We start from the raw sequence: 72089 nt of genomic DNA on the forward strand, positions 1-72089 counted from the left end.
CATGTCGCCTCAACCAAACGCACTGCCAAATCTGCCGCGTTGGCAATCATTGTCGTATAATTAATCCAATTTTAGTTGCTTTCATTTTCATGCAGTATCCATAATTTAATCATTTTCTTTCAAGTGTAAGTCCCCATCAGGAAGTGAACGCCAATTTTGGTTGAGGCGACATGCACCTCATTCCCTTTACTTATGTGGACTAGGATGTTATTTGGGCAAGACACCCTCACCAAGCTGCACGCACTTAAAAGAAAAACTTTTGGTCTAAATATGTTGAAACGCGAGTGCATCCCATACGATTTCAAATACTATGTTTATGAAACTCATTTATTCAGTTATAACCAAGGGTGACTGCAACTGCCCACACACAGTGGTAACATGCCACTCTGGTAGCAGGAGTGCTTTATGCAAGTGCCAACACCATAACATAAAACAACTGCTCGTTTCAGTACTACTTCTATTATGTGTATACCAGGAAAGCTTGCTCTGTTCTTTTCTATTCTATTAGAATCCCACTACAGGTTAGGAAAGTGTTGTACCCGTCTGTACTGCTACTACAACTGCTTGTGCATGAGGGAACCTTGCTGTGTTCCCTATGCTGTCCCTGCCTTGTAAAAAAACGGTATTGCTACTGTCCAGCCATATCTGAGTGTTAGTGAGAGAGTAGTAATAGTTTTTTCCTGTGTTGTATCTGGTGTGTGTGTGTGTGTGTGTGCGCGGGCAGGTAACTTACAGTGTGTATTAGCTGTCCTGACTCTACGCCTCACTGTCTCTACGATATCAGTTTTAATTATGGTGGAAGCTTGCTCTGCATGAGGTGGTGTAGGGGAAGCTCGCTCTGCTGGTTACCTTGCGCCAGTTCTTTTTAGGAGGGGGTGTAAAGTGACAGTGCTGTTTCTCTACTGGTCTTAAGAAAGCCCTGCGATTCTCTGTCTCCTCGCTATCAGTTATATTTATGGTGGAAGCTTGCTCTGCAACATGGGGTACACATAATTCAACAAAACGCCGCACAATACCACAACACATAATTCAGCGCCACACAATTCCACACAGAGCAACATAATTACAATCCACATGATACAACTCAACACCACATAATTCAAGTCCACCTAATTACATGCTACTAAATACCACATAACTACACTTCACATAAATCCACTCTATGCCACATAACAGCATTCCACATAAATACAATCCACACTATGCCATATAATTCCACTCAACATAATATCACTCAACACCACACAGTTCCATGCCACACTATTCAACTCCACACAAATCCATTCCACACCACTTAATTCAACATCAAACCACATTATTCCAGCCCACAACACAATTCTACTACACAACACATATATCCAATTTACGATTCATATTTCAAAAAACTACAAAATTCAACAGCACACCACATAGTTAAACTCCACTATAACACTCCACACCACAAAATACCACTCCACTTAATTCCACACTATTACACAGAATACCACTCCACATAATTCCAATACACTAAAAAAACACATAATTATTATTCACATCATACAAGTGCACACCATTCCACATAATTCCACAACACAAATTCACTCCACACCACACAATGCCACAACAATTCCAACTCAACCCACATAATTTCACGATACACCATATGCATCCACTTCAATCCATAACACATAGGCAAAATACATTTACAATGCCAATAGCTCTAACTCTCTTTATTTTTTTTAACACCGAAACACATGTCTGGAACTTAGCTCCTGCCTATTTGTTCTTTTTAATCCCCAAAAATGCAAAGCTATCAACACAGTTCCACGCCACACAATTCAACTCCACATATTTACAATCCACACTACATAATTCCACACCAAACCACATAATACAACTCAACAACACAATTACACGACACACCACACAATTACCCATCAAGCCACAAAATTCAACAGCACACCACATAATTTAGCTCCACTACATACCACTAAACAACACAAAATACCATTCCACATAATTCTAGTACACTCAATACCACAATTACTATACACATAATTCCAAAGCACACCATGCTACATAATTCCACTACTCAAATCCACTATACACCACACAATTCCACACCACCCAATTGCACAACTAACTAATCCAACCCACATACTTCCACTACACACCACATACATACACTCCATAACCCATTGGTAAAACACATTGCCATTTACAATCCCAATAGCTCTAACTCAAACAAATTTGAAACCGATTGCATTTGCAATACTTGTTCCTGCCAGTTGTTACAATGCAAGTCATGGTGGACACATGAATGGAAATATAGAAAGCCCCCCACCCATGGTGAGAAAACTCCCTGATTGTTAGGCTATTTGTTTTTTTGTTTAAAGAAAACAAACTCCCTCTCCTCTTTGGGTGTTTGTTTTTTCTATGAGAATTGTTTTCTCGAAACCAAAAAATTATTACAAGAAGGCAACACATGGTATCCACTCCTAATGAGGCGCAGCAGTGATGGTCTTCTTCCCAGCATGACCCCAACTCCAGCAAGCTGGAATCTGTACATAGAGTGGTGACAGAGGTCATGACTTTGCCACCCCTGGCGGACAAATGAATTGTTCATCAAGTTCAGGATTACCCGATTGTGTGACCTTTCCTCCACCAGGGGATTCCCCACAACTGCAAGAATGTGTGGTCCAGTAGTGCTTAATTTGAGCAGGTTATTACCTGTGGAGTCTACCGCCACTCATCTTATGGGACTCGCACTTATTTTGTCTCATCAGTTATTGACCACTAGCAGGAGAGGGAAAAAGGGGGAAAAAGTAGGAAAAGAAAGATGGGAAAACCATTGCAAAGGGAGAAGGCAGAAGCTTAGGTCTCTTGGGGCTAGAATCTCACAAGGATACCTTTGGAATCCTCCATTTATCCTTATTTCACCTGGTTGTCCTCTATTTTAAAAGCAAATAAACATGGTTAACAGTCATGTTTCGCATTACATATTGTATACCACTACACTATTACTAATTACCATGGTACACCATATAGAGCACCAAGTCTAACACCCAAGTATGCAGCTTAACACACAACCAATAGTAGCAAATTAATTAATGATCATCTAATACTGCCGCTTCTTTAAGTCTTGTAGTACATATAGAAGATGGTATTCAGATGTGATAAATTCTGACACAACATTGTACCTTACAAGGAATGTATGAGTCAGATGGTAATTTTTCACTTCTCGTCCCAGGACTGCATTCAATACCTTGTTTATCAGGATTAAATTTCCAGGCCCAGTAGGATGAATAAGAGTTTTAATTAAAGCTACTATCCAATGAGGGTGGAGGATGGGAATAGAAAAGAAATTGCTTTTACTTCCACTTGCTGGCTGTAAGATATTGGGGTATTAGTTGAGGAGAGTGAGTTCCCACCACAAGTACTAACCACACTCTTGTCATTGTGAACCCTCATTGTCTCTAAAGTAACTGTATCATGATCTAAGTAGGAATAAGCAGGCATTTTCTATGAAATAGCAGTGATTGTGCAAGATGGCCACTGGGAAGGAGCTCAGCTCCCGGGCGCTAGGATCACCAACAAGGTGTAAATCCCTGCTTGCCCCCCTGCACGCCCCTTGTTGCCGTCCCCTCACCGGACCTGGCAAAAAGAGGTCTGAAGCTGGATTCAAAAGCTGCCTCCATCCGGAAGAATCAACATAACTAACCGGACGAAAGACCAAAGTCCAGAAACCGAAACTGAAAGTCCCTGGGGCCCAGACACTAGGATTACTGATACTCGGGGGAAATCCCTGCTTGCCACGTCTCCACACCACGTCTACCACCCCCCCAGCCCCAGATCATGCAAGAAGGGGTAGGAAGCATCACCCACTGCTGCTACCATCTGCTAAATCTATTGGGAAACTGGACTAAGAAGCGAAGCCCCGGAAGGAAATTGAAAGTTCGAGGGGCTCGCAGGCTCCCACTGCCCTGCCAATTGGCCGTGGACACCCTGGCGGCTCAAAGAACACTGGATGAAAAAAAGAAATAAAAGGCAGAGGGACCAAGAAAGGGCTCTGACCCCCACTGCCCGCCGAAGAAGGATCGCAGACCAACATTAGAAGAAATGCGCTCCTGACCGCTACTGACGCTCTTTTGAGGGTAAAAAAAAAAAAGCACCAAGGCTCTCCCCTCTGGGCGAATGCCTCGTGGGCCCCGCTTTCAAGACAGGAGCAGCAAAGGATAGAATTGACGCAGAGGCACCGACCCTCGCAGCCCTCGGATACCTGAAATCAAAATGGCCGCCCAAGCCAGGCTCCACAAGCCGGATTCACGATAACGCTGTGCCAATAAGTGAGTACAAACAGAGAGGCACTCAGTACCACTGTGGGACAGTCTTCCACCCGTCCCCAGTGAGGCGCGACCCCCCCCTGCATACTAAGACCTGAGCCCACATCACTCGCCTGTGCCTGTCCCCAAAATGGCCACCATGCTTGCTAATAGTCAGGAAAATTAAAACGAATGCCCTACCTACAACTGGGTCCACAACTATAGATTTGAGGATAATCGACCTGGCCGTAGTGCATCGCGACCCCCCTGCCCCCCACTGCCGCAACCTGTAACCAACTCCTCCCCTCCCGAGGTGCAGAGCTCTCTGGTGCCAAACACAAGATGGCCGCCTAAAACACCTACCAGACCTGACAACCACTTAACCACCACCACTGAACGAGACTTTTCCACATCAGACAGGAGCTACACGCCGCTCACTGTTTGTATCTGGTCTAATACCTCCCTTATCTGAGTGGAAAACAACACAGACTAAACTCTATGATGCTCCGAACCCACCTACAACAGGAAGAAGGTAGAAAGACCGAACGCACTTGCGACCTCCATCAACTCACCCTTAACTTCTAGAGGGACACCCAGGAAAATAACTCTCAACTGAGGCGACCCCGCAATCCACACCACCAGCACCCCATTCCACTGCACCCCTGAGTTTGCCCTCCTCTAATAGTCCACGTAATAATCACCCGAAGCTCTCTAAACTTGAATTCCTCCTTTTCTCACCTACTTCTTTCCAAAGACTCGCCGGATACAGTTTCCCGTCCTCCAGTTCAGAGCCAGCCCCCCGTACCATACACACACTATGCCTCCGGACACGACAGCCCACACCGCTCCCTCTTCTACGAACCACGTAACTCCGCACGGCCCGAACTCCTTCGCGATCAGCTTCCCACCTGACCTCTCACCCAAAGCGAAGAAGAACTTTAAACAGAAACTGATCCGACAGCATCCCGAGTCACTTTTCGCAGACACCTACCACTGCCCCTCCAATGGAAAGGTAAAAACAGACCTTATCTTCCACACTGAGAGACATCAAGCATGGAAATTCATCATCAGATGGCACCTCAACATTTCAAAAACCACCAACACCTCACATAGCTGCAAACTAACATTATCAATCCTCTACCGCTCAAGGCGTACTGGAAATACCACAGTGACCATCTACTCTAACGGCACAGTCCTGATAAAAGCCAACAGCGACAATGTAGAGTCATTTGACACCCTCTTCCCCTCTCTCCGGAATACACCCTTTCACGCTCCTCCTCTCCCACCCCTACTCCCTCCCCAGAGGAACCGATCCAGCCATTTGAACTCACCTACCGCTTCGGTACTCACTAACAATAGCACTCGCCCCTCAGTACGCTGACCCCCCACCACCCCCAGGGAGAGCATGTCCCCTCCACTCCCCCAGTCCAGTTCTCACCTCCACCTGTCAGCCACATCTACGATACCCCCTAGCCACCCCGCACGCCCATCTCCTCGCAACACCCCACGCTCCTCCCACAAGGAGAACAGGAACCATCCACTCCCCCATCAGCTCTCACTGCCACGGGCCACCTACTGCTTCGATACTACCTAGCAACCCCACACGCCCCCCCCACACGACATCCCCCTCACCATCCCCATAAAGAACAGGAACCTCCACCCTCGGCTCTCACTCCCACCCGCCACTTGCCAGCTCTCACCCCCTCCCACCACTTGCCGGCTCTCACCCCCTCCCACCACCTGCCCCCCACCCACCCCAACCCACTGCGAACAACCTGAGCACCTACCTCCCCATACCCACAGGCAAGAAAGCTGCTAAACCCCAACTAGGCCACTCACCACACGACATCCTCCTCACCATCCCCAGAGAGAACAGGACCACCCTACTGCCCACCGCTGGCACTCATCCCCATCCATCACCTGCCAGCACAATAAACAACATCCCCCTCACCACCCCATAGAGAACAGGACCCCCCTTATGCCCACCATTGGCTCTCACCCCCATCCATCACCTGCCAGCTCTCACCCTCACCTGCAACCTGCCCTCCGCTCTCGCCTCCTCACGCTGATCAACCTGAACACCCATCCCCCCGAATCCACAGGCAGTATAGCACCCACACCCCAACAAGACCCCCACCACCCTGTACTCACGACCCCGCCCAGACCCCACATTAACAACAGAGCCTCCACTAAGCTACTGAAAACCATGAAACTCTCCCCCCCTGGCCCAACACACCCACACAGGTCCAGTCCCGCTCGGCGCTACCTCAACGCATTAAAGACTGAGCAGCGACTTTCCTCGCTGGAAACCCAGATAACTACTATTATCCGGGTCCTTAGTGAAATCGTAGCCAACCTCGCAGTGCGCCAGCAACTGCACCACACTCACTCCTCCATCTCTCAGACACAACAAAGACTGTCCCCTATCCCCCCAGAGATGGGTAGCTAACTCCCTCCCCAATCTGACACAGAGACCGAAAAGAACTAGAGACGCTATGTCTGAGAGCGATGCAGCAGGTCTCGCCTCTTCGTACGACAATCCTACTGCTGTCATCTCCCAATCCAAAATCCAGGTGATCACCAGACTAGGAAGATACCAAGCCCCCCCTAACTCACCTAGGTCACCGACCACCCGCATGAACATCCCCACGGCCCCCCTTATGAAGAAACCCAAAACAGAGACGCCCGCCAAACTGCAAGCTCATAAACTGCAGATCAGCCACCAAACATGCCACAGAACTAGCAGAATCCATCCTCACTCATGACATTGACATAGCATTCATCACCGAAACCTGGCTTAATGATTCCTCCCTTCCACTCCTGGACACCCTCGTCCCTCCAAGCTTCACAATCACCAAGAAAGACAGAAAAGACCAAAGAGGAGGAGGCTTTGCAATCATCCACAGAGACAATATTTCTGTGACGGAAACAGAATCATCCAACTACAACACCTTTGAGTGCCTAACTGTCAACATCAACACTTGCAAAAAAAAAACACTAACCTGCCACCTTATCTACCACCCTCCACCACTTTCACTGAACACCTGTCTGACCTAATTGCCCACTGCTCACTTCGAGATGCGAACAACCTTATTCTGGGGGACCTCAAAGTACACTGGAATGCAGATAATAATCTGCAAATCCAAAACCTGAGCGAGTTACTATGCAATAACAACCTCGCGCAACACTGCATTGAAATAATTCACAACAAAGGAGCAACCCTAGATGCCATCATAGCCAATCAAGACACTGTGATGATAAACCACACCTTGCCCGTAGATTGGTCCAACCACTACCTAATCCTCTTCCACCTCACTCAGCCAGCCACTTTACAACCCCCCACCCAAGAATAGACCAAATGGACTAGAAATCTCACTCAGATCAACGTGACTGACCTGGAGGAAAAAGTCAACTCTCTCCTCACTACCTCCTCGGATGATCTATCCTCGACAGAACTCATTGATCACTACAACACATCTCTGACATCCATTCTAGATCAGTTAGCCCCTCTGAAACTAAAAAAAACAGGAACATCCCATCCAGATCCTGGTTCAATATGGACATCAACAACGAAAGAAGACTACTTAGAGCCATAGAAAGACTTTGGAGAAACAACCCATCCGCTAGCCTTCTCGAACAACTCAAAGAAGCTCAGAGAAAATACAAAAAACACATCCATAATGAAAAAAACAACTTCTTCTACTCCACCCTGGACAATGCAAAAAACAGGCCCAACTAACTATTTAAAATCATCAAGCAGAGGGGGCATGGCCAAGATGGCGACGGACTGAGACGCACCTTCAGGTCCCTCCGGTGCCACGCGATCTACATCCTTGTTTTAGCTGCCCCTCGAGGGGCCCTGCAGTGACCAAGGCCTGGAGTCTGCCTGAGGTACCCGGTGGTCCCTTGTTGCCCGCTGTGAAGCTGGTTACGGGGCTCGCGGGAGCGGCCTGCCGAGCGACCTTTGCGAAGCCGGCCTGAGTCCTGCCGAGCCTGCTGGCGGAGTTCCCCGGCGAGGTGATTGACCGCATTTCGTCATCGGGGGAGCCCTCGGACCTGCCCTGACGGCGCTCGCCCTGTCGCCGAGTGCAGCGGAGTAAAGACCCGAGAAGTGAGGAGGCGGCGGGCCGGGGAGGAGTTGGACTGCGGGAGAGCGCCCGGACCTGGTTGCCGCGACACGGTCGCCCTAACGGTCGATGCTTCTGGGCCTAGGTAGGCCCCGACCTGGATTAGTGCCCGCCTCTCTGGCCTGCTTCTGCAGAGGTCCGCGCCAGGGGCTCCCGGCGTGAGGGTAGACATCGGAACCCCACAGCGCTCCCAGGCTCAAGCTACACCTGCTGCCTGATCACATGTGGTGGGGCCTATTAAAGACCAGGGAGTGCAGCAAGGAGATCCCCGGCCCGGGAGAACTGACCCCGGGACTACGTGGATTAGGCCTGGCGGAGGAGTGACCGATCAATAGGGGGCAGCACCACTCACCTAACCCCGGCCCTGGAGGGACAAATAAAAGACTTCTGCAGGGCAAGCCAAGACGGGTGAGACCCGGGAACCCCAACAACATCCTGGCCGGTGTCTTGCCAGGTGGTTTGGCTGAATGCTGCTTGACTGAGGGCCTACGCCCTGGATGCAGAGCTGAGGTGGGCATGAGGCTTGGTGGAGCCTAGCTGGATCCCTGATCGACGAGCGGAGGGTAGGGCAGGGTTCTCACTGGCCCCCTTCCGCTCCCTGCGACTGCGACCTCCCTGAGGCTCGAACTTCCCGGCGCTGGGATCTGTGAGACTCCTTGCCTTGAGCGCCCCCCCCCCCGAGAGGGGCACGTTGTGAAGTTCGGGGTGCACCTAGTCTGGGGTGACCTACCGGAGACTGCGTAATGGCGGGCAGGCTCCACAAGGAGAAGGACAAGCGGGGCAAAGAAGGCCAGCCAGGGGGGACCTCGTCGTCAACGCCACCGGGTCCCAGTAGCTCACCGAAGCAGAAGGACGGCGATGCCCCGGCCACCAAGGCCTTTATGATGGAACTTTTAGCGGCGATATAAGAGGATATCTCGGAACTATGCACCCAGCTGGCCTCGGACCTTCGCGAGGTACGGAGGGACGTGGACGGCATAGGTGAGAGGGTAGCGACACTCGAAAAGCATGACCTGGGCCTAGCTGGTGATGTGCATCAGCTGCAGCAAGATGTACTCAGGCTCACAGAACAGAACCTAGATCTCCAAACTCACGCTGAAGACTTCTTGAATGCTAAATCTAAACCCAAAGAGATCTTCCAGATCATTAAAAAGTTAACGAACCCATCCCCTGCGGTGCATGTCGAGAAATCTGTCACCCAATGTAATGACATTGCCGAATTCTTTTATCAGAAAATTAACAAAATCTATTCAACATTTTCGTCCCCAACATTGGCTCATCTAATCAACCTAATAACCTCCCTAGCCCACCACACCCCCCCACTCCATACAGCTTAACCCACTTTCCCCCACTAAACCTCTCCACTCTAGAATCACTAGCCCACTGTGTCAAATCAGGTTCTCCGGCCGACCCTGCCCCTCCTGACATCATAATGGCAGCATCCCATACCACCTTGCCCGTCATCAGAGAGGTACTAAACTCTTCCATCTCCTCTGGCACTGTTCCAACCATCTGGAAGCAAGCCATGGTTAGGTCATTGATCAAGAAACCCAATCTGGACCCGTCTGACTTGGCTAACTATCGCCCTATTTCTCTGCTCCCTTGGTTGAGCAAGGTTCTGGAGAAATATGTGAACCAACAGTTAGTGAACTTTCTAGAAGACCATCACATACTGGATCCTACTCAGACGGGCTTCAGACCTAAGCACGGGACAGAGACCGCCCTCCTCATGGTCATAGAGGAAACGAGAAAAATCTTGGATCAGGGAGGATCAGTGGCAGTGATCCTCCTTGATCTAAGAGCGGCATTTGACACGGTCAGTCATGACACCTTACTGAGCCGCCTGTCCTGTGTGGGGATTAAGGATAAAGCCTGGGCATGCTTTGAATCCTTTCTGGGGAACAGATCTTTCAAGGTTTTTGATGGCGATTCCGTTTCCTCCAGCAGACCTCTAAATTGTGGAGTTCCTCAGGGCTCCTCTTTGAGCCCTGCTCTATTCAACCTATATATGAGACCGCTGGCTAGTGTCGTCCGCCCATTTGGAGTCAAGATCATCTCATATGCGGACGACTCGCAGCTGGTGGTCTCACTGGCGCAGGAGGCATCCCGAACTGCGCCAGGCAGGCTTAGAGAATGCCTGGAGGAAGTGAGGAACTGGATGTCGTCATCATCCCTGAAACTGAACGGAGACAAAACTGAGCTGATGCTCTTAGGACCTTCAGAGCCGGCACTTCCCCCCTCCCTATGGCCCCCATGCCTAGGACCCCCCTCAACCCCAAAAAACACCATCAAAAGCCTCGGAGTGTGGCTGGACAGTTCCCTATCTTTCAATGTCCAAGCCACAAAACTTTCAGCCACCTGTTTTGGCATTATGAGAGTGCTAAATAAAATTTTCCTCTCCTTCCTATGGAAGCCAAACAGGCAGCCATTCAAGGTCTCATTCACTCACGCCTTGATTTTAACAACGTACTTTATCTGGGCGCACCAGAATACACCCTTCGCAGGCTACAGACTGTACAGAACTGCGCAGCTCGCCTTCTACTCAAAATCCCTCGTAGACACTCAGTGAGGACCGGACTGACTAGCCTTCACTGGCTACCGGTTCGGCAGAGAGTTTTGTTCACAGCGCTATGCATAGCCCATCAAGCCTTCTGGGACATGGGACCCATCATCGCCCGTGATCTGGTCACCCACTACATCCCAAATCGAAGTCTTCATTCCAGCCAGACTCTCTTAGCAGTGGTCCCAAGAATAAAAAGATCTAGAGCCGGCGGAAGGACGTTCACTTACAACGCATCCAAGGCTTGGAACACTCTGCCACTCCATCTCAGAGCCACTCAGAACCTCACTATGTTCCGCAAGCAACTGAAGACTTACTTATTCACATCCGCTTGCTAACTGCTGTTCCTCCCTCCTTGTTCTCTGTAGGTCACGGTTATCCCAGCACTTGGACGCCCTCGGGCAACAATTGCGCTCTATAAATCCCCAAGTTTACAAGTTTACAAGTTTACTTGTAGAACCGTTCCCGCCGGAATACCATCCGCATCCGGGCAGTGCCATGCGAGGGAGAGGCCGGAGACCTACGGGGCTACGTGGAGGCCCTTTTTCTACAGATACTGGATGAGGAAGATCTGCGAGAAATCCGCATGGACAGGGTCCACAGAGTGGGCCCACCGAGAGGAGCTGGGGCTCCGCCCCCGGACATCCTGGTGTGCATCCACGACTTCCAGCTCAAGGAGAGAATATTGCGGAAGGCTAGAGGGATAGCCACTCCACAATTCCAGGGCCATCGGCCCCAGCTGTGCCAGGACCTAGCGGCCTCTACGCTCCAGAAGCGGCGTGACTTCCGGCCAGTGACAGCCTTCCTCCGTGAGCAGAATGTGTCCTACTCCTGGAGCCACCCATTCAGACTCATATTCAGGTGGCAAAACAGGCTGGTCCAGATCAGGTCCTTACAGGCTGCAAAAGACCTCCTTAGCCTGGACGACGCTGCTCCCTCCTCGAGAGATGGGAGCCCCCGGCTGCGAAGGCGGCGGCGCTCTCCATCCTGGCAAAGAGTGGGGGAACCACTGCGACGGCGAGATTAGATCCCACAGCAGGCCTACAGGAGCGTGGAGCAGCGTTTGCTGCGGTGGCGTCAGCGGCATTGACTCCCTCATTGCACAGCTCTTCGGCGGCCTGATCCCGAGAGGGGCATCGACTTGGAGCCGGGGGTGCCCCCTTCAGGTACTGTGGGTCATTATGTTCTCTATGGGAGAACACCACAGTAAGGGGTCATGGAGGAATGTTGACTATGGACTTGACCCATGTGGTTCGGAAGTAACTACTATGGCATGCTACCTGGGTCCTTTGATACTTTTTCTATTTCTAGTTGGGGTTGTTTGGTTCTTGGGGTGGGGGGACGAAGGGGGATGGGGGAGGGAGTGGTGGTAACTGGGGTTGGTGTGACTGCGTGCAATTCAAATTGGAGTCTGAGGTGTGGTTGTGGCTACCCGAGCAGTGGCCTCTTGGTTGTATTATGGACCCCAACAGAGTGACCCTCACACTGATAGCGGAGGCTATTCCAGGGTATGATGGGGATGAGAGTGGGGATGGGGGTGGTGAGAAGCTCACCTGGCTGCATGGGGCAGGCGAGGGAGGACTGAGCGTGGGGCGGGGAGGGAGAGTCGAGATCTGGAGTGTTGGCTAACCCCTGCGGTCGCCTATAGGGTACTTGACAATGATTGTTATGGTTTGAATTGGGGGGACATGCGGCTTGCTCGTCCTGAGTTGATTGGTCATGTGTGGTTTGCTGCGAGTTATCTGAAAGGGTGAGGGGGGATAACTGATCTGTAATGCCCCTGATCATGGGCACGTGGAACGTGAAGGGCCTGTATTCCCCACAGAAGCGTCAGAAGGTCTGGAAGTACATAGTAGACCATCACTTAGATCTGGTGGGCCTCCAGGAGACACACCTTGCCCGCAAAGAAGAAACTAGGCTGAAGCACAAGCAATTCAACCTGTGGGGGGTCCGAAATGGCAAGGAGGGACGATGGCTGATGGTCAAGGGAGTGCTCCTCGGCAGGGCGTGCACGTTCCTTGTCCTCTACGCCCCAAATGTGGGTCAAAACGGGTTCCTGCCAGATCTTCTACGAGAGGTGGGGGACTTTGTTGAGGGTGAACTCGTGGTTCTGGGGGACTTTAATTTGGTCTGGGACAGAGAATTGGACTGTTCCCATCGCCTACGTTCCGATGCCGGCCTCTTTGATGCTGATACCCAGGACTTGTTTGGGGACCTGGGCCTTTTGGACCGGTGGCGTGCCCTTCACCCTCAGACTAAATTGAAATTGATACTTGTATAGCGCACTACTCACCGCAAGGGTCTCAAGGCGCTTGTACGAATACCGCGGTGGAACCCATCCTGTCTTTCCCTGTGAGGCGTCCACTCCTGGGCACCCCCAAATTGGAGGCCAGGCATCCTTAGCGTTGTTGGGGCCATTGTGGAGATTAAGCAAGCTATTGCCCAGAGTTGCAGAGTGGGACTCCATGATTGGAATAGGCACCGAGGCGAGAATTATCAGGTCCGTGGAATTTTTTAGCCCAAGACCCGCAGAGGCGGGGAATTGAACCCTGGTCCCGGGCTAGACCTCTGCATCAGGGTCTGCCGCTCTAACCATTGAGCCACACTTCTAGGGACTACACCTTTTTTTCCAAAGTCCACCACTCTTACTCTCGATCATATCATATCTTTGTGAGTCAATCCCTACGGGGCGATCTCCGAGAGGGCAGCATATTTCCTCTATCGGTATCGGACCACAGTCTTCTGGCGCTATGTCTGACATGGTCCCCCGGGACGGCGACCCACCGCAAGTGGTACTTCCCATCGTCCTTAACTCGGGACGATACATATTGTAAGCAATTGCGAAAGAGTGTTCGCGACTTCTTTGACCTCAATCTGGTAGGAGACTCTTCCATCTTCACTATGTGGTACGCCTTCAAGACCACCATACGGGGTAAGTGCATAGCACTTAACTCCGTGCTTAACAAACAACGACAAACCGAAAGATAGGACCTAGAACGGGAATTAACGTCACTTGAACAGATGCACAAACAGAATCCCTCTAGGGCAACACTCTCCCCCTGACGGCCGTTAGGAGTAAACTTAGAGCCGCTCGCTGTGGAAACCTGGACTTTGTGCCTGCCTGCCAGCTTTGGACCCTGCTGGGTAATCGTCGCTGCTGAGGAGAAGCCGCGTTAGGGGAGGAAGTTGCTCCACGGAGGACGGGACTGCGAGGCCCACCAGGCTGTGCGTGAATCACCTGGCACACCTGCCGCCTCTTCCCGTGTCTCCACCCCTTTGTTCCGTGCCTGTGAAAACTCCTCGCGGCCCCCGCTTCGCGGGAGCCGCTCGCTGTGGAAACCTGGACTTTGTGCCTGCCTGCCAGCTTTGGACCCTGCTGGGTAATCGTCGCTGCTGAGGAGAAGCCGCGTTAGGGGAGGAAGTTGCTCCACGGAGGACGGGACTGCGAGGCCCACCAGGCTGTGCGTGAATCACCTGGCACACCTGCCGCCTCTTCCCGTGTCTCCGCCCCCTTGTTCCGTGCCTGTGAAAACTCCTCGCGGCCCCCGCTTCGCGGGAGCCGCTCGCTGTGGAAACCTGGACTTTGTGCCTGCCTGCCAGCTTTGGACCCTGCTGGGTAATCGTCGCTGCTGAGGAGAAGCCGCGTTAGGGGAGGAAGTTGCTCCACGGAGGACGGGACTACGAGGCCCACCAGGCTGTGCGTGAATCACCTGGCACACCTGCCGCCTCTTCCCGTGACTCCGCCCCCTAATCAACGTCCCGTTTAAGACCTGCAGAAACAATGCGTGAGCGGGACGCGTGTGCGGAACAAATCCCAGGACAAAGCCCGGACTAAGGGCGGACCCTCTGAGACCCTCAGAGAACTGAGGAGACTGGACTGGGCACGTCCCCTTGATTGTCAGGTACTGCTCATTTTTGAGGTTGTTTATAACCAGGCCTGTCTGTCAGATCTGTTGGACCTTGTTACATAAATGTCTTCTATAAATCCTGATCAGTCGGTGACAGACAAACAGGGTGTACTGTTAAATAGAACCCTTGACAACTACTTCACCAAATCCTCCCCTGATATCTCCAGGGAAATTGCTATGGCGGAGCGGCGTGCAGATCGCCGCCGTTCCGTAGAAAGCATCAAGAATAGGTCAATTTCACTGACAACGGTTCCCGCCACTTGCTCTACTGATACTGACATTGATGTAATAGCTAATGAGTTGATTAACATCTTGGATAGCCAGCCTTTGGATGGGAGTGTGATTGCGCTTACTCCAATTAATCCGCCAAAGACGGTCACGAATGGTCCATCCTCATCTCTTCATACTAGTAGCCTAAGTATGACGAAGGGAAATGCTTTGCCTCCTGTGAAATTACTCCGCAACAGGGCAAAAAAACCCACACCCCTGCCAAAAAACAATGGACCTCCGCCGAATAAAAAACGGCGGAAAAGGGGGGACTCGTTACAACCCAAGCTGAGTTGCTCTGATTTTGGGAAAAAAGCTACTAACATTGTGAAGGAACCCAGTATTCTTCAAGCAGATATGGAGGGGTCACATGCCACATCTCCTCCCATTCCAAACCTGTTGGCGGACAAAGAGGACAGTATGGATGTTAGTGTGGCTGTTAATGTGCCTATTGAGGATAAGGGCCTTGTCACATTATTCAACATAGAGAGTTTGATCAAATCCTATTCCGCATCTATTCTGGAGAGGTTGATGGAAGTAGAATGTAGACTGTGTAAAATCGAGTATGCACTGGGTAGTAAGGATGTTGCACTTAACAACGGTTCAAACAATGCTAATAGTTCATTAACAAACAATGTACCACCTAACAGACCAGTACCGGTCCAACCATCCTCAACTATCCCTATCGCCATTCCTTCCTCATCAGCATCTACCTCTAAAACCATGGGGAATACAATTACAGTATCTGCACAGCCTAATGTACCCCCTAAAATGACCAAACAAAAAACCCATGATCAACAGTCGGCTAACGTTCTTAACAAACCTATTGATAACACCTTTAAGAAACTCCCAGGGAATTCATCAAGGGAGGTGGGGGAAACCAGACATACCTGGGGGAAACCCAGAAAGACACCATTGCCTGAACTCCCGCCAGAGGCAGTACCCTATGTGGTCGTCTTAACAGGGGTGCCCGTGCTGGGACAAAACAAGAGAGAGGGCTTTGCACAATTAAAGAATAAGATCATGCATTGGCTGAGTCTATACAGGCCAATTGCAACTCACATTAATGGTGAGATTGTCCATGTTCGACGTCTGGAATGGCTGGGGGGCAGACCTAAAGATATCAATGGTGATGTGGTGGTTGTGAATTTCAGGGACCCTAATGCTGTCCAATTTATATTAAACTGGCAGCAAGGCAGCTCAAATAACACCTAATCCCTAAACCACTAACATACTTTTATCCAAGGTCAGTGGTGTTTCCATCTCAGCACCATCCACCCAAGCACCAACCATTACAGTATATAACCCAATCTCAACCAATAAATCACCCAGTTGCACAGAATGCTGGGAGCAATCAATATGCCCTGTACCCCCCCATACTACAGAATACAAGCAATTTGCACTATGTTCCCTGCCCTGTGGTAGTCCAGATTCCATGGGATGGAATTATGTACCGGCTAAAATACATAACTCCCAGAAAGGAAGGATGGATCACTTAAAACCTTTCACACCTTTAGAAACCTCTAATAGGTTTGATATTTTTAGTGGTCTAGACGATTGCGACTGATGGTTTTTGTTTCAGGGGGGCGAGGGGCCAGAAACAATGAGTCTTGGTGATGTGGGTGTTGTCAATTTGAAAAAACAATAAAGGAGTAAACCCTCGTGAGTAGAGAGAAAGGTAACTCTCTTACAATGAGCACTAGTGCTCTGGTTAGCACATTTTGCCCCAACCTGTTACTGGATAAAGCATATCCTTATAGAAGACCCCTCACTCACCAACCTAGTTGGTGACATGCTTCATCATCGGGGTCCCACCCCATAGGCCGAGTGCCTACAGGGTGTGCTGCGACACCTGATTACAGTGGAGCTGGTTTCGTTTTTATGTGTACAAGACTATCAAAATTGTGTATTAAAAAGGGCCAACACTACTCACTTCAAGTATTTATTCTTGAGCGCTTGAACCCTTAGTAAAAATAAAGTGTGGCACCTTTGCCCAATTAGGAAGGCTTTGGTGTCAAAAAGTCGTGTTAAAATATATAAAAATAGCGAAAGTGTGCTATGTGAATGTGAATGTACAAAACTATTGTTTAAAAAGGTCTACATGTTTCAACCCAAACATGGATTCAAGGGTTTTCGTCAGGACCGTAGGTGATTTGAACTGGGTGGTCCGCCCACGCTAACTCTCGCTTCATAGGCACCAGCGTTACCAAGTGGACAGGATTCCGTTCTCTTGTCGCTTCTGTTCATCAGACCGATTAACCTACTTGGTTCTTGCTCAGGGTGCGGGGCACGCCGAGCAAGAACCAAGTAGGTTAATCGGTCTGATGAACAGAAGCGACAAGAGAACGGAATCCTGTCCACTTGGTAACGCTGGTGCCTATGAAGCGAGAGTTTCGCTTTCAAGCGTTTTTTCAAAAGTGAAAAACGCACCTTTTTGCACGAGATCCCTATTTAAGATCTCTAAATTGAACTAGGGCAGGACGCTCCTTAGCGTGGGCGGACCACCCAGTTCAAATCACCTACGGTCCTGACGAAAACCCTTGAATCCATGTTTGGGTTGAAACATGTAGACCTTTTTAAACAATAGTTTTGTACATTCACATTCACATAGAACACTTTCGCTATTTTTATATATTTTAACACGACTTTTTGACACCAAAGCCTTCCTAATTGGGCAAAGGTGCCACACTTTATTTTTACTAAGGGTTCAAGCGCTCAAGAATAAATACTTGAAGTGAGTAGTGTTGGCCCTTTTTAATACACAATTTTGATAGTCTTGTACACATAAAAACGAAACCAGCTCCACTGTAATCAGGTGTCGCAGCACACCCTGTAGGCACTCGGCCTATGGGGTGGGACCCCGATGATGAAGCATGTCACCAACTAGGTTGGTGAGTGAGGGGTCTTCTATAAGGATATGCTTTATCCAGTAACAGGTTGGGGCAAAATGTGCTAACCAGAGCACTAGTGCTCATTGTAAGAGAGTTACCTTTCTCTCTACTCACGAGGGTTTACTCCTTTATTGTTTTTTCAGATTAACTGGGGGACCAGGAGTTCCCACCTCACATAGTGCCTAGCATTATTATTTTCCCTCTCTCTCTCCATTGTTGTGAAAAAAAAGGTGTTGTCAATTTACCTGATGTACTGGTGAATCCTTTGTCTCCTTGTTTGGATAAAACTGCACTCCATGATGTAAATGTACCTGAAGTTGTAAATATCCTAGAAGAACAGGTATTACACACAACTATTGTGAGCAACACGACATCCTTAGAGGTAACTCCCTTGGTTATACAAACTGTGGCTCCCATTAGTTGCGAAGAGTCGCCAAGGGTTCTTACTGAGAGGCCAGTGGCTCGTGAGACGCCGGTTAAATTGGTCTGTTGGAATATAGCTGGAATTGGTAAAAACTTGAGGGACCCGGATTGGGCGAATTATATAGAGTCTTTCGACCTTTGTTTATTACAGGAAACCTGGGCAGTGGAGACGCCCCATAGGGTGGGTTACAAGACCTACGGAATCGGTGCAATACCCTCTAGAAGTGGAAGGCCGTCAGGGGGACTTTTGATGTGGGTGAAAATAAACCAAAGAGCAAAAATTGAGGAGATAGCTACAAATTCTGTAGACATACAAGCTCTAAAAGTTACAGTAGGTAACGGGAAGAACTTATTTCTAGTAAATGTTTACAATAGGCCCTTACCCTCTTCAAGAGAATCACCAACTATCACAAAATTAGATTGCCTTTTGAGGGGATTAGACCCCAGGGAGAATTTTATTGTCCTGGCTGGTGATTTAAACTGCAACTTCGAGCCAGTTTTGGGCCTTAGCGAAATCTTCAATGAGGAAGACCAGGCGAAAAAAATCCCCACTCTGGAAAATGTTAAATCGGTTAGATGTTCAACACTGGGTCTTCAACTGATTAACTTATGCACGGAACACTCTCTTAGGGCTTGCAACGGACGGTTACCATCCGATAGCTCTAAGAAACCAACATTTACCAGGAACAATTATAAAAATAATCTAGATTTTGTGATCGCTTCCATACCCCTCTGGCCACATCTCTTGGACTTTGAAGTAATGGAACAATTCGAAAGCGATCATTTCCCTCTGAGCCTGACTTTAGATGTCTTACTGTTTACTGATATGGTCCAGCAATTTACATCTGAGGGAAGCGGTGTTGATAATCTTGAGATCCATATTAGTAACAACAGAAGATCTCTGAAATGGCCTTTCATATTGGACCACAGTGACATCCTTAGTGAAATATACTCACTCTTTGCTGGGATATTTGGACCCCACTTAGCTGTAATGGCAGAGGATGAAACCAATATGTCCTTTTTGCCAATACACCTGAAATTTTTTGCTGACCTGAGATTATTAGTCACAAAAATGCCCAAAAAACCCCAGCAAAAGACACAGAATCTGTCCCATAGTAAGCCATGGTATGATAGATCCTGCAGAGAGGCAAAGAGGGAACTATTAATTGCAATAAAGTCCAAGTCTCCATTAGATGTAAAAAGAGCAAGGAATAATTACAAGTCTATCCAAAGGGCCTCAAAGATAGCATGGGAGGAAGACAAATGGGCTGATTTGCCGCTAGCCGCCAGATCGCGTGATAATGTGGCTTTCTGGAGGCTGGTCGCAAATGGGAACAATGTAGGTAGGGTGGTAAAAGATGTCTTTTTGGATGAGCAAATTTGGGTCACCCATTTTACGAATTTATACAAAAAGTACGATGACCCACATATGGACATGAATGCGGCAAACCACGAATCCCCAGTAGACCACCTGGTTTTTACCCTAGGGGAAACAGAGCTGGCAATAACTCAAATTAAATCTGGGAAAGCCCCAGGTTTGGACAAGATCCCGGGGGACCTATATAAGCATGATTTAAAAGTATGGGCACCTTACATTAATTACTTGTGCAATACATTATCTCGCACTTTAGAATTCCCTGATAGTTGGAAGGGAGCGGAAATTGTTTTAATTTTTAAAAAAGGAGATAGGATGGACCCCTGTAATTATCGGCCAATAAGTCTAATGGACATCCTACAGAAAATTTACTCACGACACATTTTACTACGTGTGAGTGATTGGCTGGATGAAAATACAATTTTAACCAAATTCCAAGCTGGATTCAGATCAAAAGTCAGCACAATAGATCAGATCTTTAGATTCTGCTGCCTTTATTGGAAGTATGTAATGATTAAGAGGTGCCACTTATATGTTGCCTTTGTTGATTTAAGGGCAGCATTTGATCTGGTGCCTCGCAATCTTCTATGGAAAACCTTGAGTGCAGCAGGTATGCCAAATAACCTTGTCGTTCAGATTAAAGAGTTACACGAAGGGAATGTTGCAAGAATTAGATGGGGCCCAAATGGCGAATTAACCCAAAAAATACCCATCGAACCTGGAGTCCGTCAGGGCTGCGTTCTGGCTCCTACGCTCTTTTCGCTTTTTGTAAATGATATCCCTTCTTTTTTAGAGGGATGCAAAAATGACTCCCCTAAACTGAACGGCGAAAAGGTAACATCCCTACTATTTGCTGACGATACCATTCTGATTTCCCAAACAAAAAATGGTTTACAGACATTGTTGGACACTTTTAGCGAATATTGTAGTCAAAAGGGGTTGGAGATTAATGGGAAGAAGACCAAATGCATGGCCCTAAATCCGATTAAACCGGACAAGGGCTGCTTAATATTAAAAGGAGTAAAGTTGGAATCAGTGCCCCATTTCTCATATTTAGGGGTGACACTAGATTCAAACTTTACTTGGAAAGCCCAAACGGAAAAAAGTAAACTTATCTTTGCTCAGAATGTCAAACCAATTCTTAGGGAGCAAAGCCTGAGCACCAGTAAAGCAGTGTCCCCAGTGATGGAACTATTCAAATTCAAGGTCCAATCATCAGTCCTGTATGGTGCAGAAATATGGGGTTCCGGGTACAAGGAGACTTTCAGTGTCTTAGACAACAACTTCATGCGAAGTTAGGTAAGGGTCCCGAGAGGCACCCCACTAGTACCCTTGGAACTTGACCTAAACTTTAAAAGAACTGATCACCAAGTCCTGATTCGCCCACTAATGCTGTGGGTTAGATTATGGCATGTCCCTGAACTCAAAGATTATAGAGACGGGCTAAAAGAAATCATGGCTCTTGACAGCCAGACTGCTACCCCATGGCTGAGGCACGTTAAGGCTTGGTTCAGTAATATAGGATTGAAGCACTTCTGGGAGAACCCTGAGCAACTACCCGCCAACCCCAAATTAATTTTAAAACGGGCTTTTTGGTCCTACATAGTAAATAGGACTGTAAGCAATATAACTAGTGGGACCCTAGTCTCTAAGTTCTTAAATTTTAAGGACGAACCTGTTTACGAGATCTTTATGGATGAAATAGAGCCCGCACTTGCCAAAACTTTATTTTTAAAATTCAGATACGGAAACCTTTTCATTAAAACAACCTTGGCTCGTTGGGCTAGGAATCGTGATCCATCGTCCCTAGTAATGGACGAAAATTGTCCTATGTGTGAACATAACCAGATTGAAAATGAGCAGCATATCCTCTTTTTCTGCCCTTTTTACGTTCAGGCCAGAAAGAGATGGATTAAACCAATATGCCTACTGCTAGGCCTGAGGTCATGCTCACAGGCTCTGAGAATCCTAACTACAAATTCATCGCAGCAGAAAACATTCAGTGTCAGTAGATTTTTACTTTCAATTTTCTATCAAAGGAAAAAAATGGGGCATCAATTGTAACTGAACTGATTCGCTTGGAATTAAGGTGATGGTCCATCCTATGTTTTATGAATGTATTGTTTCCGCCCCAATTATCTTCCAACATGAATTGTACTCTTTTAATTAATGTTTTTATATGTAGTGAAATGTTTTTATTCAATGAATTGCAATGTAATGTATGCACTGTTCTTTTATGGCATTTAAGCCGAAATAAAGAATTTGAAATGAAATAGAGCCCATTACAATAATCCGGCGGAGTTTACCATGCTGTAGCTAAGGCGTCTCTCCTACTCCCAGGGTAATAAAGTTGGGAAACATCTGGCCCGACAACTCAGGGACAAGAGGGAGAAGGAATACATAGGAGGTGTCCGGGACCCAACGGGCGCCCTGATACACCGAGACGGGAATAAGGCAAACCTTTTACTTTGCCGCCCTCTACTCGGGGGAGGCTCTACCACGGACGCTCAGGAGGAATACCTGCGGGCGCACCCGCTCCCCCAGGTTTCCGCGGAGTGGAACGATCTTCTGGCGGCCCCCATTACGGAGGAAGAGGTTAGGGAGGCTATAAAAGAGCTGAAACCACATAAGGCACCGGGCCCGAACGGATTCACCGCGCAGTTCTACCAGACCTTCACCTCTGACATTAGTGGATTCTTGGCACGGTTATTTAATACCATGGGTGAGACGGGATTGACTTCATGTTCCATGGCGGAGGCGGCCATATCAGTCATCCCGAAACCAAGGAAGGACCCTGCAGAGTGCTCCTCTTATAGGCCTACTAGTAGCCCGTCCCGACGTTGTCTGGTAAGAATTGCTGCCGGCCAGTAGTATATTGTTTTGTAGGATTTCGTTTAGATAGCATTTCTTATCTGTGACAGGCCTGTGCAGCGCTCCCATTCACGGTGCACTGCTGATGAACTTAAGAGTGCGCGTTCAGTAGTGTGTGAACTCGAGTTTCCCTACTTTATTTTTCCTTGCAGTATTATAGAGCGCAAACTCGACAACATGCATGAGCACAATTTACATTACAGAAGAACACATTCATTTGTGGTAGGCATGGGGAAACAAAGCGATTTGCCTGGAATCACAGGATGTTGAGCTGATGCCGAGACTCGAACGTAGCTCCCCAGCTCTAAAGTTCGCAATTCTAGAACTAGTGGCGGGAGGTGTGTCTAAAAGTGTATGTCGGTGCTGGCCATCAATGAGAGAGACCTGTGCATTTTTCAAAAGGGTGGTGAAAAAATATGAGTATGTTGCTGGAGATGTGGGCCGCCGTGCCACCAATGTACTTACCGGGGGAGGGTAAACACCGCAACTTTCTTTCCGCATACCATCACTCCGCATACTTTCATTACGAAAGTACCATGACTCCACAATGCCATTATAACACATGGCATTACATTTTATATGCTTTAACCACGTGTACATTTACAACGAAATTCCTTGTAAATGCATGAATGGTAAAAGCATGTTTTTTTTAATGTTTGGATAAGGTAAGTATGGGTATAGGGGTATATGTTTTGGGGTACTGAGGTATATGTTTTGGTGTGTTTGGGTATTTTAAGGGTTCAGATATAGTTTTGAGTTATGGGGTACAGAGGTAGTTTTAGGGTTTAGGGATAGGGATGGGTTTTGGGGTACAGCGGTATTTTTAGGGTTCAGGCTAGGTTTGGGTTTTGGGGTATAGGGGTATTTTTAGGGTTCAGGGCTAGGTTTGCGTTTTTGGGCACAGGGATATTTTAACCCCTTGCATGCTGATGACGGCCCCCATCCGTCATGCACTACGGTGCTCGTGTGCTGATGACGGCTGGGGCCCGTCATGAACCCGCCCACTCGTGATTTTGCCGCACAGGCGCAGAATCGCGGCAGCATGCAAGGGGTTAAGGGTTCAGGGCTAGGTTTGGGTTTTGGGGTACAGGGGTATTTTTAGGGTTCAGGGCTAGATGTGGGTGTTGGGGTACAGGAGTATTTTAGGGTTCAGGGGTAGGTTTGGGTTTTGGGGTACAGGGTTATTTTTAGGGTTCAGGGCTAGGTTTGGGTTTTGGGGTACAGGGGTATTTTTAGGGTTCAGGGGTAGGTTTGGGTTTTGGGGTACAGGGGTATTTTAAGGGTTCAGGGCTAGGTTTGGGTTTTGGGTTACAGGGGTATTTTAGGGTTCAGGGGTAGGTTTGGGTTTTGGGTTACAGGGCTAGTTTTTGGTTTTGGGGTACAGGGGTATTTTTAGGGTTCAGGGGTAGGTTTTGGTTTTGAGGTACAGGGGTATTTATAGGGTTCAGGGCTAGGTTTGGGTTTTGGGGTACAGGGGTATTTTTAGGGTTTAGGGATAGGTTTGGGTTTTGGGGTACAGGGTATATTTATAGGGTTAAGATGGGTTAGTGTTTAAGGGTGTTGGGGTATTTTAAGGAGCAAGGGTGTGGTTATGATTATGGGGTGCAGGGGTATATAAAGGGAGCAGGGTGGGATTAGCACACGATATGAGACATGGCATGAAGGGTGGAACGTACCACATGCCCCCAGCATTTCTCACGCCCCAGCACACGCCCACAGCAGAACGCAGACACGCCCACAAGGGACTACTTTGCTGGCACGGTTCTTTTACCTTTTAAATGTATATGGTGGGTGTCTACATAGCCTATGTCCTTCTGCTGCAACTGCCCTTTCCAACGCTGTATTGGGTGTTATGATTGGTGCTGTTGTTGCTGAGATTACCCGCCTCAAAGGTTTAGGCTCTCTCTTTATTATATTAGTATGGATTGCACTACTCAATGTGGATGCCAAGCTGTACTCATCCATTCTGGCACGTAGATTGCAGGATTTAATGCTGGCCCTAATTCACCCGGACCAGTCCGGCTTCATCAAGGGCCGTCAGACGCATGACAATACCAGGAGAGTGGGCCACCTCATTGAGAAGTCCACCTGCTTTAGGATCCCGGCGGTCCTAGTGGGCATCGATGCAGAGAAGGCCTTCGACTGTGTAGATTAGAACTTCATGTTCCGGACCTTGGAGGCCTTTGGTTTTTCAGCTAAGTTTCTCACGATGCTCAGGGCAAACTACAGCAGCCCTCGCTCGAGAGTCACGGTCAATGGTCATTGTTCTGCCTTCTTTCCACACTCCCGTGGCACGCGGCAGGGCTGTCCCCGTTCGCCCCTGCTCTTTGCCTTAAGTATTGAACCTTTGGCAGTGGCGGTAAGGGAGAACCCAGATATCCGGGGATTATCCTTCACGGGGGAACAACATAAAATCTCTCTTTTCGCGGACGATGTTCTGCTATCCCTGGCGGATCCCGCCCACTCCCTTCCCTATGTCCAGGAGGCCCTAGGGCATTTCGAGAAGGTGGCGGGATTTAAGGTCAACTTAAAAAAATCCTATATTCTCAACCTTACGCTCCCCTCGGCTGAGGTCGAACGCCTGCGGCCGTTGTCGCCACTCCCGTGGTCCCTCACCTCCATATTGTACTTAGGGGTCCATCTGACCCCCACCATTGGGAAACTGTTTGCCGCCAACTTCCCCCCACTCCTGACGAAGATTCAAGGTGACCTAGCCCGCTGGAAACCTATGTTTATCTCGTGGCTGGGACGGGTCCACGCGATCAAAATGTCCCTCTTACCTAAACTGCTGTACCTTTTCCAGGCCTTACCCATACTCCCCGAGAACGATTTCTTTGGCCGCCTCAGATCCATGATGCTTCACTTCATCTGGCAGGGTGGTCGAGCTCGTTTCTCTTTCATCACCCTTCGACACCCGCAGAGGAGGGGGGGTGGGCCTCCCGGATATGCACTTGTATTACAAAGCGGCACAGCTTCAGGTCCTTGTGGAGTGGTTGCAGCCCATGTCCGAGAAGCACTGGCTGCATTTGGACCATTTGGTGGCGGGGAGGACAATTTGGGACTTGGCGTAGAAGCCAAAAGGGGATAGACCCAAAAATACGTACATTAGTACCCCCACGAGTACCACCTTGAAGGTGTGGGACTCGATCTCCCATGATGACCGATGGACGTCCTTTCCGTCCCCATATACACCGATTCAGTTTAATCCCGCTTTTCCTCCTGCGGAGCGAGAGGGTCCTTTTGACACCTGGAGGGCCGGGGGCTGTTACGCCCTTACTCACCTTTTCAATGGAGAGGCACCAATCACGTTTGCCAATTGTATGCGGGACTACTCGGTCTCGCCACTGGAGCAATTCCACCACACCCAGCTGCTTCACTGGGCGCTATCGCCCTCGGTTAGAGATGCTGATGCCAGGCCGCCCACTGCCTTTGAGGCATTTCTTGCAAAAACTTCCAACATGCAAGGAACCATCTCCTTCTTGTATGACCTCCTGCTCTCTACCACAATTTCTCCTAGGCCACGATATATGGGCCTCTGGGAGGACCTCCTTGGCCGCTCCATATCAGACGAAGAGTGGTCTCATCTATGGCATGACATTGCGAAACACAACCACTCGCTAGATCTTAGGGAGGCCCATCTTAAAACCACAATGGACTGGTACGTGTACCCATCTAAATTAAAGAGGATTTTTCCGAACTCTTCGGATAGGTGCTGGAGGGGCTGTGGGGTGCTGGGCGATTTTCGCCACATATGGTGGGATTGCCCGATCATCCGTCCTTACTGGGCGGAAATCCTGTCCCACATCAAAGAAATCTTGGGCTACCCTATCAAGGACACACTGGACCATGTTCTTCTAGGCCTTTGAGACCCTGACCTTGAACACCAGACATGAGCTGATAAAAAGATTCTCTGGCTATGTTCGGCGGCTGCCAAGCTGACATGAGCGGCAGCCTGGAAGAAAAAGGAGGCCCCGGCGCTCGCTCTATGGCATGCGAGGCTATGGAGGCTGCTAAGTATGGAACGGATGGCAGACATTTTTAGGGGTGATTTCAAAAACTTTTCCTTTCGATGGGGTCCCCTGGTCCGCTTCCTATCCAGCGGCTTGCCTTCTGCAGTTTGTCCGCCCTCTCTGCGAGGCCTTCATCTATTCCAGACCTGAGTTGCTCTGATTGACTGATTATATGCGTGAATGTATGTTACCACCACTGGGGGGTGGTGTGGGAACGGGTGGGGGGTTGACAAGGATGTTGGGAAGGGTTATGGCGACAACCGCAAGGTAGAATAACAGGAAGGTGGGGGATGCAGACTATGACTGCCATACCATCTATTCGGCGCGCTGGCGGTACGCCGCCCAGAACTGACGTCCTCTGAAGGCCTTAGGCCCCTGCGTCTGACCTGGACTATGCTTCTATGCTTGATATGTAGCTTGTGGGCCTTGGGCCGGGTTTACTAGTTAGACTAATTCATTCATGTCTGTATACCTGATACCATACCCCCTGCGAGGGAAGTTGAGCGGGATTGTCGCTTTCTGTGGTTTTATCTTTACGAAATATCAATAAAAACAACTTTTACAAAAATCATCAAGCAACAAACCACTAAGCCCCCCGTACCCTCCACCTAGGCCTCCAAGGAACTGTGCGAATAATTTGCCATCTTCTTCGAAGACAAAATCTTCAAGATTGAACACTTGCTAGACACCAGCACCAATCCCACCTGCGAAAGCTTGCGCCCAGCTCCAATAGCAAGCAAATGCCTACACCGCACAACTACTTGGAAGTCCTGAAATCCCATCACGGACGCCGAGATTATCAAGCTAATTTCCACCTCCAAACCCGCTTCTCACCTCCTGGACCCTATACCCACTCAATTGACCAAAAAACTCAAACTTTCCATAGCCCCATTTTGGTGCAGAATCATCAATAGCTCCCTGAGATCCGGTATCATACCTCAATGCCTTAAAGTCGGGCAAGTAACGCCACTACTAAAAAACCAGTCCTTGACCGCATGGACCTGAACAACTTCAGACCCGTCTCCAATCTCCCCCTCCTATCCAAAATCCTTGAGAAATGCATCCTCTCACAACTGACTCAACACATGGACAACATCAACCTTCTTGAACTCCACCAATCGGGATTCAGAAAGGTTTGAGACGGCGATCCTCAATGTCACAGACGACATCCACAAGTCACTAGACTCTGGTCAATGCTGCCTTCTCATTCTCCTTGACCTATCGTGAGCCTTTGACACGGTAGTTCACCGACCTCTCATCAAGGCCATAAGAAAGGGTTGGTGCTGATGAGAAGGTCCTCCACTGGTTCACGTCTTCCCTCCAGAACCGCTTGCAAAAGAGAAAAATCAAAAAATATAACTCCGACCTCCACCCTGTCAGCAGAGGTGTGCCCCAAGGCTCAGTGCTCTCACCACAACTGTTCAACATATACATGGACCCCCTCACCACCATACTTAAAAAGGCGAATAACCCCTTCTACCTATACACCGATGACACCCAGATCTATCTAGAAACCTCCTCCCCAAACAACATCCTTTGACTTAACAACACTCTAAAAGAAATTCAACACTGGCTATCCTAAAATCACCTTAAATTCAATCAGGAAAAAACTGAGATCCGCCTCATCTCCAACAAAGAAGAGAACCCACAAATTGCAGAATGGCTTAAAGTTTTGGATGCTCTAAACTGTAATCTCACCCTGGCTAACTCCATAAAATCCTTAGGAATCACCCTAGACCCCAAACTGGACATGACCAACCACATCAACAACTCTGCAAAGACTACCTTCCTCAACCTAAAGCTTCTCTACAAAATAAAACCATTCATCCCTACTAAAGACCTCAAACACGCCACAAAATCTCTGGTGCTATCCCTGAACTCCCTTTCTGTTCAGATACGTAGAATGGAGTGTCTGCTGGACTTTAGAAAAGCCATCAAAACCTTTCTCTTTCCTTCAATTTAGTCTTCTTGGCCCCTTTCTCTTTTCTTTGGCTTAGTTCTGTTATGGTGTTTAGGCCCGTTTTCTGATGCTGGAAGCGCCAGGACGCCCCTTTGCTGGGGCAGCTGCACGCTATATAAGTCCTAATAACATAACATATCCACACACTTTATTTATTTTAAAAGTTTTATGTAGCACGAACATGACCCCTGCGGGTTTCAGAATGCTTCAGATATGTGTGGAGGGCAGAGGCAAAGGAACCATATATTGCTCCCAGATACAAATGGTATTTTTACCAGAGTTACGTTTTACAGCTTTAAGAAATGTACTGCCCTGTTTATAGAATTGTTATGGTAAATGTAAAATTGTATACTCATTATTACCCCATTTGCATTATGATTATACAATTTTAAGTTTAAAAAGTCTGGGGCATATTTACTGGAGACTGGTGGAGCGTTTTTACACCAAAATTGGTAATGCTCACTCCATCAGTTTAAAAATTGGTAATGCTGCGCTCCATTAGTTTAAAAACGCAGGGATACGTCGCATTTACAAGAATGTAGCATAACGCTGCGTTTCCGCTAGCGCTGGCGCTAAAGAAGATGCCTAGTGCCAGAGTAGGCATTCTTGCGCCATGTTGCAAGGGTGCCTGCGCTGCAGGGGTGATTGTTTATTTGCAGGAAGGGAAATTTTCCTGCACATAAACAATCTTTACAGGAGATTTGTTGTTTCTATGTGTGCTAAGAAATGAAACATTTCTTTTCGTATTGCCTGCTTATTACCAGGCACTCCCTGGCAATATTTTTGGTGCTGCCCCATACCTTGTAAATATGGGGCAACATAAAAAAGCAATGGGTGTTGCGGCGAAACGCCCACTGCATGTATAGGGGCATTTTTTACAAGACGGCATTAAATCATGTTAAGTAGCTTAATGCAGCCTTGTAAATAAGGCGAAGGACATTACCCCACCAAAACATCTGAACAAGTAATATTCTGGTGGCGTTACCTCCTTGTAAATATGCCCCTTAGTGTCATGAAGATTTCTAAACAATAAACGATACATTGTCATTTTGTAAACAAACAGGACACAACATATGTCCGCTCTCCGATGCCTTACGAATCACTTTACAGCTCGTTTGCTAAAACTATGTGGGCTACAACCCAGGGGCATGTGAACCTTGCATTTCATTCAGCTTTATTTAATACATACCTAAACCTGTTAGCAAAGTAGCAAAAGGCAAATGATGTGGCTCCCTGAAGATAACAGGAGCAAGCTTCAAAAGGTGGGAGTGGGACTCATTATCCATTATCCTCTTCGAGAGCCCGTGGATCTCTTTATGGGGTCAGGTGAGAGGCAGCCATGTTCCATTATTAACATTTATTTCACCAAGCTGGTCCCCAAGCCTGAGAAGGATCTCATTGTTTACTGGGTGAACAGCATGAAAGCAAAAGAAGGTAAAGATTGCAGAGCTCACACACAAAGGATGCTTACTATGAATGCAGACTATGAATTAGCAAGCTCCATTCCTGAACATGTAACTTACGGCCACATGCATCATTGTTGCCGTTTGCAATTTCTTAATTGCGAAAATTAAGGAATCGCAATTAAGAAATCGCAAAAGGCTATGCATTAAGAAATTGCTTTTTTTTGCGATTTCTTAAATTTCCTTAATTGCGATTCACAATTTGCGAATCGCAATTAAGGAATCCCTTCCCATTCATTCCTATGGACCTAGAGGCCCATTGGAATCAATGGGAAGTCATTCTCAATTTGCGATTCGCAATTTGCGAATCGCAAATTGAGAATGCAATTTCAAGAGTGCAGGGGGGGTCCAAAGGACCTCCCCCTTCACCCCTGAAATATAACTTTCAGTGCATTTTTCACACACACATGTCCCAAGGGCATTTGTGAATGAAACTTTCAAAAATGCACTTTTGTGCATTTTTGTAACTTTTCGCAAATTACCATAAAGGTCAACTTCATGGTAATTTACCTCTCCCTCTTTGCGAATTCGCAAATTGAAAATGTTCATGCATTGCATTTAAGAAATCTAAAATTGCGATTTCTTAAATGCAATCGCAATTTTAGAAATCGCAACATGATTGCAATTCCTAAAATTGCAAAAAACATGATGCATCCCAATTTTGTCAATTGCATTCGCAAACGGCCGAAAATTGCGATTCGCACTGTTTGCGAATGCAATTGACAATGATGCATGTGGGCCTTAGTCACAAGTGTAAGTTACCTTTATGACTAGCCCTATAGGTTTCCATGCACTGACAGTAACAATTTAACAAGAAGCACCCATAGTGCATAAAGTAATTGCACACAACAGGAAAATCGAGATAGAGTCCCTAAAAAGAACACACTTTGAAGTAGGCACAAGACAGTGCAGTAAAGGCCCACTTTATGGTGAGGATGCATTGGAATGGACATAGCTAAACAGGAAGGAACCTGTGCTGCTGTACCAACATGAGCGTGGTCTCTGTCTCAAACTCCCAGTCCACTACCGGATATGTGTGTTGGGGGTAGGACAATGGCATGAAAGAGGCGATAAAGGCATGTGAGGTAAAGAAATGAGAAAGAAGTGGCATTTAGGGGTAACTGACATTAGAGCAGGAAAGAGAAAACATTCCGTTATCAGTAGATTCGCTCCCCCAGATTTTAAATGCCATTTGCAAATGATAACCTAACCATTCCAATAACTACTGTCAGCTCTGGGCCATCTACACTACCGCTTTTCAGCTGTAAATTGTTATTACATTTTAATTCTGCAAGGATGGCCATCATGCTGCACATACCTCATTGGGGTCTAAGATATAATACCAGAACACATGTTTTTGCTGATGTTGATGTATGAAGCAAAACCAATGTATTATTTATCCCCTAACGCGATATTTGCACCATGTGCAAATTTCCCCTTGCACAGTATTTGCATTATTAGGTTACTGCAAAAAAGTCTTGTCACTCTTTGTTTTGGCTTTTAGGTTTTAAAATTGCCAAGCATACCCCACTTCAATCAGCGTGTTTCAAATGTTACTGCCAGTGTAGATAACACTACTGTCATTGATAAATCTTGAATTCATTGAAGTGGTCTCACTCACAACAATATGCTAGCCTACCAGTCAGAGGTTTGGTGAATTCACAAGCCCATTTAACATGGTCTTCACAAGGGGAGGTCAGTGGGGGCATTCTGCCCCAGACAACACTTTTGCAGGAGCAATATTCCTACTTCAAAGTCTTTTTGTAGCAAGACTGTCATTTTTAGATCGAGCCCACCACACAGCGCAAGCTGCCTGGTTGTGAAAGACAAACTCTGGGCTTAACAAGAACATGTAAGGGTTAGCCGCCGCCATTTGCTTACCTGTCACTGTGATTTGGCGGTCTCTTACTTGAGGGATGTTTTGCTAGTCTTGGGTTTGTCTCTGCCTTGGCGCACAGCCTCTTTTTCATTGTAAGCATGCACATGCAAGGCTTTTCAGGCTGTTTGTTTAAAATATATGCCTTTATGTTACAGCAATTCAAACATAATAGTAACTTTTCTGTACATCGATACCAGTCATTTTTTATGACGCACATTAAAATTAAAACTATACTTATCCTAGATACACCTGTCTGCAAGGAAGCCCCCATTCTGTTGTATTAACTTGATATGATAAGACACCTTTGATAAAAAGTTCTGGTCTTCCAGCTCTGGAGCTGAAGAAAACTTATTTTTTAAATGGATGTTCACATGTGACAGGACAAAATGCTGTCACTCAGATTCCCAGAGATCAAATGGCTGAAGTCGGCTGCCCCATTGCCCCATTGCCCCATGCTATATGCTGTGTTTGCTGGAAGCAAAATGTGACTGGCAGTTGAATAAAAAAAAGGATAAAGAGAGCTGACTATGTATGTATGTAATTTGCTTTATATTTGTTTGATTACATCAGTTTGTCAAGAGAGTGAAAGCTGTTTCTAGGCTAAAGCTGAATGTGTGCTCCAGGAAAAGAAAACAGGCATTACGAATTCTTCATACAAAGATGTGGTTTCGTATGAGCTAGATGTCCTGGCCAGGTTCTTTGTGGTCAACTCCTTGGCCCGGGGAACTCTGCCATTTGTATCACCCTCTACATGGACAATGTGTGACAATGATAAGGCGTATCAGTCACCGTGGCAACACCAAGTCTACGATTTTGTCAGAATTAGGTCAATTGAAACAGTTGCCTAGAGAGGCGGATTCCAATTCACACATAATCCATTTCACAGGTGAGTAGCTTAATGCATGATGGGTCCGATCCTGGAAGTCCTTTGGCTAGGCTAGTGACCAGGGCACTTTCTGAGCATAAAAAGGGCACCGCTGGCACCCTGATTCTCAGATCACAACAGAACTGGAAAAAGGACCAAAAAAGGACTGACTTGCTGTTCCTTGAACCTGGGAAGAGAGACTGCACCGACTGCTAGACTGCGCCTGATGCACTTTGGGCTGTCCCTGTTGCTCCTGGCTTGTGGAAAAGTCACTCCCTAGCCCCTGATCAAATAAATTGACTCCAAGGGTCAGTTGACTGACCCCCTGGAACCACCACCAGGGCCATCACAGTTGAAATAGCCCATTCCACCAAGTCAGGAGACATATTCTTCAAATCACCACTGACCACCAACGAGTAACACAAGAGACAGATCCTCAATAGCCAAAAGTTGCACCTGAATCTGATAGACCTGGAGTGTCATCTGAGTCCAGATTGATTGCCAGAGATGGACACCAGACTTCATCAAAGGAAACCGCTGGACCTTCGATGTACTGACATCAGTAGCCCAGCTGCACATGGCCTTCTACTGGCACAAGAGGATTTCAAGGGACACTAAACCCTGTGGCCAAAGTCACCCCCCCAGAGGAGTAATGGCAAGAACACCCCTTTCACCGCACAGCACCCAGACCCTCCTTCAGCATCCTCAGCATCCTGCATTCCCAGCTTAAGGACCACTCCTTTGAAGTCTATGGTAGTCTTGATGTAAAGTGTGTAACTGGACTTGAGGCTGCTTTGGTTACCAGATACCTGTCCAAATGCTCCTTATTGCCCCCCTGCCCTTCTCCCAGTCAGAATTGGTTGCCTAACTCAGGTTGGGGTAGCCAAACAAAACTCTTTCAAACAGTTTCCAAACTTTATGATTTCCAATGCTTATTTACGCTTTGGACTAAAAAGCTGAGATTTCGTTTTACTTAACAATCCATATATCTGAAACCCTCTGGTGGATTTTGATCATGTTGGTGTCTAAAAATGTTTACAAATATAATCTATTTTTATAAATTGGTGTCAGATTTCTTTCATGTTGTGTGACTTTCTTATTTCGTTGGTTTGTGCTTCTAAACACTTTGCATTAGGTACTTTGTTTAAGCCTTGCTGCTTAAAGCCACATATACCCACGGTTGAGCTAAAGGTTTTACACATGAGCCTGACTAGATCCAAGACCGTTTTGCATGAGTATTACATGGTAAGGTCACACAACCATACCATGTAATATACAACAATCCTCACAGTCAGTTAAAAAAATTCTGAATTGTACTAAATCACAATCTCAACTACATTGTCAGTATTCATGAGGTAGGTTGCATATTGCAACTCACTAATATGGTGACCATCACATGGATGGTGGTCTGCTGGGGTCAGCAGACAACCATGCCCGTGATTTCTTTATAAATATTTTCTTTACGTGCAGCTCTTTTTTCTTAAGAATAATAATAATAATAATAAACACTTTATTGCAGGATTAATTAAAACTTTTGCAAACAGATAAGACATAAATTAGAAGAATCAAAACAACTTCATTAATAATGCTAAAATTGCTAATATACAATAGTTCCATAAAATAGCAGGGGAGTAAAAACTGGTGTACAAGACAGCCAATAAGGCGGGGGGGGGGATGGTGCGAAGTACAACATTTGTCAGAGAGCTAATTTAATGTGGGCGCCTGTGTAGTCCACATTCCTTTAAAGTTAATAATGAGAACTTAGATCTTAAAGGTGTTTTGGGATGTAGCGGTCGACAGAGAGCTTATAGTTGATGGGGCGATGTATAGTTCTTCGTGTCGCTTGCTATCCTGGGTCGTTGTTAAGCATGGGCGAATTTTGTGAATCTGGCGTTCGCGAATTTTGCGAATTTGCGAACTCGCAATCCGCAAAATCCGCGAATTGTCGCGAATTTGCGGATTTTTTTTGTGTTTGCAAGGATTTCTGCCAGTTGGCAAGGATTTCTGCCAGTTCGCGAGGGTTTTGTACCAGTTCGCAATTGCGAACTTACATGTCGGCTCGCAACGGTCACGATTATGTTGTTTCTACGTCTGGTTCATCATCACAGGTTTCCAGCACCCTCTGTTTCACCCCTGCCACCCTCTGTTTCACCCATGCCACCCTCTGGTACATCAATGCCACCCTCTGGTTCATCATCACTGTAGATTATGGGGGGGGGAAAGCAAGCACACCTGCCTGCTTCAACTGACATGAATTAAGATGGGGTTGATTTATTAATGTGTCACTGTTTTAAAATTCCAGTCTGGCACCTGCTTCCTTATCTGTAATTTGCTTTCTGTTGCAGTGCAATTTTTTTTTACATATCCTATGTGGCCTACTTGTAGCTATTCTATGAGTCTGCTGTGAGGGTCAGAGCAGGGTCATACAATTGTTGCAACTAGCAACTGAACTCTGGAGGGGCCCTTGTCAGGAAGCACTACAGGGAATGGTTACTAATGATGAGTTTGAACTTTTGAACCTGCTGAATGCTTTCAATTTTGCAAAACTCGTTTTTCTGCAGAACAGCATTACAGCAACTGTAATGCCCCAAACAAGCTTATATGAGAAAGTTGATTTCTAATCCAAAAGTTATCCAAAGAAAATCAAAAGGCCTCAAATCCAAAAAAGTGCAGGCAAATGTCATCATTTTCAGAAGGTCTATGCTGCTTGCTAGTAGATTTCTTGTGCAGAATTGCAATTTTTGTAATTTCGCGAGTGCGAGATTGTTGCTGCCCGCCGCACCTACATGTTCGCAATTGCGAACTTACACCGCATGCCGCAAAATTGTATCACCAAGAAAAAAAAAACCGCTGCGTGCGAATTTGCGGATTTTCGGTAAATTCGCGAGCGTTCGCGGATTGCGAATTTACCGAAAATCCGCAAAATCCGCGAGCGGAACGGATTTTCCGCCCATGCTTAGTCGTTGTGCCACGTAGTAAAAATGTGTGTAAAAGTTTATGTCGCTATACTGGCTGCCAGCCCGAAGTGGCAGCAAGAGAGCATAAGAACCATGGTACTAGATAGAATTGCCGGAGGAGAACATGATGGTCAATGTTGTTATGCTTCCCTCAGAGAGCAATGGGCCTGGGCTGAAGACCAAATTGTTGGAGTGCTTCCTGGTTTAAATTTACATTAGCTGCACTCATAAACCGGACAAGGTTGAAAGCCAGCCAGATATTGATGCCCTCAAAACAGGCCTTTACCACCTCCCTGCATGATCGTACCTGGCTTGTGATCAGGTGCGGCTTTAATAGCTGTCTTCGTTCCAGTCCCAAGCCGTTGCAGATGCATAGTAGATGTAATGCATCCTCGTTGAGGTCTCCGCATAGTCTACAATGGTGTGAAGTATCTATGCGTTTCCATGGTGGAAGGTGACGCTTTGCTGTCAAGATTCCCAGCCTCAGAAGCAAGAACCTTTCTTTTGTGAGTCTTGAAAAGCCAGTACCTAGGTATGGTTGGGGCTTTGCCTATGAATACCTCTGAATTACGAACCAGCCATGGGCCCTCCTGCTGCGGGCAGCTTTGCCTTCTGCGAGGCACGCAACCTTTACTGATTTGTTTACCAGGGCCTTGAAACATTTTTGGGATGTGCTAGATTCCATTGGTCCTGTAGAACTAGCAGCCTGATTGCTGATTGAAGGTAACTCATTGAACCAGCACTTGGTGTAGGCACCCTTCTGTGAAATTTGCTGCTTTTGAGCCCAAACTCTAACCTTATTTGAGCTGGCGAAGAGAACTGTGGGAGATTGAATATTATTCTTAACCAATCAATCAATCAATCAAGTCATTTGTAAAGTGCGCTACCTACCCGCTAGGGTCTCAAGGTGCTGGAGGGGGGAGAGCTGCAGTCAGTGGTCGAAGAACCAGGTCTTGAGAAGTCTTCTGAATGCCGGGAGGTCAGTAGTCTGTCGTAGGTGGAGGGGGAGGGGGAGGGCGTCCAGGTCTTTGTTGGTGCGGTGGGAGAAGGATCTGCCCCGGAGGTGGTTCTGTGGATGCGCGGGACAGCGGGCAGGTAAAGGTCGGCGGAGCCGAGTTTCCTGTTGGGTGCGTAGAAGGAGAGTCTGCTGTTGAGGTAGGTTGGGCCGGTCTTGTGGAGTGCTTTGTGTGCCTGGATCATGAGTTTGAAGGTGATTCTTTTGTTGACCGGGAGCCAATGCAGTCTCTCAGGTGAGGTGTGATGTGGTCTCTGTGAGGGACGTCTAGGACCAGACGTGCGGAGGCGTTCTGGATTCTTTGGAGTCTGCTGATGAGTTTGGCCAGGGTCTCCGGCATAGAGGGCGTTTCCGTAGTCGAGTGGGCTGCTGATCAGGGCATGGGTGACTGTTTTCCGAGTGTTCGTTGGGATCCATCTGTAGATTTTGCGGAGCATACGGAGGGTGCGGAAGCATGAGGAGGAGACTGCGTCGACTTGGTTGGTCATGCTGAGCGTGGAATCGAGGATGATCTCTAGGTTGCATGCGGGTTGGTCGGTGTCGGGGGGGTTCCCAGGGAAGTAGGCCACCAGGTATCGTCCCACGCCGATGGGTTGGGCCCAAGGATGAGGATCTCCGTCTTGTCTGAGTTCAGCTTGAGCCGGCTTGCCTCCATCCAGTCGGCGACGGCCTTCATCCCCTGGTGCAGGTTGGATTTGGCGATGAGGGGGTCCTTGGTGAGGGAAAGGATCAGCTGGGTGTCGTCGGCGTAGGAGATTATGTTGAGGTCGTGTAGTCTGGCGATGCGGGCGAGGGGGGCCATGTAGACGTTGAACAGCGTCGGGCTGAGGGAAGATCCCTGAGGGATGCTGCAGATGGTTTTGGTAGTTCCGGATTGTAACGGGGGGAGGAGGACTCTCTGGGTTCTGTCGGTCAGGAAGGAGGTGGTCCAGTCCAGGACCTTGTCACGCATCCCTGCGTGTGTGGAGAGTGTGGTTGTAGACGGTGTCGAAAGCGGCGGAGACGTCCAGGAGAATGAGGGCTGCTGTCTCGCCATTGTTGAGGAGGATTCTGATGTCGTCTGGGGTGGTTTCGAAGGAGAGGTTGATAATGTTGCGCAGGTGGGGTGCGATGAGGCTGTTGGCTTTGTTGGCGATGTGGTGGGGGAGAGGGTCCAAAGGGCGCCTGAGTGGATGGTGCTCATGGTCTTGATTATGTCTACGGTGCTCACGTTGGTCCATGTGGTCAGAAGGTCATGGTTGGTGGGGCTGGGTGTGCTTGACCTGGTGGGGTGCGTTGGGATGATCTGAGTGTTGAAGCTGTTGTGGATGTCAGTGATCTTGTGGTGGAAGAAGGCGGCGAGGGTGTCGCACAGAGCTTGCAATGGCAGGATGTTGTTGGTGCAGGAGCTGGGATTGGAGAATTCTTTCACAATTTTGAAGAGCTCTTTGCTCTTGTGGGCGTTGTTGTCGAGGCGGTCTGTGAATGAAGCTCTTTTGGTTGTTCTGATGAGGTGGTGATCATTGCGGATGGTGTCTTTGTGAGCTGCGTGGTTGGTGGGTGTTCTGTAGCTGAGCCGGATGTTTTCGAGTTTCCGGCAGGCGCGCTTGGAGGCCAGGAGCTCCGGGGTGAACCAGCTGGCTCTCTGGTTGGTGTCTCTTTCGGCGGGTGTGTCGGGATTGAGAGCAGCGCAAGAATACGCAAGCGCCACTAACCTTACTCTGATGGCCAGCAGAGACGATAGACGATAGTCCTTCCGACTCCGTTCCACACAAACCCCTACAATGGACTTTACCCACTGTTTGAGCTTGTACGAATAGGGGCCGGGAGGTGGATTGGCATCGGGGAAAAGGCACTTCTGGTATCGTCTAGTCGTTACACCATGAGGTTACTGGTACAGGGACACTGCAGGTAGAGGAGGAGACAGAGAGCAAGAGATTAGTTCTGCAGCGGAACTTATGTGACCCCAGTATTCTTCCCCTGTCTTCCCTACTCACCAGTTTATCCACCCCATGTATCCTTAAAGGAATTCCAAGCAAAGTACAGAAATGACAGTTTAACCAGAAGTACGGAGAAGTTAACTTCACTCCTCTGCCTACCAGGTCGTAAGCACAAACATAAATCTCTGGACTACAAATGATAAGCGTGGAAGGCACAACGCTTCTATGAACCACAATCCTCCTTGTGGAACGGAGTAGACCAGTTATCAGATAACGTCAGTAGCCACTGACGTATAACACAAACTTTTCCCACAAAGTAAACAAGAAATGGCGGCAGCTTTGATACCGCTTTAAACAGAAAGAGTATACAAAAGAAGAGGAGGCGAGCCCGCACTCCTCTGGGTACTTGCACGACTGAATAGGATTCGGAACAGCAAATCTCCAGGATATCTGACCACGCTGGCTGTTCATCGGCGTCGTGCAGATCAAGGTAATGACCACGCTGGCTTTTGATCGGCGTAGTGCAGAAGCGGGTACAACTGACCACGCTGGCTTTTGATCGGCGTCGTCCTCAAGATCCTACTCGCAGCGAGAAGGCTCATCCACTATGAGCGAATACAGAACACGATTGACAAGCCCCGTTGTGTTCCAAAGGTGGAGCTTATATAATGTCCTCCCATTGAGCCAACCCCCAGCGCCGGATGGCCTTCTGGGACTTGTAGTGTTTCCGCCAAGGACTGGAAATACGGAATCTTTTATATTTGGCCTTGTCGATGGTAGCGATCGCTACAGAACCCCCTCTCGTGGACCGCCGTCCCGGCGGACGTCCCGGCTTACCGGGGAACCGCTCATGGAATTGTTCTACCAAATCGGGACAATGGAGATGGTCCAAGGGTTCCCAGGTCCTGTCTTCGGGGCCGAACCCTTTCCAATCCACCAGGTATTGGATCCGGCCTCGGACCAAGCGAGAGTCCAGAATAGAACGCACTTCATATTCTTCGTGGCCCTCGATTTCCACTGGAAGAGGACGATCAGGCAACCTCACGCTCGGAAGACACGGACGTAGGAGCGATACATGAAATACAGGATGAATCATCCAAGACACTGGCAACGAGAGTTTCATGGCTACAGCGTTTATCCTCTCACAAATGCCATAGGGACCAACATACTTAGGCTTCAACTTCGTAAGTCCTTTAAGATGCAGGTTGCGTGTAGAAAGCCACACCTTGTCCCCCACCTTATACTCAGGTTCAGGGGTACGTCTTTTATCTGCGAACATCTTCTGGGCTGCTTGGGCTTTCTCCAGATTGTTCCGAGCCTCGATCAGAATAGCCCGAAGATGAGCATGATGTTCATGTATGGCAGGAACCAAAGATTCGGCCGGCCATTCAAAGGGAAGCATGTCTGGATGGAATCCATAGAGGCAAAAGAAGGGGGAACATCCCAAGGTGGTATGTACTGCGTTATTGTAGGCGAACTCCGCCAACCACAAGAGGATGGTCCAATCTGTGGCGTTCTGTAACGAGAAACAACGCAGGTATTGCTCCAACGTCTGATTTAGACGTTCCGTTTTGCCATCCGTTTGCGGAGGATAGCTTGATGAGAGACGAGCATCGATCTGCAAAATGGTACATAGAGCCTTCCAGAAACGGGAGGTGAATTGAGTTCCCCTATCCTTAATCACCACTCTCGGCAATCCGTGTGGACGGACGATGTGTTGGAGGAAGACTTTGGCTAATTCACTGGAGGAAGGCAGACCAGGTAAGGAAATGAAGTGGCCCATTTTCGTAAGATGGTCAACTACCACCAGCACGACCGTTTACTTCTCACACGGGGGCATCTCTACGATAAAGTCCATGGACAGAGTGTGCTACGGCTTGGGTGGAATCGGTAATGGACGTAACAGTCCCGGTGGTTTGATGTGACTGGCTTTCCCCTGGGCACAGACCGCACAGTTCTTCACATATTCTTTGGTATCAGATCTGACACCAGGCCACCAGAAGGATCGTTCCACGTTAGCGATTGTTTTGTAGATGCCCATGTGTCCCCCTAGAACAGAATCATGCGCCCATTCCAGGACTTTGCGTTGCAGCGCAGAGGTGGGGACATATAAGGCCTGGAAATGATAGGCCAGCTTATCCTTTTCGCATCGCTTGTCGGGCTCATCCTGTACCCAAGCATTGATATCCTGGTCCGTTAGGGCGACTCTAACGTCATCCAGGAAATCTTCGGAAGTGATCAAGGCGATAGCTGTTTCTGGTGGTTCTATCCCTTTTAGAATAAAAAAGGGTTCTGTCGAGGTTGCCGCTTCTTCCTCTCCCAACCTGGAGAGCGCTTCAGCTTTTCCATTACGAGTTCCCGGTCTGTATTTGATCACAAAATCAAAGTCCGAGAAGAAGAGGGTCCATCGCAATTGTCGAGGAGTCAAAGCCTTCGCCGTCTTTAGGAACAGTAGATTGCGATGGTCTGTGATGATTTCTACAGTATGCAACGCCCCGAGGAGGTAGTGTCTCCATTCTTCGCATGCTCTTTTGATGGCTAAGAGCTCTTTGTCTGTTATCGTGTAGTTTATCTCGCACGGGGTGAGCTTCTTAGAGTAGTACGCCACCGGGTGGAGTTGACCCGAGGTAGGATGGCGTTGGGACAGGACACCACCCAGAGCAAACTGAGAAGCGTCAGTTTTCAATACAAACGGCATCTTGGGGTCTGGATGACGAAGGATGGGAGCTTGTGTAAACTTCTCTTTTAGGAGTTGAAATGAGGTTTCGGCCGCCTCTCCCCATTTGAAAGGAACATTTTTTCTAAAGAGGGACGTGATGGGATGGATGATTTTGGAGAAATCCTGTATAAAACGCCGATAGTAATTGGCAAAACCGAGAAAGCTTTGCACAGATTTAACGTTCCGTGGCGTTTTCCATGTGATGATGGCCTTTACCTTACTCATGTCCATTCGAAATCCGTGAGCGTCAATAACATAACCCAAAAAAGCTACCTGCTGGACATGAAAAAGGCATTTCTCCAGTTTGGCATACAGGGAGTTTTGTTGGAGCCTTTCCAACACAATTTTCACATGGGTAATGTGGTCTGCCAGAGACACCGAATAGATTAAAATATCGTCTATATAGGCCACGCAAAATGTCTCCAAACACCCCCTTAACACTTCGTCCATAAAGAACTGGAAGGCGGCTGGGGCGTTGCAGAGGCCAAAGGGCATTACTCTATATTCGTAGAGACCAAACTTAGTTCTGAAAGCAGTCTTCCATTCATCTCCTTTCATCACGCGGACCAGATGATAGGCCCCTCGGAGATCAGGTTTCGTGAAATAGCGCGCACCTTTCAACTGATCCATCAACACAGGAATCAGGGGAAGAGGATATCGGTTCTTGATGGTCACCCTGTTAATGGCTCGGTAGTCAATACATGGTCTCAATTCCTCGCAATCCTTCTTCGGTATGAAGAACATGGGTGACGAGGCCGGGGAGGTGGAGTGTCTTATGAACCCAGACGCTATATTGTCCTCGATATAGGTTTTGAGATACAGTGTTTCTTTTTCTGTCAGGGCATACACCCTACTGCAAGGGATGTCTGCACCCGGAACGAGGTCAATCCGACAATCGTAGGTGCGATGAGGAGGTAATTGGGTAGCTTTTTGTTTGTCGAACAAGGCATGAAAGGACTTGTATTCATCTGGTAATGTGGTGGCACAACAAAAGGAATCAACTGTACATTCGCTTGCTAAGAAGGTAGCGAGAGAGGGAACAAGGGGGAAGTCTTGGTGTATGCCTTCTCGACAATGTTCCTTGCAATACTCGGATGTCATACTCACGGTACGGGAAGCCCAGCTCACCAACGAATTATGCAGTGTCAACCAAGGCATACCTAGAATGAGTCGGAACTGAGGGGCATCAATCAGGTCAAACTGGATGAACTCACAGTGATCCTCACCGAATCTCATTAATAGGGCCAGCGTATGGTAGGTGACCGGGCCTGAAGTTAGTACCGTGCCATCCACTGTTTTAACTGTTTCAGGTATTGGTTTCTTTTCACAGGGGATACCCATGCGGAAGGCATAGGTCTGGTCTATATAATTTCCGGTTGCCCCTGAATCTAACAAGGAATCTACCCTTACAGGGTTCTGATTGGTAACCCAGAGCGAAACACTCACATTCATATGGGCGACTGCAGGGTGTAGGGTATTGGCTACATAGGGGGAGACCGTATCTAGAGGTCGTCTCGAATCAGAGGTCTCTATATGATTCAAGACCGTCAGTTTTCCGCCGGCTCACTAGAACTGAGAGCAGCCGGCCCTCTGGGAAGGGGGTTTTTCCCGGGAACGTAATTCCTAGCTCTACAGTCGTTGATGAAGGGCCCCCCTTTGCCACAGTATAGGCAGAGTTTAAGCCTCCGTCTCCTGTCTCTTTCTTCCCGGGTAAGAGGCCCACGTATTCCCCCTATTTGCATGGGTTCCGGTCCTTCTGGTGTCTTTGCTTTTTCTTCAACCCCCTGCCGGGTTTTAAATAAGGGGTAAGAGTATCGATAATACCCCCCTTTTCTATCCCCTTTACGCTCCAGTAACCGGTGATCTAGTTGGACGGTCAGGTCTATTAATTCCTCACAGGTAGTAGGTAATTGCACCACCTGAGCTAATACATCCTTCAGTTCACCCCTAAGTCCCTGGTAAAACAAGGAGATTCGTTTCTGAGCCGGCCAATCTGTTTCTACGATAAGGCGGTTAAAGGTGGTGATGTAGGACAACAGATCTTGGGACCCCTGTCTCAAGGTCATTAATTCGTGATCAAGTGACAACATGTGAGACTTTCTATCAAACAATTTCCGGAGTTCGATGCAAAAGGCAGAGAAATCATGTAAAACAGGGTCATCCTTTTCCAATAAGGGAATAGTCCAGCTGGACGCGTTCCCCCCCATATAGGACATCAGAAAAGCTGTTTTGGACGCTTCGTCCTGAAAGACCATAGGTTTGCATAAAAAATGCAGACGGCATTGATTCAGAAATGTTTCGAATTTCCGTGGATCCCCATAAAACCTTTCGGGGGGGCTAGGGGTATCCCATGATTTTGAATTATATGGTCCGTCGGAGTGGTTTCGGTAGAAGTGGACGGGGCTGCTAATGAACCCCCGGGTTGGAAGGAAGGAGGCGGCTGCAGGGTGGCCGGTCTAATCAATGGTTTTACCACAGGCTCTCTCATGGCAAGGTCTGACACGTCTTTGCGTAAATCAGAAATCTCTTTATACAAAGCCTGGTTCTCTATCCGGGAGTTCTGAACCTCTTGTTGAAGGCCTGTAAAGCTCTCCAACAGGGAGGTGAGAATAGTATTCGTATCCATCGTCTAGGCCGGGCAGTATTCTTGGGCTTGTCAATCTGTCGGGATTGAGAGCAGCGCAAGAATACGCAAGCGCCACTAACCTTACTCTGATGGCCAGCAGAGACGATAGACGATAGTCCTTCCGACTCCGTTCCACACAAACCCCTACAATGGACTTTACCCACTGTTTGAGCTTGTACGAATAGGGGCCGGGAGGTGGATTGGCATCGGGGAAAAGGCACTTCTGGTATCGTCTGGTCGTTACACCATGAGGTTACTGGTACAGGGACACTGCAGGTAGAGGAGGAGACAGAGAGCAAGAGATTAGTTCTGCAGCGGAACTTATGTGACCCCAGTATTCTTCCCCTGTCTTCCCTACTCACCAGTTTATCCACCCCATGTATCCTTAAAGGAATTCCAAGCAAAGTACAGAAATGACAGTTTAACCAGAAGTACGGAGAAGTTAACTTCACTCCTCTGCCTACCAGGTCGTAAGCACAAACATAAATCTCTGGACTACAAATGATAAGCGTGGAAGGCACAACGCTTCTATGAACCACAATCCTCCTTGTGGAACGGAGTAGACCAGTGTTCAGATAACGTCAGTAGCCACTGACGTATAACACAAACTTTTCCCACAAAGTAAACAAGAAATGGCGGCAGCTTTGATACCGCTTTAAACAGAAAGAGTATACAAAAGAAGAGGAGGCGAGCCCGCACTCCTCTGGGTACTTGCACGACTGAATAGGATTCGGAACAGCGAATCTCCAGGATATCTGACCACGCTGGCTGTTCATCGGCGTCGTGCAGATCAAGGTAATGACCACGCTGGCTTTTGATCGGCGTAGTGCAGAAGCGGGTACAACTGACCACGCTGGCTTTTGATCGGCGTCGTCCTCAAGATCCTACTCGCAGCGAGAAGGCTCATCCACTATGAGCGAATACAGAACACGATTGACAAGCCCCGTTGTGTTCCGAAGGTGGAGCTTATATAATGTCCTCCCATTGAGCCAACCCCCAGCGCCGGATGGCCTTCTGGGACTTGTAGTGTTTCCGCCAAGGACTGGAAATACGGAATCTTTTATATTTGGCCTTGTCGATGGTAGCGATCGCTACAGGGTGGTAAGGTGCTGCGGTGTTGGTGCATGTTTTCATCCAGAGTCTGAGGGTGCGGGCCCCCTCCTCTGGGTTGGTGTGGCTGGTGGGAGGGTTGATTGCGAGGTGAGCTACCAGCAGTTCCTTGGTTACTTTGCACCAGCGACGGCGGGGGATCTGTGGGGTGCCGTGGTGGGTAACGGGTTTCTGGATGGTGAAGTGGATGCAGTGGTGGTAGGTCCAGGTGAGCTCAGAGTTGTGGCCGAAGGTGACGTGGGGGCTGGAGGAGAAGATGGCATCAAGCGTGTGGCCGACGATGTGGGTCGGGGTTGTGACGATCTGTTTCAGTCCGAGGGTAGCGAGGTTGTCGACCAGGGTGGAGGAGTTGCTGTCGTTGATGTTTTCCAGATGGACGTTCTGGTCGCCGAGCAGGATGTAGTTGGTGGAGGTCAGTGCGTGCGTGCTGATATAGTCCACGATGGAGTTGCCGAATTGGGGGCTTGGGCCCAGCGGTCTGTAGACGAGGGTGCCTCTGAGGGTGGTCTTGGGGTCTGTGTGGATCTTGAAGTGCATGTGTTTGGCGGTGGTGAGGGTGTTGTCGGTGTTCGTGGAGACCTTGATGGTGTTCTTGTGTATGATGGCGATTCCTCCTCTGACTCCGTTGGAGCGGTCTCTTCAGGAGATCTTGTACCCGTCGGGAATGGCCTATGCTATGTCAGAGGAGGAGGTTTCGTTCAGCCAGGTCTCGGTCAGGAAGGCTACGTCTGGTGCTGTGGTGGTCCCAGAGCTCGATGGCGTGCTTGTGCGCGGAGTGGGTGTTGAGCAGGATGCATCACAGTCGGTCGGCTCCCGTTGCTGTCGGGGCTTTGGCGTCATTGGTGCAGGTGAAGGTGCAGTTATGGCAGGTGAAAGTGCCGTGGGTGCGCTTGGGGGTGGCTTAGTATAGCAGTTGGAGGGCCGTCCTTGGTTGAGTGCAATGGGGGAGCAACCGTTACATCGCAACTTTTACAACGCACTTCTATTACAACGCAACTTTTACAACGCTGGATCCATTACAACGCATGCCATTACAACGTAAGTATAGGTAAGTATATAACTTTTTTTTTATTTTATTTAATATTATTTAATTTATTTTATTAATATTAATTATAAATAAATATATTAATTTATGTTTTTTTATTATAAATTAAATATATTAATTTTAGTAATTTTAAAAATAAGTATGAGTATAGGAGTATATTTGGGCTTTGGGGTACACAGGTATTTTTAGGTTTTAGGGCTGGGTTTGGGTTTTGGGGTACAGGGGTATTTTTAGGTTTTAGGGCTGGGTTTGGGTTTTGGGGTACAGGGGTATTTTTAGGTTTCAGGGCTGGGTTTGGGTTTTGGGGTACAGGGGAATTTTTAGGTTTTAGTGCTGGGTTTGGGTTTTGGGGTACAGGGGTATTTTTAGGTTTCAGGGCTGGGTTTGGGTTTTGGGGTACAGGGGTATTTTTAGGTTTTAGGGCTGGGTTTGGGTTTTGGGGTACAGGGGTATTTTTAGGTTTCAGGGCTGGGTTTGGGTTTTGGGGTACAGGGGTATTTTTAGGTTTTAGGGCTGGGTTTGGGTTTTGGGGTACAGGGGTATTTTTAGGTTTTAGGGCTGGGTTTGGGTTTTGGGGCACAGGGGTATTTTTAGGTTTCAGGGCTGGGTTTGGGTTTTGGGGTACAGGGGTATTTTTATGGTTCAGTTTTTTTTAAAAACGACTTTAAATAAATTAAATTAATTAAATTAAATTAAATTAATAAAATGTTATTATTTACAATTTTTAAATTAATTAAATTAAATTAAATAAATTAAATTAATTAAAAAAAATTAATTACAATTTTAAAATTAATTAAATTAAATTAATGAAATTAAATCAAATAATTAAATTATATTAATTACAATTTTTATTTTATTTAAATTAAATTAATAAAATAGAATTAATTAAAATAAATTAATTACAATTTTAAAATTAATTAAATTAAATTAATTAAATTAAATAATTAAATTAAATTAATTTCAATTTTTATTTTAATTAAATTAAATTAATAGAATTAAATGTATTAAATTAAGTTAATTACAATTTTAAAAGTATTTAATTAAATTAAATTAAATTAAATTAATTAAATTAACTTAATTACTTTTTTTTTTTAAAAGATTAAGCCATATGTAGGTAAATTCCAAATACCGACTCCGTAATACCGATTCATACCGAATCGGTATTAAGAATGAGGTAAACGTGATGTAGGTAAATATTCGGTAAACATTACCGATTCGTTCCTAATCGGTATTAAATACCGATTGTGACCAGATCGGTAATAAAAATGCATACCGAAAGGCTAATACCGATTCGATGTTACCGAATCCACACCCAAAATCGGAAATACCGAATCGGTAATTCGAAAAACAGCGTTTTGGTGAATCAGCCAATCCTGATACACCCATTTACTCCCCAAACAGGAAGTTGCCACACCCAGCCAGGTGCACAGGGCCTGGAGCTCACTGTGAGGCAGGCAGGCAGGAGAGCTGAGGAGGCAGCAGCAACATAGACCAGAAAAAGAAAAGAGAAGAAAAACAGAACAAGCATTGCAATGGCAAGCCAGGACAAGGAGAAGGAGGGAGGTGATAGAAAAAGAAAACTCAAGTTCAGCGACAAGGAGCTTGAGATCCTGATTGAGGAAGTCACCCAAGTGTACCACAAGCTGTTTGGAGCCCAGTCCCACCAAGTGCCAGACGCACAGAAGAGGCAAATATGGAGTGGCATTCGGGACAAGATCAATGCCATAGGTGTGACCCTGCGCACCATAGAGGACATCAGAAAGAGGTGGTACGACCTCAGAAAAACTGCAAAACAGAGGATGGCAGAGAGACATAGGCTGGCAGGGAAAACTGGAGGAGGGAAAAATCGAGCCCCAGTACCAACACCACTGGAACAGATGGTGGAGTCCACCATCCAGCGGGAGAGTGTGAGTGGCATAGGAGACGCAGACAGCTCCGCCAGAGCAGCTAGAAAACAAGGTAAGAAGCATGCCCAGCATGCTGCCCTAACCCTCCCAAACCCCAACCCCCATAGTGGTAAAAGTGCTCCCACTCCACACCATGTCTTACTGCTTACCTGCAATGCATACTGGGTGATGTAGTCAGTGTGAAATCATGATCAGGACTGTCAGGACAGCTAACACAATAGCATGGTAACATAATTGGACAGGTCAGGATAACCACTGTGCACTGTTGGCATGTACTTTAATGCAATGGCATTGCAGACAGAGCATTGAGAAAATTTACATTTGTGTCATTTCAGGCGAGTCATCTCGCAGTGCAGCTGAGGGCAGCAGAGGCAGGTCAGCCAGGCCAGAGGGGAGTGAACACGATGAAGACAGCATGGCTGCAGGGAACACCAGCTCTGCGCCATCGCAGCCAGCCAATCGTTCACCACAGACATCACCACAGCGCCAGGGAGGGCCGCAATCCCCTCTCACTCAGTCACCATTGCGACGTTCACCTACACCACCACCATCACCATCACCACCACCACCACAACCACAGTCAGGCAGGAGGCATGCCGTGATCACCCTCCAGCAGATGGAGGAGTCGGAGGAGGAGGGCAGCCAGCGCCAACAAAGTCCCATTGTAGAGAGATCCAACAGGGAGCGGGCTGGATCAGCATCCGAGGGTGCGAACATCTCATCACGACGCCGCAGGGCAAGGCCGGTCAGTCCAGTGGAATATGAGCAGGGTGGCAGTGTGTTTGCTGGACTGGAAGGAAAGATGCTGAAGGTCCAGCGCCTACAATGGAGGGAGATGAAGGCGTTACACAGGGAGGTGGCAGACATTAACAGACATATGCACAAGATGGAGGAGGGTATCAGTGCCATGGGGGAGAATATGTCTGCAGGGATGGAGAGGGTAGCAACCTCGGTGGACAACCTGTGCAGCCAGCTGCAGCAGGACCGTGTTGGCATGCGCCGACTGAGAGTGAGACTCCAAGACTATACTTCGTCGGTGAACCGGCTGGCCAGTACAACAGCACTGATGTGTCGCCGGTCCATCGCCATGCAGGAGAAGATGTCGCATTGCAGCAGGGATGTGGCCAGGGGGATGGTGTCCATGACCTCAGTGCTAGAGCTCATGCAGAATGCTAATGCCTCAAATATGGAAGGGGGGGGGACAGTGAGGAGGCTTCCAGCCGTGGTAGCGTCACACCCTCACCCACCGAGTGCAGGAGGCGTAGTGGACGTACTGTCCCAGCACAGGAACGGTCCAACTCACAAGTCAGTGTGGATGGGGAACATGCACGTGCAGCACGGGGACGCAAGAAGTGAAGGACTCTGGCTGTCCACATGCATGTGATGGGTGATGTAACCCATGTCCAATTGGACATTGCTCAGAATGCTGTAGGTGTGCCAAATAAACACCTGTACATGTAATAGGAAATGCCTCAGTGTCGTTACTCACTCAGAAGTAGTGTGATGTTATCTCTGCCCGTCTATGTCTCCCATCATGTTCAATTGCAGCACCAGCCGCGCTGGGCTCTGGCTGAGGGTTGTCCTCGTCTTCGTCCTCTGACTCAGTCAGTTCCACTGCAGTTCCTTTTTTGGTGGCCAGATTGTGTAGCATTGCACACGTAGCAATAATCTTGCAACATTTTAAGGGGCTGTACAGACGCGCACCTCCTGTTTTGTGGAGGCAACGGAATCTGCTTTTGAGCATACCAAAAGTGCGCTCCACCACGTTGCGTGTGCTCCTATGTGCCACATTGTATCTCCTCTCCCTTCGGGTGGTTGGGTTCAGATATGGTGTGAGGAGATACGGCCGGAGGGCATATGCGCTGTCACCTATGAAGAGAAGTAAGTGGCATTGATTGGTGTGACCAACAGCTTGTGGCAGGGTGTACATCAGGGTGTGTGACATTTACTTACCTAGTATGTGTCCGTCGGCAAATTCACCAGCAAGCAGACGTGTATGTATGCCACTGTTCCTGAAGATGTAAGCATCGTGGGTACTCCCGGGGTATTTGGCCACAATGTCTGTGATAATGTGTTTGGCATTGCAGATCACCTGCACATTGATTGAGTGGGTGGATTTGCGGTTCCTGTAAATGTATTCACTTGCTGCAGGTGGGCAGATGGGAATGTGGGTCCCATCGATGCAGCCGATCACGTGGGGGAAGTGGGCAATTTGATAGAACTCCAGCTTGGTTCTCTGCAGCTCCACCTGCGTACTGGGGAAGGATATGTAATGTTCCATTCTGTCCATCATGGCGTCTAGGAAGGTGTTGAAGATCCGGGAGAGGCAGCTCTGTGATACTCCACCCACTGCTGCTATCACACCCTGGAAACTTCCTGATGCTAGCAGGTGCAGGCAGCAGAGTACTTGGACATGGGGGGGGATTGCGTGGGCCCTTGGTGTCTGATGCTCCAGATAGGGTGTTAGGTCCCGTATTAGCTCCAGGATGGTGTCTGGGTGCAATCTGTATCTCTCGTGGATTTCAGCGTCTGTCAACTGGAACAGAGTGATGCGTACTCTGTACACCTGCTCCTCACGTCTCCAGATCCTCATTCCTGCTGCTCCCAGCCGTAGGCGCCTTGCTATGAGATAGAGGCCTGCCATTGTGGTCATACAGATGCATTTTGGGTGTGTTTATATAGACTCCTCCTGATTACCACATGCTCCAGAAACGTGGTAATTAGCGAATCGTTATCACCGATTTTGGCCAAATTCGGTAATACCGGGGTTTGCTACATTGCATATTTGGGGGTTTTACCGATTCGTTTCTACCGATTCGGATCTCATTGTTTCGGTAATTCCGATTCGGTGACGGAAGGTTTTTACCGATTCGTTATTATCGATCCTATTCGGTATTACCTACATCTCACATGGCTACATATTTGTCGGTAACACCGAAAATGAGCCATTTTCGGTGTTACCGATCGGTATTTGGCCACCTACATATGGCCCATACTTACCTATACTTACGTTGTAATGGCATGCGTTGTAATAGCATCTGCTATGTAATGACATGCGTTGTAAAGGCATGCATTGTAATGGATCCTGCGTTGTAAAAATCGCGTTGTAATGGAATGCGATGTAAAATTATGCGTTGTAACGCCATACATCCAGTGCAATGAGGGTGTTGGCGTCATAGCGGAGTCTTGCTTCGTCTCTGGTGCGGGGAACAGGGGTTCTGGTGCTGGGCGCGGTCCAGGCGCGGACGGGCGCAGACGGGCTTGCTTTAGGAGCGCCCGCTGCGCGCGTCCACTGCACGGCCGCGCAGCGGTCGCCATATAAGGGGGAGGTGGGGAGGGCGGATCAGCTGGGAGGCGGAAAGGTGACAACGAATGGGCACGGGGGCGGGGCCACCTGGAGGGCAGTGGCGGGAAGGGAGAAAAACGGCATGGGAAAACGGGAAGAAATGGTGAGGGGAGAGCGAGGTCAAAAGCAGGCAGGCCCGCTCGGAGGGGCAGCAGGGAGGCTGGCAGTCACACGGGCACACGGGGAGACAGGGGCACAGGCAGCCTGGGGGACAGGAAAGAAGGGTTAAGGCGCAGGCGCTCAGGGGGGGAAGGGCGGCAGTGGAGGCGGTGATCAGGGACACAGACAGCAGCAGGCAGTGAGGAGCAGGCAAGGCTGGCACAGGAGATGGTGGCGCTGCAGCAGTGGGGGGAGGGACCTACCAGAAGGTCAAGGGTCACCTCGGGGACCACTTAACGCCTTGGGGACCACATTGTCCAAGGTAGCCTCGTCTCTTCCTCTCATTGGTTCACTACCGTAAGTGATCGAAAGTAAAAGTCTTGCTCGAAGCACTTCTAATAGTGGAAGAAGACTAGGGTTGGTTGTTTTTTGCTTGATGTTTTTTAATGCAACTGCCAGTGCGATCCCTCTACCTTTTATGGTTGCTTTCTGTTTGGTGAACGAGCCGTTCCTGTCAAATATTACTCCCAAGTACTTATATTCCTCAGCTGTCTCCAGCAGCCTGTCTCCTGTTGTCCAGCGGGGATGGCATTTGTTGATCCGTTGGTTTAATACCATAACTTTCGATTTTTCAAGGTTTATACTCAGCCCGTTCTTGTCAGCGAAGTTACTTGTGGTATTTATCAAATGCTACAGGCCGACAGGAGTACGGCTGATAAGTAGCAGGTCGTCTGCATACAGGAGGTTCGATAGGGTTAAGCTCCCCAGGTTCGAGGCATGGTGATTACAATTGTCCAACTCGATGGTGAGGTTTGACACAAAAAGGGTGAACAGGGTTGGGGCCAGTACGCAACCCTGCTTCAGCCCTTTGGTAGTTGGTATTCTCCTAGACAAGCTGTTTCCTGCTCCCATTTTAATTTGTACCCATGTTTCAGAGTGAAGCAAGATTAGCTGGTTCAGGAGGTTTGTAGGAATTCCCCACCTTGCAAGTTTAGCCCAAAGTATCCCCCTGTCGACACTGTTGAAAGCGGCTTTATAATCAATAAAGCAGACAAATAGAGGCTTGTTGATGTTTTTTGTTCTCAAGAGAGAGAGAGAGCAAGGATATTTGTTGTGGTCCCCCGGCATTCCTGAAAGCCGGTTTGATTGATGGGAACTAGGGCTTTTTCCTGTGCCCAGACCGTAAGTTCCTTTAATAAGAGCTCTGCATAGAACTTGGCTTCAATAGCCATTAGTGCAATGAGCCTATAATTTTTTAGCTCGGTCAAGCTGCCCTTTTTATGAATCGGCGAAATGATTGACCCTTTCCAGGAGTCGGGAATTCTCGCAAGTTCCAAGATGTTGTTGTAGAGGGGTAATAGTGCTTCCACCCAGTAGTTCGGATCCTGCTTATATATAATTGTTGTTTTTGCATTTGTCACTCCGAGTGGGATGGGTATGCTCAACTGTGAGTTCCATGCTCTCCACACCACTGGAGTCAAGCTATCCTGGCTGAAGACGGCTGATAGCCTGAAACTGGTCCTAGGATGCTTGATTCCTGTCAAGGAAAGACATGGCTTGGCAGTTCAGGCTGGACTGTTCCCATGAGGCACAGGGTCACGGCTGATTTGCATATGGCCATGTCTGAACTGGGGTGGTGTGGAGTGCAAAAAAAACCAATGGATTTAGGCCCAGATGTCTGTACTGGGGTGAATGTATGATATTGTTTTGCATTCTGTCCATCAATTGTTGTTTTTGTTTTTATATATAATTGGCAGTAGACCGTTGGGCGGAGGAGCTCAATCTTTCTGGCTTTTCAGGATTGTATCCGCGAGCTGTTTGGCTGAAGAAAAGATGGCAAGTTCCGTTCCTTCATATCTGGATTGCTGATGGTCGCTTTGACACACTGATGGGTCCTGCGCGATTTCACCGGCTTCCGTGTTGAAGTGACTCTGTAGATGCTTTACCCAAATGTCCTCTTTTATATGTGAGTTAATTCCTGGAGGTGATGGGTTCTCTAGGCTTCTAACAGTCTGACAAAACCTGGCGCTGTTGTTGTTCTTTGCGTCATATGTCAGTTTTGCCCAAGTTGATTCAGCACTTTCTTTTTTAGCTAGCCAAATGATTTTGTTTCTGCAAGCCTTAAGCCTCCTTTATTCTGACTAGATGTTTTCAGCTGGGCCGGGTATAAGGAGACTTCGTAGTGCCCTGTTGGTGTAGGTTTTTAACTGCCTTAGTTCGGCATTTTGATTTCTTAAAAAACAGATTTTTCGCTGCTTGCCAGCTTGCATGGTGCATCCCCATCTTTCGTTGGTCGTACTATTCCTTTTGTTGGTTCATTTTTGGACTTAGGGGCCGATTAGGATTGCGGTGAATCTGCATCCTCCGGGCCGGTGGAAGCCACCGCCGGCCCGGAGGATGCGGATTCACCGCTGCGGTGTCAGAAAAGACCCCCGCCAGATTAGGATGGCAGGGGGGTCGGGAAGACCGTCTGCAGCTTTTCCGCGGCGGTCCTGCGGCGGAAAAGCTCTAATATGGTGGCAGTGTCTGTCAGACACTCCAGCCATATTAGGATAAGCCTTGGGACATGCCTTTCTGTGGCGGCAATGCTGCCACGAAAAGGCATACAGTCTTTTCTTTGGGGGCCCGTTGCGGGCCCCCAGGGTGAAGGGGGGTTGTGGTGCACATGGGGGTACCTATGGTACCCCCCTGCATTTGCTTGAACATAGCGGCAGGCACCGCGCATTGCCTGCAGCTTTGTGCATGCAAATGCACTGCATGCAGTTTTAATATTGCGGCGGGTGCTTCTTTAAGCAGCACGCGCCGTAATGTTAAAAATACAGGATGTGACCGCCAGGGTGGCGGTCACATCCTAATTCGCCCGGAGGGACCGCCGCTGCCCCTGCGGACGGTCCCTCCACCTCTGGGGTGGCGGACAGATGCAGGTCCGTCCGCCATCATAATGAGCCCCATAGTTGGGTCGAAACTTTCAATGAAGTTCTTCCAGCCCGTTAAACAGTTCGAGCGCAGCTGCTTGCTTTCCTCCCATCTTTTTTCCGAAAGGGCTAGAAATTTTTCTGGATCACGCGTGTTGCATTTGATTCACCAGTGATTTAATGTGATCGTTGAGTTTGGATCCTCAGTTGGGTAAGTGGTAGCCGTTCCATGAATGTCAAGTATAAATTCTTGGGGTTGGTTGTCACTATAATCCGGCGTTCCAATCCTAAACCCACTTTACTAGGCTGAAGAGCGATAGAGAAGTGAAAGTGTAATCTATTGCAGTGTTTGAGAGGGAGGTGTGGAAAGTGGCGGCTTGTGGGCGATCTCCCGCAAATCGGCCGTTTAATGCTACCAAAGACAGGTTCATCAGTTCCATCAGAAGATCCCTCGAGATTTTGGATAGCTTGCCCCATCTGCACTCCTCCTGGCATGGAATGCCCCATGCTGCATGACGTTCTGCTGCCGGACAGTCCAGATTGACGCCCCCTTTGAAGCACACATTGAAGCCCCCTGAAACTATGTAATTTGAAGATGTTTTCTTCAGTGACAAGTTTTGTTAGTTCGGCTACCAGAAGTTTTGCACCAATTTATTTTTTGGGGGAGTGTATGTAGGTATTGACGAGTATTAAGTGTTCTTTGTTTCTGGGGGCTAATATTTCTATCTGTATTGTGTTTATTCCATTTGTTGCAGTGTTTTTGCTTATTAGCTCCTTCACAGAAGCTATATAGATTTAATTGAAGCATAGGTTGTGAGACCGCCTTTCAAGTGCCCAAATTTTGAGCTTCTGGTGCCCAGAAGATGGTATGATTTGAATCTTTGTAAATGAATAGGACCTTCCAACCATGTTTCCTGTAGAAGGATTATATCAAATTGTTAAAGATACATCAGTAATCTTTTGTCGAAGGTTTTCACACCAAAGCCATTCATATTCCTGGAGCAGAATTTTAGATTCGAAGTACTTAATGCCTGTTCTGCTCTCTGTCATTGGGTCTCGGGTCTGCAGTTTATAGTTTTTGCTATCCATGAACAGTCATTTGGTAATTACTTTCCTCTTTCTTCCCGTCCTTTTGGGGCAGTTGCACCGCTGTTTTGTGTGGCCTCAATGGAGGTGCTACGTGCGCCTTTGAGCACAGAATTGCAGGGTCCAGAATTGACATTGTTTTTTATCTTATCGACGTTAGTTTCTAGAAGCTGTCGGAGTAGTGGTTCTGGATATCCTGCTTCGCGGTGAGCATGTAGTCGAATCCACCAGACTTGTAGTTGGGGCTCCTCTTTAAGAATTTTCTCTGTTATTTCCTGATTTGCCCAGGTTGTTTCCGTTGCTTCCTGGTCCGAAAGATGTTTAAATGTTTCAAATTCAACAGATACTAGGTCTTGTGAACCAATCCCTGCCAGATTGCTGATGGCAATTAGTATTCGAAGAATGTTGCCTCTGTTGAGGATGTCGCCCCGTCCTTTGGATTTGAATTCTGGGATAACCAGAATGGACTGGTTGGTATCCCGACAAAGGCTATTTGGAGGAGTAACACTGTGTAGGACCATTTTCCTCCCCACTAATGGTCGGGTGGCTGTTTTAGGGATCCCGTTCTGTCTACTAATTCAGAGCTTAGCCCTTTCTTCCACCATCCAGTATTGAGGGAGGTAGGGCCGACTGGGCCCCGCTTTTTTGAATTTTCCATTTTGAATTTTAATTCTACTGATCCAGATGGCTTGGGGGGAGTCTTTGCGGCTGCTTTCGTTACTTGGATGGATCCCCCTATGATTGATGGTGCTGAGTTGCTTTTTGACTGTTCTGCTATATTGAGGTTCTCCGGGAGTTTGAGTTCCTTTTAGTGTGTACTTCCTGTTTTTTCTAGCGCTGTTGAGATTGATGCCACGGGGGAGCTAGCCATGGACTGTGTAGTTGATGGCTCCCTCCGTTCACATTGTTCTGACTGGTGTTCACTCAAAACATTTGTTGGTACTTGGAAGAAAGTGTTGATGCAGGAGTTTTGTTCCTCCCTTTCCTCCTCTGTTTTCGACGTTGTTTGGAAATTTGTTTTTTATTTAATAAAACTTCCCCTTCAACTGATTGGCTTGAGAGCTTATTGCAGGTGCTAGATCTCTGCTCTACCCATAGTAGTTCTAAAGCATCTGTTTAGCTTGTGGAGGCAAAGCTTGGGTGTGTGCAATGCTGTCCGTGCCTTGGATTTCTAAGTCACCTTGTTGTTCCTGGTCAATGGCCGCTTATTTACCAGGTAATGGTTCGGTTCTGGCCTCGACTGAAGTAGTGGCCAGAGTATTTGTGGTCTTGTCTGTTCTGGGCTGCTCTTTGTGGTTCTGAGTGGACGGTGCCCTGTTGATTTTGAATATTCCTTTTTGTTTATTGGAATTCGGTTTGCCTGAATTCTTTAAGTCGGTTGTATTTATGTTTTTTAAATCCGATAGAAGGTCGCCCTTCACTGTAGGCAATGTTATAAGTTTGTTGATAATTAAATGGCAGGTGCAGCTTGGAGGACTTATTGCTGTTTCAGATTGAGCTTTTGTGATAAGGTTGTTCAGATCCGATAGTTTCCTGTCAATGCTTGTAACATGCAGGGCTAAACAGTTAAGAAGAGTTAACTGTATTTCCATCTTGTTGGAGTGGTATTCCATGGCCTTTGCTGTAAGCTGCATTGTGTTGAGCAGAGATGCCTAAATTGTGTTCTCTGCGATTGACATATCCTCTTTCGACTTCCTTATTGTTCTCGCTGGTTCTTGAATGCCTGTTTCGCCTTTGATCTTGGAGGAGTATGTGGTGACCAGATTTTCCCATTCTTCGTTTGAAAGTCCAGGAGCGTTACCGGGTGCGTAAGCTGGAGCCTCTACCTCGTCACTGCAGACCTCCCCTATACTGCTGGCGGGTTTGGTAATCGCCGGGTCCGAGGGTGAGCTGGTAAGCACTGGAGTTAACGATTCTAGCTTGGGGATGGTGTTCTTGTTGGTACTGCCGTTACTGCTGATGGGTCCAGAAGCCTTTTCGCGAGCCCCGTTGTCCTGAGGTGTCTTAATAAGGTTTTCGTTTCCATTTCCGTAGATGTGTTGGCAGGCACCCAGACCTAATTGCAGTATCCTTGCTTCTGCTAGTTTGATTGGAGAATTGTCTGAGCTGATAATTCTGGTTGGAATGGTCTCAGGATTGACTTGGTGGAGTTGTATTTCCAAAGATCCTATGGGAGCTATAGCTTTATGAGTTGCTGAGCGCTGGCGGGACCGTATTTTGATGGCTGGCTCCAATAGAATTATTGGGGGTGTTTTGTTGGGGGCCCAAAGGGAGAGGGTTGGTGTGGTAATTTCATTAACCCATTTCCCGGAGATATTGTTGGAGTTTTTAGCGTTTTTCAAAGCATCGCATTCTGCCGCTTGACCCCCCTCTTGGTCTCCTTTGGCTTTTTTTTCGTGGTAGGTATTTGTTCCAAATTGGACCTCGCTCCTAATTTCCAATGTAGTTCTGATTTCTGAAGTTGGGCCATTCAATTATGGGACTTTTTCAATTTTTTCCATTTCTGTGTCCAATTCTGTTTCTGGATGCAGTTGGGAAGGGTGTCCCAGCTGATTGCTGATGCTGAGGTTTAGCACTGCTCCAGCATCTTTTACAAAAGATAATTTAGAATATATTTTGGGTTGGAAATAATTATTTTCTTGGATTTCTTTGTTTGATGACACGCTCAAAACGTCCCCTATGTCCACCAGCATGTCGGAAGCCTTGTAGGTTATAAACGTTTCTGTGCCCGACGTTGTTAGTGCTGCTGCTTGGGCTTTGGTTGGCTCTTTTAAAATTGCACTTTTCCTTTTCCTGTTGTTGATCCCTTTTGTAACAGATCGCCTTTCTTTGTCTGATCTCATGGTTGACCTTCGTCTTATTAATTTTAGTAGTTGAGATGAATATGTGTTGGTGTACTAGTATATTAGTGTATTTGAAATTTCAATCTGTTTATATTTTGTTTTTGTGAACTTTTGATTTTACTGTTAGGCCTGTTGTGATGATTGTGGGTTTTGATTCTCCAAGTTTTTTTTTTTTAATTTGTTTGTTTGTTTTTGTTTTTGTTTTTGATTGGGCTGAACTATTGATACTGTCTTGTAGCAGAAGACCTCCACCAAGCAATTCAGGTCAATGCAGTCACAGTTTTGTACCATTTTGTACCGTTGTGTGACGTTGTTATATGGCGTTTGGCCCTGACCAGCGCTGACCAAAGATGATTATTGAGAGAGTGGTGGGGCTTCTCTTGGGGCTTCTTTGCTTCTTTTCTTCTTTACTTTCAGTACAGGGGCACCCCTCTGTCTTAAAAGTGGGGGACTAAATAAATAAATATTTAGTTGGAGAGAGTAGTCTTGAAGCGTTCAACGCCAATGCTTGTTTGGTTTTGACTGCTTTTTTTTCTCAGCGATGAGGCAGGTGGGGGCTGTGTTCTACTCTGTCTTAAAAGTGGGGGACTAAATAAATAAATATTTAGTTGGAGAGAGTAGTCTTGAAGCGTTCAACGCCAATGCTTGTTTGGTTTTGGCTGCTTTTTTTTTTTCTCAGCGATGAGGCAGGTGGGGCTGTGTTCTACTTAATGAGCTGTGCTGTGCCGGGGGCCTGGACAGGGTTGGAGTTGGTGGGGTGAGGGAGAGAGTCTGGCTCCGGTGCTCTCCTCCCCCCACCCAAAAGTCACTGTCCTCGCTTATCGCATGGGGCGTGGGGCATGGAGCGCGGAGCGCAGAGCTCAGCTCCGTCTCACCCCCCGAGAACAGCTCTCACCTGTGGGCGGGTAGGTGGATGCTCTTGCGGCCGACCTCTGATGGACTCTGGCGGGCTGCAGAGCTCAGCTCGGGCCTCCAGGCTCAGCTCGCCGCTTGGCTCCCCACCTAAGAACAGCGTGCTTTTCTGTAGTTATCGACGCTACAGACTCCAGAGCCCGGCAGTCTAATCCGACTGTTGTTGTGTCGCCGGACCTGGACCCGCTGCAGCCGCTACTCTCTGCTCAGCTCCGCCTCCGCCTCTCGCCTCTGGCACCCAACTGCTCTCTTGTGAGGTGTACAAAGACAGTTCATAAGGAACTCTTTTTTCTTAAAGAAACATGGCTACTTAAAAAAAGTTTACAACTTTTCAAAAAATGTGTTTGAGTATAGACAATGTCCGCCAGGACCACTGCCTCCTTCCCAATAATTTTGGATTTATTTCTCAAAATGGTCCCAACTTTGGGATCAGTAACTTTTCAATGGTTTACAACCACTATTTGAGTTCAATGGTATTGATTTATTTACTTGCACAAGAGTTAACAAGTGAGTATTTAGACAATTTAGAGGTTTTCAATAGACAAAGCATAAGGGGGTTTCATCCAAGTTTTCCTTTTTGTTATGCTTACCTATTTCACATCTCAGTACGGGGCAATAATTACTCTTAATTCCAAATACAAGTAGCAGTAATTGCTAAAACATCTTATCTATATTATTAAAATGACCCTTTACTATAACACGTACATTTACACAGCACCAAATGAAATGAATGTTTTCTCACTAGCATTTGATCAATCTGTTGCTCAGACAGAGGGTGTATAGGTTTTTATGTTGGGAAGTTAGACACAATCAGATTGTTACACTCATTATGTTTTTGATTATAATAATTGAAGTAAAAGCATTATGATTACATGTCAGACTCTTACTTAGAGATATACATGTTCTATAGAATTCGTTTTTATGTTAGCCCAGCTATTGAATAATATTCCAAAAATGGCTTCCTTCAACATTTTCCATAACTAATGTTGTTTGACATGGTTATACAAATGGTTAATTCAATATTAGTACAAACTTGTTTCATAAACCTTTTATTCTTTTATAAATTAATGAGGCTTGAACATGATACGTTTTTTAAATATGGGCTCACACACTATTGTTGTCATTACTTTCCTTTCACCATACTATTCTAACATGGCTGCTTAATTGCCTTTGTTAATAATAGCTGCTTCAGCTGGTAATCAGGGAAAATGCCAACTCGTCTCTTCTGCCCACTCAGTACTGAACCAGTAAGAACTAACGTGCTTCGGCAGCCGCCGGGCACCGTTGTACAACAGAGATATTATTCACGAGTCAATCACTGATGAATGTTAACAGGGTGGATGAATTTTAGTACTTGTTTCAGAAGTTGTTAGATTTATTTTATTTTGTGATTAACTTATCTTTTTTACTTTCACATTGTTTAATTGTGGTTGGGTTTTTCTTATTCATAGTCAAGTGTTCATTCACATTTTAAATTTTATTTGACAATATTGCTATGTTTAAACACATTTTTATATTTGAATATGTTATGAATAAGGGATGCATGTAATTGAGTTTCCGGTCATTCTCCCTATGGTCACTGAACGGTGAGCAGTCAAAATAATGATTTTTTAATATCGACCTACATTAATATCGAGTTTTTGTTATCGTAGGGACAGAACATCAAAGTCAAGAATATCGTTGACCAGAATATTGACCCCAAAGTAAGTATTATTGTTTTATTTAATTTCGAAGTAAGCAATATCAGAGTCAGTAATATCATAAGCAAAAATATTGTTGTTAATATCGCATTTTCTTTTAGTCTTATGTATTTTACTATGTATTTTATATGTATGTTACATATTTTTTTAATATATTTTCATAATTTTTAGAAGAAATGTTCAGAAATTAGTAATTTTGTTAAAGTACATTTTGCGTTTTAGTATCAGAGTGGGTTGTGGGTTTATAGGGGAATAGGGTGGGAAGTAATTTGATTATAATTAATGAATTCATATGTTTTAATTAATTGGTATTGATTATTAATTAATTGTTATTTATTTAATAATTGGTAATTCATTTGTATTAATTAGTTAATTATATGAATCATATTTAATGTATTTGTTTTTATTTCTTGGTATTAATTAAATTATTGTTAATTAATATTGAATTGATGATTAATGTTTATAAAGTGAATAATCGATAATTAAATTAATCATCTGATTTTATATGTGTAGTGGGTTGTGGGTTTATAGAGGAATAGGGTGGGAAGTAATTAAAATAAATTAATAATGACATTGTTTTATTTATTGGTATTTATTATTATTTAATTGTTAATTAATTATTAATTGGTAATTCATTTTTATTAATCAGTTGATTATATTAATTATAATTGATTTATTGTTATTGTTATTTAATGTATTGTTGATTAATATGTAATTGGTAATTAATTATTAATTGGTAATTATGTATTAATTAGTTAATTTATAATTATATTAATTATACTTCATTTATTATAATTTGTTATTAATTGATTAATTGATAGTTAAATTAATTGTGCTTTTGAATGTGTAGTGTGCTAAAGGTGGAATAGTGTGGGATGTAATTTAATGTTATTTAAGTAAATATAAATTTTTATTTATTTGTATTTAGTAATATTTTTTTTTAAATTATTGTTATTTAAAAAAAAAATTTGATAAGCGTGTTAATTTAACCCCTATGCTATCCAGCACTTTTCCTACTGTTGCACTCTTTGGAGCGGGAATAGAAATTTGTACCCCTATTCTATCTAACGCTACTGTTGCACTCACTGGAGTGGGAATAGTAATTTTTACCCCTATGCTATCCAACGCTTTCCCTACGGTTGCACTCACTGGAGTGGGGATAGTCATTTTTAGCCCTACGCTATCCAACGCTTTCCCTACTGTTGCACTCACTGGAATGGGAATAGTCATTTTCACCCCTACGCTATCCAACGCTTTCCCTACTGTTGCACTCACTGGAGTGGGTATAGTAATTTTTACCTCTACTCTATCCAACGCTTTCCCTACTGTTGCACTCACTGGAGTTAGAATAGTAATTTTTACCCCTACGCTATCCAATGCTTTCCCTAATGTTGCAGTATGTGAAGTAAGTATATATGTTAATTTATAAGTAGATGTTTAATTAATTTTAAAATTATATGTATCAGTTATTATTTTTTAAATATTTTTACATATTTATATCTATACATTTTTGAATTATATGTATTATTTACTTATTTTTACATTATTATTAAAACATTTAAAAAAATGATATTTTTAACATCGATATTTTGACAACGATATATTTTTTCGATATTTTTGTACTTACCTTTATGTAGATAGGACTTTGATATTTTTGTCTTCGATATTTCTGTGTCGATATTTTTGTAGGTCGATTTTCTGTCTGTCGATATTTTGTCAGACATTCCACTGAACTTCATTTATCTGGCTCTGGATGATGTTTACAGAATGGCATATTTTTAGCCTACACTCACAATCTTATATATCTTTATTAATGCATGCAGGTAGTGGATTGTACAATTTACTTTTTTGATATTTCTCTGATGAAGGACAGTATGTTCAAAATGCACTGGGAATCCACTGATTTGCAATTGTATTTTCATCGACACATTTTTGAAAGGTATTTCATGAAGTATATTGAAAACTGAATAAAAAAAGATAAAGGAATTTTGAGAAAGGTTGACTTACTTTTTTCCTGAGGTTTTCACCTTTGATTCTTCTCTGTGGCTTGGGGCTATAATTGATTTTCATTATAGCTATTCTCCTGCCAGTAAAGTCATCATCCTCTTGATATAGGTGCTCAAGGCTCTAAAAATATTTAAAAAGACTTGACTTTTAAATACTATTAATAATATATTGTTTCAGTTATCCTTCATTACAGGACAGAGCTCGGATTGGCAGAAATGTGGTGGCGGGTTTTCTTGGGCTTTCACTCTTGTATCACAAAATGTTCTCTATGCTGTCTATGTTCTTTCACATCTGCTTTATGTTACACATTGGTTGTTTTGAAAGTCTTTATTATCTGAGCTGGCCCTTTTGCCAGATTGGTCAAATGTTAGAGGTTTTATGTTAGGTGTTTTGGTCCCATCTTATTTAAGTAATGAACAGTGCTTATAGCCTAAAATATATCCCTTTCAATATCAAAAATATATCCCTTTCCATATCAATTGCATCCATTTAAAAGAAGGAAAATGTTAGGGGGCCTTATGTCTGAAATTTTCTATTGCAAATAGTGCTCACAATTTGTGCACTGAATTTTTGCTAATGGGAAAAAATTTAGGAACTGCACTATCTACTAAGAGATCGGTTCATATAATTCTGAATAGTAGTGGATCAGCATCCAACCTCCCTTATCAATATTCGTTAGGTAGGTCACAAATTGCAACTCACTTCGATTGGATGATTGGCTGCTGTGGTAAGCACAACACTCTGTCTGTGATCACATTTAAATAAATAACCTTTTTTAATGTAGTCAACTTCCCTTAAATGATATGGGGCTGCAATTAAAAAGGAAAGTTTTTTTAAGTTTGTTTGAGAGTTGGTAGAGGTCCCCGGGCCCACTGCCCACTCCCCAAAAACATTTTTTACATTCACAGAAGGGACCCCTTGTCTTTGACAAATGAATTACCACCCCATCTCTGGAGTTAGTGTTTTTGGTCTGGATTACGGTTGAAAAACATTGATACATCTCATAGCAAATCAATATTTTAAATCAGCCCCCTAAAGAAGCCCCTAACAAATAGCAATTTGTTTGCCTTTCTATACCTAATTTGCAATGTGGTAATGTGTTACTGAATTGCAAAATGAGTTTAGTACAATAAAAGTAAACATTTTGCCCCTGGAAACTTTGTGACTTTGCAAATTGCCTGCTATGCAACTGCAAAATGGCTTTGTACATGAGGCCCCAGATTATTTAGCTAGATAAAGCTAAAGCAAGGTTTGGTATTTGTGTATCCTCACCAATAGTAAGTTAGAAGAATTGTGTCGCAATTCAATTTTTCAAAGAAACTTTGGCTGCATATTCTTGACAAATATGATACAAACGGTAGATATGTTTATATTAATTTTAAGAATGTAAATTTATTTCCATTAGTTCTCTGACTCTCACCATTCGATTTTTACATATTGATTATTTGCTATCCTCAATATATGTGAACTAATTTCAAATTCTCAAATTGACCAGATTGATATTTTGGATCATACAATGATTTATTTATATGAGAAATGTGATGGATTTTAATATTCTCATTCTAGATGGAATCAATGTAGAAATAATTTTTAATGATGACAATAAATAAAAAATTATACTAAAGACAAAGGTGTCCATTAGGATGGCTGGTGGACTTTGTCCGCCCGCCATCCCGACACAAAAGGGACCGCCGGCCATTATGGCGGGGGTCCCGTTGGACGATTAGGATGCGCCCGCCATGGTGGCGGGCGCATCCCATATTTTTAACATTGCGGCGGGCAGTGCTGAAAGCACCGCCCGCCACAATACTAAAAATGCACACCAAGCAGTTCAATATACAATATGACAGGCACTGCGCGGTGCCTGACACTTGACACTTTGTATATTGAAATGCAGGGGGTTACCATAGGTACCCCCTCCATGTGCACCCCCTACCCCCACAGAATCCTTGGGGGCCTGCAACAGGCCCCCGCAAGTGATCTCCGCATGCCTTGCCACCACGGAAAGGCATGTGACCGCCCCCATCATAATATGGTTGGCGTTGTCTAACAGACACCACCACCACATTAAACTCTTTTCCGCCCTGTCAACTTGTTGACCAGGCGGTAAAACGGCTGACGGTCTTTCCGTCCGCCATGGTCCCCCCGCCATAGTAATATGGCGGGGGAAATGGGTGGCAGGCGGGGTGGATGTCGGGCGGATTGCCACCGCCATGCAGGCGGTGGCGATCCCCCCGACATCCTAATGGGGCCCCAAATGTCCAATTCAGAGAACTCCCAGGTACATGATGGAATATCAGTTAATATCATATCTAGTTACATTATTTAAGGATTCAGGGATAGAGAGATTATATCTGACTTGCAAAAGAACTAGTAACTGAATTACTATTCAATTAAATATAAAAACTGTTATTCGGACAGAAGTATATCCATAAAAGCACAGGTCACATAAATATATTAAAATTGCACACATCTTGTTAATCATAAGAGCAATAGAAATGAATGCAATAAAAAACTTCATAGATATACATCGAATTGTAAGTGGATAAAACAATATTCCAATTAATACCCTCTTGATTTGTGCCATTCATGATCATTGTGAGGAAATAAAAAGCAAGTCTGCAAAGAGTGTCCACTTAGTTCGTATTAATCAAAGTAATATTATAAATATGAGGTCTGTAAAAACTTGCTGTATAAATTAATCATTGTATTATGAGCACGTACTGTGACTTTCAAAAAGGAGCCTACACGGAAAACTAGTTCATCATCTTCCAATTTGAGTATTTTCATGTACGCACCTTCAAAACTGTATCAAAAGCCATTTAGCATAGTTCATGTAAAATTTACAAAACAAATAAAAAGTGGAGCATTGTTAGCCCGCTCCAACTGTCACATGGACATGGCAGATAATCTAAATTAGCGTTATGCCAAAGGGAGAAACAAAGTAAAAACTTTACTGTGCCTGCCCTTAAACGAAAGAGGAGACCCCTCTCCCAACGGCCTATTGGTTTTAAGGGATAACTAGATGGCATAGGTGAGACATCCTCAATGGACATTTAGGTTACAACAGTTATTTTCTTGACCTCCCTTTCATATCTTGCATTACTATAATGTGCATATAGGGCTGACCAAAGATCTTTTTTATTCATGCTATATATTTTAGTTTGATTTTAAAAGAGCTGTCCATGATTAACACTACTTAAACTCTTGCTCACTGCGGCAAGCCACAGTATTTCCCTTTCCTTCTCACACTTGAGGCAATCTCCTATTATCTCTCTAGTGAGAGACGCTGCTGGGTATTTCCAGATTGCTAACCTAAATAGAGCCGGGCGAGCCATTATATAATGTTCAATATAGTGAAATTTCAGTTCACTATGACTGAGATATTGTGATGCAGAGATTGGTGCTCCCAGGAGTCTTCTGCAAAATCTGTTTTCTTCACACTGAATACTTTTGCTCTTTGTAAAACCCCAGACCTCTGCACCATATGTCGCTGTTGGGATGCACTGGGATTTTAAAAAAAGTAAATGAATTACATAACCTGACAACATCCCACTGCAGCGTTCAGTTATCACTCTAGTTCATGAATAAATTCAAGATTGTAAAATTTATGTCAAATTATTAGCAAATAGCCTACTCAAAGTTTTGAATATAATCATTCAGACTGAGCAGGATTTATGGTGAACAAAACAAGGCTCATTTATCGTGTTTTAGAATCTATTCCAAAACATCACTGTCATGCTGGCTTTACAACAGGGACAGACAGCACATTTGGCAAAGTTAATTGACAATTTCTTTTTCATGCTATGACATGTTTCCATTTTGGCCCTAATTGTATAAAAAATGTATCTTCCCTTTGGATTCAGCCCTCTGCTAAACATTTTATTAATGGCAGTGCGTCTATATACTTTATGTAGAGGAACAAGGCAGTGCTGCCCTTTATCTCCCCTTCTGTCCCTGCTAGCTATACAACCATTGCATTGTCATATCTGAGACTCTATTAAAAGAACAGTATTTGTACTGATATATTGTTCTCAAACCTTCCGCTTAGGTGTTGATATTCTTTTGTTCATCAGTGAACATGATAGGTTTAATCTTCTTTTTTTTTAAATTCAATAAATTCATATGACAGAGTTTCAGTTTAAGTCCTTAATATCAGTTTTTAACTGTTTTTGTTCTTTAGATGTTTTTGTACACTACATATGATGTATAATACTTATACAATTTGGTACTAAAATAAAATTTAAGATTTAGTAATTTAATTTTCTAATTCTATTAAGAATAATGCTATATGTAATTGTAATCACATATCATGTTAGATTAGAGAAAACATTGATAAATGGTAATAATTAAATTTAAAGTTGTGGGGACAAAATGAAGTCTGTCAAAATGGTTATTGTTCAACAGGTAGTATAGATATTGCCTACGCTTCCCTTACAATTTTCATAATTAATGTACAAAAACCTAGATAAGGTTTTAGCTAATTTGATTTGGAATAACCCGAGATCTAGAGTTAAATACAATAAACACAAATAAGTAAAACTAATGCAGGTGGAATTCTACTAGAGTTTGGTAAATATCATAAAGCATTTGTTATTAGTCATTGTTTCTTGCGGTTTCAGATAACTGATTCTGGATTTTCTAAATTGATCCAAACTTAACAGAATGTGATTAAGCCCTTCACTTACCAAGTCTCTTAACCATATCCAACATATGTACATTTATGAAATTCTCATCAATACATAAAGTTTCTAAAATAGTACTTATTGAACTGGATTCTATTTTTAATTTGGGTATTACCTGTTCAGAAAATATAACTATGGCATAGTTATATTTTTTTAAGCAAGATAATATTGTTCAGTTTTGGAAGCAGTGGATAGATGAAGGATCTTTTTATTTACATTTGTGAATTTGATGCATTTGTATCTGTTTTAGAATTGCAATTTGCAGTCTTCTGAATATAACAATTTCCAAATGTCTTACCTACAGTCAAAACACCATATTTGTAGTTATACCTCAATTTACCCAATTCATCAGGTCATGTAGTATCTAATATCTATAGGAACATCCATAATTTAATGAGTTACAATTTACAGTGCCTTTGCAATGTTTGAAATAATGAACCCTCTTGATGTCTTTCACTAGAAAATTGGAAACACATATGGCTATTGAATGTTTTAGGTTGGCTTACTGTGTGTTTGTATCAAACAAATATGTTTCTTTCCTATAATCACTAATGGACTCCTTGCAATCTATATAAAACTGCACTTTTAAACACTCCTCTGTGCCGGCATTGTAGATTAATTGATGGTTCCCTAAAATATTTATTATTTGATTGCCCTATATTAAAATTTTTGATTGAGTCTAGAACACTATTACAAAAAGTTTACCAATATTTGACACTCTTTCACATCAACTGGTAAGAGGGAACTATGTTACTTCTTATTGTCATCAGCGAAAATATCTATTACTGCTAATTGGATAGGTTATCATTGGTGTGCATGGATTACGATTTAAACACAAGGTGCTATTCTTTTATTAGCAAAACCTCATAAAGCCTTAACCATTTGAAAACATCTTGGTGATAATATTTATAATGTTCTATGTCCTTCTCATAAAAGTTTGACTAACATTATTGTTTTTTAAAAATCTGCTAACACCTATCTTTTAGGGGATTTTCAATTTTGTTTTGTTATATCACATATTGGTTGTTGATATATGACTTGAGTATGATTATTTATTCCAGCTTTATATATTGATTGATATTTATTCTGTGCTATTTGTGTCTGTGTAGTTTTACCATAAATGTCAATATAATATTAAACTGAAAAATAGGTGTCAGTCTCCAGGAAGGTGTAGTGTGCAGGTGGAACAGATACCAAGATATCTGCAAATCAGCAAAGCATCACAAATTGAAGTGCAAACATCATTTTATTATCACTTACATCTCTTGGAGGTTTATAAATGCAAGCATGCCATTTTTTTGTGTGCCTGTGTCCATATGTAACCCATGACCCTGAAAATTAATCGTTTGGTGAATTTTGAAGAATAATGATTTTCAACATATGAATGTACTTTCAATCTGTATTTCAAAGTGAGCAGACTGGCAAAAAGATTGAAGATGAACTACAAATCTAGTGTACTGTTGTTGAGAGTAAAGGCATCCTAAATTAAACTGTTCACAAATATATATGGGTTAAAGGCTCCTTGAGGCATCATTGGCTCTCTCTTTGGGTAGGGAGGCTGATGTCAAGGCATATTCTGTGCAGAGATGAAGGGGTATAGAAATCACCAAGATTGTTGTAGGAATTGAATGTTTATTTATTTTATTTTATAGGTCAGACCTCACCAACAGAGCATGGGATCCATGCAATATAAGGGTTAGAGGAATGAATGGTTAGTGCCTTTGGGAATCTATATCGCAGTCTTGGGAGTGGCACAGAGGAATGTATGTCCAGTAGTTTGGTTTTCATTTTCAGGTGGGACCCTAGGGTTGGGATTTGTTGTTTTTTGTTTGTTTAAAACCAGATACAGCCATCTTTTCAAGGAGATTTGGTGGCTGAGGAGCACTAAGGGCTGAACACGAATATATTAAATCATGTGAAATGCAGGTCCTTATTTACTTTAATGTCTTGATAAAAATAATGCAAAAGAAATAGAACACAGAGTGTGATGAACGTGGGACACCAGCCGATGTCCAGCTAACACACTAGGGGAACACAAACAAGGGAGAGAAATAGTAGGCAAAAATTGGGTCATCTAAATATCATAGATCATAAGTAGACAATCCACAGTATACACATATGCATGTTCAATTTTGTGTTAACTATGCATTTAGTGCATAGATGTGTGAGCAGTTGATTCACTAGATGTATGGTTTCAAAAGTGCATGTGGAAACAGCTGTATGGGCGGTTGACTGTGTGCATGAGTGTATTGGTGAGTGAATGGATATCTCAGTGCTACATGTCAAAGTAAGTACATATGTAAAACACAGTACATGTGAGAGTTGACATATATAAATAACTGTGCATAAGAGCCAGTGAATGTGTGAGTGGCTGTATGGATCATTGTGAACTTGTATCAGGGATTGTATAAGAGAGTAAATATGTGTTAGTATATGTTTGAATAAGTAAAGTTTGTATAACTGTATAGTTGAGGAAATGGAGGTGTGATTGATTCTTTGCATGACTGACTAGGTGTGTGAGTAACTCCATGGATGAGTGACAGTCTGTGAGTGTCTGTTTACACTGATTGTATCTAAGGTTATATTAGAGTCTGATGAGGTTCGTCGTATTATCACATGAATGATATCATCAGTGATGTGATCAGTAATGTCAAATGAGATGTCATCAGTGATGTCATCAGTGATGTCATTTGAGATGTAATGTGACCAGATTTCCATCCATCTATGACTAGATTAAGTTCAGAATTTATGTTGGATGTTATAGATGCTAAAGGTTATGTAGGCAGGCTTAAGAAGAGTACATTACCCCTTCCTAGATAGGAGGAATTATGGTCTGAACCACCGACCTGAAGTTTTCTGAGGGCAATACAGGTTTTGCCTTCTACATAAAGTTTTGTTGGTTGAAAGTACATTTCTATATGTATGTTCATTATAGAGCTTCAGCCAATTGATGACTTCTGACAGTGGCATTCTAAGCTAGACATGGGTGTAGTTGGGCATGTTCTGAAAGCACACTATCAGCAAGAGCTATTGTTACTAGCTCTTAAAAATATGCATCGAATGGGCTTTTCCTCCACCCAGGGGTGTGTTTCTCTCTCACTTCATGCAAGATGTATCTTTAGACCATATAGGAAGTGCTTCCATTGGAATGTATTATTTGAACAATACAAGGGAACCCAGGGCGCAATAAGCTAAGGACCTTGGATAGGTACTTATTATCAATAACAGCGGTCCTTAGTAAGGAAGGGAAATGTTCAAGAAATGAATATAGACTAAATAGAACTATATTTTTAAGAAATGCCCAGCCGGACACTTTAATGTCTTGATAAAAATAATGCAAAAGAAATAGAACACAGAGTGTGATGAACGTGGGACACCAGCCGATGTCCAGCTAACACACTAGGGGAACACAAACAAGGGAGAGAAATAGTAGGCAAAAATTGGGTCATCTAAATATCATAGATCATAAGTAGACAATCCACAGTATACACATATGCATGTTCAATTTTGTGTTAACTATGCATTTAGTGCATTTTTGTCGACGACGTTTCGAACCATACAAATTATCGGTTCATCCTCAGGACAGAAATGATTGCCTAAAGAATTAACAATTTAGCTTGAACCCACGGTGGGGATAAGCTGAAAGTCACTCAGCCAGAGATGGGCAATAGTTAGAGTAAATTTCAAATGGTAGGGCCAGCGTGAAATCTATGGGAGCGATGCCATGGTCCAAGGATCGGAAAATGGTGTGAGTGCAGGTCCACAATGGGGGTCCTTGCACGGCGTGAGGAAAACTTCACCATTGGAATGTATGACAGAATATTTTACACTTGAAAAGTAAACTCAATAAACAAGCTGTCTGCCACATTCACATTTTTATCTGATGTATTCTACACCTAAAACAGGACTTTTTCTACTTTATTTTTCCACCTACTAGGTCTGGCTTTACCATGCTATATATGCAAACAGTAATTATGCATGTCTGTGTTTGCTTGTGTTAGTTCATTAAAACAAGACCTACTGGCTTTGCCAGAGGAGGAGAGGATGCAGAGTTATGACCAGAGCTGCCTACTTTGAATCTGGGGCCAAGTTCAAGTCTCGACATAAGCTTAACATATTGTGATTCTGGGCAAATCACTTATTTACCCTTGTGCAAAAATGAATGTGACCTTATGTACCTGATGCTGATCCAGTACCTTTGGATCGAGTTTGCGCTATGTAAACCTGCAAAAAAATGGTTGCCTTCTTATTTGGCTAATGACATGGAAATGTTGTGACCAGCTAATACACATCCCATG

The 72089-nt window shown here is 45.5% G+C and overlaps 1 protein-coding gene across 1 annotated transcript; it reads left to right on the top strand.

The window, feature by feature from the left end:
* The first annotated feature begins 16766 nt into the window (after positions 1-16766).
* On the top strand, positions 16767-24878 carry LOC147711913 (uncharacterized). The gene is made up of 3 exons (XM_086919564.1): positions 16767-16785; positions 18285-20012; positions 24643-24878. The coding sequence occupies exons 1-3, from the start codon at positions 16767-16769 to the stop codon at positions 24876-24878; spliced, it is 1983 nt and encodes a 660-aa protein (XP_086775690.1).
* Positions 24879-72089: the final 47211 nt, after the last annotated feature.

The sequence above is a fragment of the Lissotriton vulgaris genome, chromosome 5, assembly GCF_964263255.1.
Source record: "Lissotriton vulgaris chromosome 5, aLisVul1.2, whole genome shotgun sequence".
Classification (NCBI taxonomy): Eukaryota; Metazoa; Chordata; class Amphibia; order Caudata; family Salamandridae; genus Lissotriton; species Lissotriton vulgaris.

Excerpts from the sequence above, each read along its gene's own strand:
- LOC147711913 (XM_086919564.1), top strand. Across the intron at positions 20,013-24,642 it reads TAAATCTGGGAAAGCCCCAG|TATGGATTGCACTACTCAAT; the intron begins GTTTGGACAAGA and ends TTATTATATTAG.